At 45.9% G+C, this 72,089-nt stretch overlaps 1 long non-coding RNA gene across 1 annotated transcript; it reads left to right on the forward strand.

Annotated features, from left to right (window-relative positions):
• The first annotated feature begins 31,163 nt into the window (after window positions 1-31,163).
• On the forward strand, window positions 31,164-51,760 carry LOC116534509. Its single transcript, XR_004261759.1, has 3 exons — window positions 31,164-31,180; window positions 31,481-31,486; window positions 51,569-51,760. It is a non-coding gene; the product is annotated as an uncharacterized LOC116534509 (long non-coding RNA).
• The last annotated feature ends 20,329 nt before the right edge of the window (window positions 51,761-72,089 follow it).

A 72,089-nucleotide genomic window follows, 5' to 3' on the forward strand; every position in this document is an offset into this window, starting at 1 on the left:
CTTTGCTGGGTTTTCCTAGAGCTCAGGGAAAGGAAAAATGATTTATTTGATCATGGATGAAGCTAAATATTTGCACACCTTGCAGTTCACCTCTTGCTCACCTGGTGGTTTGGCCATGACTGAGGAAGCCAGCAGTCCTTGGGGAGTAGATTAGCTGAGCCGGCCTAGTGAGCAAGTTCAGTCTCCCCCACTGTTTAAACATCTCTGACCTCTGAGGGCCCTGAAGAGATTAATGAAAGTCAGCGAAGATCATTTCACCATGCACAATGCTCCTGTGGTTGCCGCCGCTCTGAGCCCGGCAGACGGCTGCTTGGCGTTCTTCCCTGACCACTCTGCCAGGGCGCAGGTAATTGCTTGCAGCAGCCTCCCAACATAAAGAAAGTACGGAAGCTTGATCGGCCCTCGGAGGAGGTGGGGCTGGTATTTGCTACTGGGTAACCCCTGAAATAAAGGAAGCCCTGTGTTTCCAGCATGCTCTGCTCTGCTATGTTTCAATAATATCAGTGGTTGGGAAATTGACTGAATGCAAACAATGTTTTTTTTTTTTCTTTTTTTTTTTTTTTTTGAGATGGATTCTTGCTCTTTTGCCCAGGCTGGAGTGCAGTGGCACAATCTCAGCTCACCACAACCTCTGCCTCCTGGGTTCAAGTGATTCTCCTGCCTTAGCCTCCGGAGTAGCTGGGACTACAGGTGCGCACCATTATGCTCGGCTAATTTTTGCATTTTGTAGTTTTTAGAGACAGGGTTTCATTGTGTTGGCCAGGCTGGTCTTGAACTCCTGACCTCGTGATCCACCCACCTCGGGTGCTGGGATTATGGGCGTGAGCCACTACGCCCGGCACGATGTTTTTTTTTTTTTGCAAGTGTCAAATAATAATTTTTAAAAAGGTGGAATCCCTGGTTTAGAAACATAGACTTTTAGAGGAAAAAGGACCATGAAATCCAAGCCCTTGGTCAAGTTTAAAGCCAGTGTTGATGGAGGCGATCGGCCTGGAGACCGTATCTGTTCATTTCCAGTTCATGCAGTGCCCTTTTCCTGACTCCACTCTGTTCTCCAGAATAACTGCGATTGCAAAGCGTGGCTGTGATTAACCATGCCAATCTGAAGCCTTCCAGCGTCCCTGGGCTGTCAGTGTGGCCTCTGATCCCTGCGGTCTGGAGAGGGATGCCTCACACTCCCACTTCCAGCCTGGAGCAAACCTAAGCTTCCCCCCAGTGTCTGTAACTTCTCCAAGACTCAAACTCTCCTGGTTCTCTTAGCCTCTGCATTCTGGGCCTGTGACCATTGTCTTTCTACTTAAAATTTTAGCCTTTTCATTTAATTTCTCTCTCTCTCTCTGACACACACACACACACGCACACGCACACGCAAAATCTATTATGCCAAAGACATTTTGACTTCAGCACAGATGGGGCAATCTGTTTCTGCTAAGAGTTGATCAAAGTGTACTGAAGTCAGAAGGGAAGAGAGAAGAGAGGTTTACAGGGAAGTAATGTAAACAAGTATTTAAAGCAAGAAAGATCAGTACCAATTCTTCTTTTCCCCGTTTAGATAGACTCTCTTTTTTGGAGCACTTTTGGGTGTACAGAAATATGAAGCAGAAAGTGTAGTGTTGTCATTTATTGTCTGTATTCGCCTACCCGACCCCAAAAGCCTCCCACACTGTAAACATCTCGGTCCAGAGTGGTAAATTTATTGCAGTTGACAAACCTACTTTGACACATCATTATCGCCTGGAGTCCATAGGTTGCATTAGGGTTCACTCCTGGTGGTGTACATCCCATGGGTTTTGACAAATGCATAACGACATGTATCCACTATTTTCACTGCCCTAAAATTCCTCTGTGTTGTACATATTCATCCTGCCCTCCCCACTAACCCCAGGCAACCATTGAGTTTTTGTCTGTTGGTTTGTTTGAAGTGCAGTCTCGATCTGTCGCCCAAGCTGGAATGCAATGACGGGATCTCGGCTCACTGCAACCTCCACCTCCTGGGTTCAAGTGATTCTCCTTCCTTAGCCTCCTGAGTAGCTGGGATTACAAGTGCCCACCACCATGCCCAGCTAATTTTGGTATTTTTAGTACAGACAAGGTTTCACCATGTTGGTAAGGCAGATCTCAAACTCCTGACCTCGTGATCCACACACCTCTGCCTCCCGAAGTGCCACCATTGATATTTTTACTGTCTCCATAGGTTTGCCTTTTCCAGAATGTCATAGTTGGAATTATATAGTAGGTATCCTTTCCCGGTTGGCTTCTTCCATTGAGTAATAGGCATTTAAGTTTCTTCTGGGTAACGTCAATTCTTAATTCTTTGCCCCACTGCTCACCTCAGGTTCAGCCGTATTCCAGCTTGCAGATTTCCTTTCCTAGCTTCCATACCCATCTCTGTTCCTCAGTCTCTCAGTTCCAACTTGGCTTCAGAAGTTCCTCTGTCTCCTCGCTCTGTGGTGCAGAGAAGCTTCCATTGCCCTCTTCCGAATCTCCGCACCTGTTCATGCATTTTCTCTGTACACCTCACCTACTCCATCTCGACTCTATGTCTTTTTTCTTTTCTTTTCTTTTTTCTTTCTTTCTTTCTTTTTCTTTATTTCTTTCTCTCTTTCTTCCTTTCTCTTTCTCTCTTTCTTCTTTTTCTTTCTCTTTCTTTCTTCTTTTTTTCTTTCTCTCTTTCTTTCTCTCTTTTTTCCAAGTCTTACTCTGTCATCCAGGCTGGAGTGCAGTGGCATGATCTTGGTTCACTGCAACCTCTGCCTCCTGGATTCAAGTGATTCTTGTGCCTCAGCATCCTGAGTAGCTGGGACTACAGGTGTGAGCCACCACGCTTGGCTAATTTTTGTATTTTTAATAAAGACGGGGTTTCACCATATTGGCCAGGCTGGTCTTGAACTCCTGACCTCAGGTGATCCACCTGCCTTGGCCTCCAAAGTGCTGGGATTATAGGTGTGAGCCACCATGCTCAGCCAAATCTATGTCTGTCTTTAGACAAAACTATGCCCTCCAAAGAGGGATTCTATTGGGGAAAAAAATCCCAGATTTCACTATCTCTTTGCATCCACAAAAACTGTTCTATGAGAGGCCGACAAAGGTGCTGAGAAATCTGAGACTGCCACTTGTGCTAGAGCAGGGATGAGCTTCTCAGAAGGGGAGTGATAGATAGGGCTCTCCATCCTGAAATTACTGCCCCCATCCCCTACCACACTGGGTCAGGAGCTTCAGGATAAGGCACTAGTTCTGCATTAAAAGGAAAGACTAAGCCGGTAGCAGTCCTCTTCTTCCCCCCGCCCCCTGTCATGACCTCTTCTGGAATCTCCACTTCCGCTGCTTCCGTGATGTTGACTGCTCCAGCTATGGGCTCCACCCTCCTCAGATTTCGTTCTCCCACTCCAGCACCATCCGTATCACTCTCCCCAAGGCTCTGTCCTTAGCATCCACCCCTTCTCCCTCTCCACACTCATTTTCTTATGTACTTATTCGGTCCCCTGGCTTCTGATGTTCAACGCACTCTCCAGTCTGGGCCCCCAGCTGCACCTCTGTCCCAAAATCTGACCCAGACGCTTCTCTCGGGGCCACCTCAGAGGCATGAAAACTCAAGGTCTGGCAAACCAAATTGGTGGTCTTCCCACCACAGCCTAGGCTTGTCTTCTTCCTGACTTCCTCTTCCTGTGTTTGGTGCCATTAAGGTTTTGATCTTCTGTGGGTTTTTTTTTTTTTTTGCACTTCTTTCCCTCCTCTGTAGTCATAGTCCAGTTCTGTTGATGGGTCTCCCTCTTGAGTTTCTGTTTCCATTTCTTGGCTGCTACCTGAGTCTCATATCCCGTCCACGTTCACCAGATTGCTTAGAAGGATCTTCCACCAAGCTGCCTACTGTCCTTGTCTCCGTTTCAGCCCTCCAGCTATCTGATTATGCTGCTGCTTCTCCTCCTGCTCCTCCTCCTTCCTCATCCTCTTTTTCTTTTTCTGAGTTGGAGTCTCACTCTGGTGCCCGGGCTGGAGTGCAGTGGCATGATCTCGGCTCACTGCAACCTCCACCTCCAGGGTTCAAGCGATTCTCTTGCTTCAACCTCCTGAGTAGTTGGAATGACAGGCATGTGCCACCATGCCTGGCTTATTTTTGTATTTTTAGTAGACAGGGTTTCGCCATGTTGGCCAGTCTGGTCTCGAACTCCTGATCTCAGGTGATCCACCCACCTCTGCCTCCCAAAGTGCTGGGATTACAGGCATGAGCCACCGTCTGTATTATACTTCTTGTAGAGATTGCCCAATCTGTCACCCTTCTATGCTCCATGAGCTTCGATGGCTCTTTATTGTCTATGGAAAAAAACCCTTAACTAGATTTTCCAGGCATTTCATGATAGAGTTTCCATCAAACTTGATAACTTCATGTCACTGTTCCTTCTCATGCCACCTAGCCAAATCAGATTATTCTCTGTTGCCGAAATTCACTGTGCATGTCATCACTCAATATTTTTGTTGATATTTTCTCTTTGTCCATGATAGTCTTTTTCCCCACCCTTGCCTATCATCAGATCCTACCTATACCTGTTATACAACTCCAATTGCCACCCTTCTGCATAGCCTTCCCTTTTTGCTTCAGGGAGCAACTTTCTCCTTTTTTTCCCCAAAGGGAATGTTAATTGATTTCTAGTCTAGCATTAAACATCTTCCCGTTTACCATTGTGTGTGAGGACCTCTCTACCTTCCAGATTAAAGGCTCCTCAAGGAGAGGCTCTCTGTTTTGTTCACCTTTGCATCTTTTAAAGCAAGTCACGTGTGCTTGAATGAATGATTTCATAAGATGGACAGAAAGCACATTGGGTCTCAAAGGGACGGAATGAAAGGAGGGTGACTTTGGAGGCTGCTGTGGAAGCCGAAAGTAATTCAAGTAGGCAGTGTTGGCCCTGGTAGGTGACGCCAAGGGAAGTGGACAGAGGTCACTGCTAGGAGAAGAGGGCTGTGGACAGCATGTTTCTCTAGCTTCACAGTGTTGCCTCTGGCTGGCCCCAGGTGTGAGATCCCATGAACACGAGCATGGACACGAGACAGAGCCTGTGTTGTATTGGATTATTCATTACACTCGGAACGACGGGGAATTCTGCTGGGGAGAGCGGGAGAGTTTGCTGGAAGCCTGTGTTATAGCTCATAATATTACATCCAAGTCTTTTGTGTAATGTAACCCATTACCATATCCCTTGGGTGGCTCAAAGTCATGGAATGTTAGAGTTGGAAGGAAATTCAAAAAGGATCTTGTCAAATCCCCTAGTTTTACGGGTAGAGAAATTCAGCCCCAGAAAGGTTATATAACTCTCTCAAGGTTACACAGAGATGCATAACAGAGCCAGGCTGGGAACTCAAGCAAAAAAGGAATAAAACATTTGTCAAGTGCCTGCGCTGTGCTGGGGCTGTGTGTCAACTAAGTGAGGTGAACCTTGCATTTCTCATGGCTAGGTAGGGGAATTGCAGCTCAGCAAGGTGAAATGTCTTGCCTGGGTTTCAGAGGCAAGTGATAGATCCATGATTTAGCCTTAGAAGTTGACTGACTTCAAAGAGATGGTCTTTGTACTGCTTGTTATGCCTCAGTAAAAGTGAGCAGGTGGGAAGGGAACTGCCTTTGCAGGCATCTCCTGAGTGCACAGAGAACTCTTGAGAGATGCTTCACAAGGGTGGAGAAGGAGAGATTCTTCTGTGCAGGATGACCCTGCGGGGCAATTGTTGCTTTCCTCATTTTGCTGATAAGTGAAGACAGGGAGGCTACAGCTGCCTTTCCATGACAGCCTAGCTTGTAACCGGTGTGAGTAGAGTGAGCCTGTTTTGTACCTATTTATTTATTCATTTATTTATTTATTTTTGAGATGGAGTTTAACTCTGTCACCCAGGCTGGAGTGCAATGGCCCAATCTTGGCTCACTGCAACCTCCGCCTCCTGGGTTCAAGCAGTTCTCCCATCTTAGCCTCCTGAGTAGCTGGAATTACCGGCACCCGCCATCATGACTGGATAATTTTTGTATTTTTGTAGATATGGGGTTTCACCGTGTTGGCCAGGCTGGTCTTGAGCTCCTGCCCTCAGGTGATCCACCTGCCTCAGCTCCCCAAAGTGCTGGGATTACAGGCGTGAGTCACCGCGCCCAGCCTGTACCTCTGTATACTTTAATCTCCTTACCTGTAAAAACAAGGAACCTGGACATTTCCCACCCTCATGTTCCACCGAGCCGTACTCCTCCTTCCAGGCTTGGCATCGGTCACTTCTCCATCTCTAAACTTTTGCTGGAGGTTGGAGTTAAGCAAGATGGCTTCACCCACTGACATTTCTAGAGCTTGATTATTTTTGCCACTCAGTGACGTCTACTGCCTTGCACCATGAGCATTACTTCTTAAAACCTGTGTCGGAAGAGGGCAGAAGCATTGTTAGAAACTATGATGTCTGGCCAGGTGCAGTGGCTCACGCCTGTAATCCCAGCACTTTGGGAGGCCAAGGCAGGCAGATCACTTCAGCTCAGGAGTTCAAGACTAGCCTGAGCAACATAGCAAAACTCTGTCTCTACTAAAAATACAAAAATTCGCCAGGTGTGGTGGTGCACACCTGTAGTCCCAGCTACTTGGGAGGCAGGAGGATCGCTTGAGTCCGGGAGATGGAGGTTGCAGTGAGCAGAGAGACTGCACCGCTGCACTCAAGGCTGGGCAACAGCAAGACCTTGTCTCAAAACAAACAAACCATGATGTCTTTCTCAGCTAGAAAGCTCAGGACCAGGAGGTGGTGTTTTCAAGGATTCTTTCAGCAGATAATTGAGCCCTGGGGAGAAAAGAGGCTATGGGTACTACCTAGGCATATGACGCCCGTGGCTGTGATTTGGGTTCGTGGCCCATTCTGAGGGCCTCTCGGTTTGGCAGGGGGAGCGTTTCATAAAGATGGGAATGCCCAGGACAGCGATGAAGGTGGCATTAAAATAAACGTGGAGGGGGATGGGAAAGACACCGTGAATCTTATTCCCATGGAAACAGTAATTGTGGGCTTGGATCTTGAGCACAGCATAGGGAATTAAGTGAATCAGAGATGAAAATACAACCTCCAGGGTATCAGGTGAAGAGGTGGGAAGGGGCTCAGAATTAGAATGAGGTCATAGGAGTAGATGCCCAGCACTAAAGTGACAGTGAGGGAAGTGCAGGGGCAGGTTTGAGGGCAGGCCTTAAGTTGTAAGGCCACTTTGAGAGTCAGGGATTGGCTGGGCGCGGTGGCTCACACTTGAAGAGGTGGGAAGGGGCTCAGAATTAGAATGTGGTCATAGGAGTATTTGCCCAGCACTAAAATGACAGTGAGGGAAGTGCAGGGACAGGTTTGAGGGCAGGCCTTAAGTTGTAAGGCCACTTTGAGAGTCAGGGATTGGCTGGGCGCGGTGGCTCACACTTGTAATCCAAGCACTTTGGGAGCTGAGGCGGGCGGATCACCTGAGGCCAGGAGTTCGAGACCAGCCTGGCCAACATGGCAAAAACCTGTTTCTACTAAAAATATAAAAATTAGCTGGGCATGGTGGCAGGTACCTGTAATCCCAGCTACTCAGGAGGCTGACACAGAAGAATCGCTTGAACCCAGGAGGCAGAGGTGGCAGTGAGCTGAGATCACACCACTGCACTCCCGCCTGGGCAACAGAGTGAGACTCTGTCTCAAAAAATAAATAAATAAATAAATGTGCAAATTAAAAAACCACGAAGTAGAGATCTTTACCTATCTGAATAAAATTTATTAGTAATGAACAAATTCTCCTTTCTGAACATTCATTTTGAGAAAAAATATTAATTTTTATGTCTGGTATGAAAACCAGAGTGACCTTGATTGTCATAAGGGTAATAATTCTCATAAAAACACGGGACAATTAGATCATCATTTAAAAAGCCTTGTTACGTTGGCTTGATAAATAGATTTCAGTGGAAATCAAATGCATATTCCCTATTTAATTAATATTATAAATAATTAGAGAACTTCACCCGTGAAGGTTATCCGCGGAAACACGTACAAATGAGAAGCTGCTTCAGGATTTCCAGGGAGTGTTTCTGGGACTTTCGTATTCTCTGGTTTTCAGAAAGTCTTTTTAAGAAAAGAAAAGAAATGAAATGTTATTTTATTCTAATGCAACTTGGCTCCCTAACGTGGGTGTCCCAGATCTTCCCATTTGAGAGCTGTCAGGTGTATTTTGGTTGGAGATGCCAACCCACTTCCCCCAGTCACTTTTTCTCTCTGAATGATCTCTAGCTCCCCACCCACTGTCTTTTTCTTTTATTAAAATGTTACCTACAGCTTTAAGGACCCCCCCCACCCGCATTTACATACTGTTTTTAAGAGAGTAGCTTCTAAATTCAGTCAAAAACACAAGCTGTTCTACTTTTCTAGCATTACAACAGCAGCAAAGCACACGCGTCCTAAAAATGGTCAGTCCCTCCACTTGCCCTCCCCTTCGCCTGGTTCCCATCCTGTCCCTCCCTGGCAGCCAGGGCCATGGTCGTGTCATCATCTTCCCTGGCACCTGGTGCCTTTTAGGAGTCTGCTTAGACCACGTTGCTGTACCTGGAGACACACAGGGGCCACCGGGATTGGTTTGGGCTGCATGGCGTTTTAGACATCAGGGTATTTCACATCACGTTCCAAACGTAAGACCGCTCTTCCTTCGACTGGGTATATACCCAGAGGCATCTAAATCATTCTTCCATAAAGACACATGCCTGTGAATGTTTATTGCAGCCCTACTCACAATAGTAAAGACATGGAATCAACCTAAATGCCCACCAATGACAAATCGGACAAAGAAAATGTGGTACCTATACACCATGGAATATTATGCAGCTGTGAAAAAGAATGAAATAATGTATTTTGTGGAAACATGGATAGAGCTAGAGGTTTTATTTTCCTTAGCAAACTAATTCAGGAACAGAAAACCAAATACCACATGTCCTAACTTGTAAGTGGGAGCTAAATGATGAGAACTCATGAACACAAAGAGGGAAACAAGACACTAGACTCTACTTGAGGGTGGATAGAGGGTAGGGGAGGGAGAGCAGAAGAAAAACAACTATTGGGGGCTGGGCACGGTGGCTCATGCCTGTAATCCCAGGACTTTGGCAGGCCAAGGCAGGTGGATCACCTGAGGTGGGGAGTTTGAGACCAGCCTGACCAACATGGAGAAACCCTGTCTCTACTAAAAATACAAAATTAGCTGGGTGTCGTGGCGCATGCCTGTAATCCCAGCTATTTGGGAGGCTGAGGCAGGAGAATAGCTTGAAACTGGGAGGCGGAGGTTGGGGTGAGCCGAGATTGCTCCACTGCACTCCAGACTGGGCAACAAGAGCAAAACTCCATCTCAAAAAAATAGAAAGTAAAAAATAACTATTGGGTACTGGCCTTAATACCTAGGTGATGATACAGTCTGTACGAGAAACCCCTGTGACATGAGTTTATCTATAAACCTTCACATGTATCCTGGAACCTAAAAAGAAGAAAAAAGCCTTTTTCTTTTAAACATCTGAAGATTTGGTGACCCAGAGGCCATGTTCCCATGTGGTGACATCCAGTTCTCTACCAATTCCACCTCTCCCCGTTATTCTAGGCCAGTGTTTATTGTTTTGTTTCCTTTGTTTTTGAGACAGGGTTTTGCTCTGTTGCCCAGGCTGGAACACAGTGCAACCGTCCTAGCTCACCGCAGCCTTGAACTCCTGGGCTGAAGCAGACCCTCCTCCTTAGCCTCCTCAGTAGCTGGGACTAGCACAGGTGTGCACCACCATGCCTGGCTAATTTAAATTTTTTTTGTAGAGACAGAGTCATGCTATGTCACCCAGGCTGCTCTCAAACTCTTGGGTTCAAGTGACCCTCCTGTCTCAGCTTTTTTAAGCGCTGGGATTATAGACATGAGCCACCACTGCTGGGGTAGGCCAGTGGCTTCCGAAGGGTGGTCAGGAGACCAGCAGCGTGGGGCATCACATGGGTATTGTTAGCTGTGCTTATTTCCAAGGCCTCAGCTACTGAATCAGAATCTCTGGGAGGTGGGAGTGGGGGGCAGCCAAAGGGTTTTAACAAGCTTTCCAGGGCTGCTGCTGCGTATTAAGGTTTGAGAATAGCTGTTCTGTGTAGTTGCCTGGCGGGCCCCTAAAGGCATCTGTGTGTGTCACCAAAGCCTACATCCAATCCTTACAACTCCCCAGGGCACATGTTATTTTTCCATTCCATCACTTTGTTCCTAATGTGTTAGGACTTTAACACATGCAGGGAAAAGCAGATCCATGTTGCTCCTTCTGTGTCTGAGACAGCTCTGGCTGCAGGGCTTGTGTTCTCTCCCGTCCAGAGTGTGTCTTTCTTTTCTTTTTTTGGGACAGAGTCTCACTCTGCCCCCCAGACTGGAGTGCAGTGGTGCGATCTCAGCTCATTGCCGGCTCCCCACCTGGGTTCAAGAGTTGATTCTGTCTCAGCCCTTCAAGTAGCTGGTACTACAGGCATCCACCACCACACACAGCTAATTTTTGTATTTTTGGTAGACATGGGGTTTTGCCATGTTGACCAGGCTGGTCTCGAACTTCTGGCCTCAAATGATCTGCCTGCCTCAGCCTCCCAAAGTGCTGGGATTATAGGCGTGAGCCATAGAGCCCGACTCAGTGTGTGGCTTTCTTCATCTGTTCTTTTTTTTTTTTTTTAAGATGGAGTTCTGCTCTGTTGCCTAAGCTGGAGTGCATTGGCGCGACCTCTGCTCACTGCAACCTCTGCCTTCCGGGTTCAAGCAATTCTCTGCCTTAGCCTCCTGAGTAACTGGGATTACTAGGGAGTAATCCACCATGCCCAGCTAATTTTTGTATTTTCTTTAGTAGAGACAGGGTTTCACCATGTTGGCCACGCTGGTCTTGAACTCCTGACCTTGTGATCCACCTGCCTCGGCCTCCCAAAGTGCTTGGATTACAGGCATGAGCCACCACGCCCAGCCTTCATCTGTTCCTTCTATGCTCATTTATTGCATGCTATGTATGGATCATGAACCTAACTAAGCCTCACCTGTGTTAACACACTCATGCTTCACTACTGCCCTACATTAGCAACGAAGAAAATAAGGCACAGAAAAAATGAAGCAATTTTTTTCCTGAGGCTCTGTAATTAGGGAATGGTGGAGGTAAAAGCAAGCTCTGGGTGGATAACTCTGGAGCATTTGTCCCCAACACCTAGACTGCCACTTCGATAGGCAGGTTCTTCATTCTGGCTTGCTTTCTGCCCTGTAAACGTGAAGACAGCATTTGGCTTTGAGACAGACTAAGGGCCCCCTTTTAGGGAGCCGCTGACCACTTCTACCCCCAAGCATGGAAATAAAAATCCTGAGTTTCTTCAAGGGAAATTCCAGGCTTGCCATGAGAAGTCAACGAGCAATTGACGAGCAAGAAGCTAATAGTGGCTTAAAATAATCTGGCCGGGCACAGTGGCTCCTGCCTATAATCCCAGCACTTTGGGAGGCCAAGGTGGGCAGATCACTTGGGCCCAGGAGTTTGAAACCAGCCCGGCCAACATGGTGAAACTGCTGACTCTACTAAAAAAATAAATGGCCAGGTATGGTGGCTCACGTCTGCAATCCCAGCACTTTGGGAAACCGAGGCAGGCCCATCACAAGGTCAGGAGTTTGAGACTAGCCTGGCCAACATGGTGAAACCCCCATCACTACTAAAAATACACAAATTAGCCGGGCACAGTGACAGGCGCCTATAATCCCAGCTACTTGGTAGGCTAAGGCAGGAGAATCTGCTGAACCTGGAAGGCAGAGGTTGCAGTGAGCAGAGATCATGCTACTGCACTCCAGCCTGGGCAAAATAGACTCCATCTCAAAATAAAACAAAACAAAATTAGCCGCGCATGGCGGTAGGCACTTGTAATGCCAGCTACGTGGGCAGCTGAGGCAGGAGAATCGCTTGAACCTGAGTGGAGGTTGCAGTGAGCTGAGGTTGCATCCCTGCATTCCAGCCTGGGTGATAGAGTGAGACTCTGTCTCAAAAGCAAGCAAACACACAACAACAACAAAAAATAGCCACAAAAGTTAGAGTCACGAGATTTTCATTCCCTACAGAAACTAAACATGACATCTTATCACGTGTTCCTGAGTTGTTTTTCAGAAACCTGAACCTCCACCCAGTGGATTCCCTGGCACATAGACCTCAGATGCAGGGGAGCGGAGGGCTGACCTCTGGGCTCGGGTCTTTGTTCTAAATTTCTCTCTGTGGGACCTGGCGGAGGTCATGCTCATAGGCCAGAGCTAACATTCTTTTCTGCTGACCCCACATTTTTAGACAAATTTCATCCCCTTAACCAATCACAAATCAGGAAACCTTTGAATCGTGGCTCACTGCAGCCTCTGCCTATAACCTAAGGACCCCCTGCTTCCAGATGTCCCACCTTTTTAGGTCAAAACAATGCATCATCCCTAGGTACTGATGTATGACTTTGCTTGTAGCCCTGCCTCCCTCTAAATACCCTTACTGTAAGCCAGTTGGGAGGACTGGGTCATAAGACTGAGCTGCCTGATTCTCCTTGCTTGACATGCTGCAAGTAAATGCCACCTCTCTCCCCCTCCCACTGCAAAATCTCAGTGTCAATGTTTGGCCTTCGTGCACCTGGCCAGTGGACCTCACGAGGTCTGGCCACGGGGCTTCTGCTTTCTGGCGCCGGTTTATCTTTGAGATGTTTCAACTCTAAGATGCTTCAGAAATCCTTTCACTTTTTTTGCTCCCAACAAGGAGAATTGGATGCTCATTCTCTGGGCATCTACCTTGAGATAAAGGCTGGTTCAAGAGGGGAACTTTAGCTAGGCACAGTGGCTCACAACTATAATCCCAGTATTTGGGAGGCTCAGGCGGGTGGACTACTTGAGGTTAGGAGTAAGGAGTTCAAGACCAGCCTGGCCAACATGGTGAAACCCTGTGTCTACTGAAAATACAAAAAAAAATTAGCCGGGTGTGGCAACATGCACCTGTAATCCCAACTACTCAGTAGGAGACTGAGGCAGGAGAATCGCTTGAACCTGGGAGGCGGAGGTTGCAGTGAACCAAGACCGCACCATTGCACTCCAGGCTGGACAACAAGAACGAAACTCTGTCTCAAAAAAAAAAAAAAAAAAAAAGAGGTGAACTTTGAACTTTGAACTTTGGCTATGCACAGGACACAGGATTCATTCTTGCCTTGACTGAGTTCTCTACTTGCTAAGGTCCTAGTCCCTTCCTGATTTCGGCTGTTTGACCCCTGTGTGGCTGGCACTTCCCGGGTGCCTCACCTGCAGTAACCTCTGAGGACCTGTACTGAGGTCACATTCCGTTCGTCCAAGAGCCCTTGCCTTGGCTGACTCCTCTCTAGCCCATTCCTGTAAACTAAATTCTCAACCTGCCGCCTCTTTGGAGTCATGTTTTTAAAAAACAGGCTTGAGACTTAACTGCTTGGTTGTGAATTGTAGCTCTGCTGTACTAGCTGTGTGATCTTGGGAAAGTTCATTGTCCTCTCTATGACGCAATGCCCTCATCTATAAAATGGGTTGATATTAGTTTGTTATTTCTTCTTCTTCTTTATTTAGAAATGGAGGTGGAGCACCTTGGCTCACACCTGTAATCCCAGCACTTCAGGAGGCCGAGGCGGGTGAATCATGAGGTCAGGAGTTTGAGACCAGCCTGGCCAACATGGTGAAACCCTGTGTCTACTAAAAATAAAAATAAAAATAAAAAATTAGCCAAATGTGGAGGCACGCTCCTGTAGTCCCAACTACTCAGGAGGCAGAGGTAGGAGAATCGCTTAAAGCCGGAGGCGGAGTTTGCGGTGAGCTGAGATCGTGCCGCTGCTCTCCAGCCTGGACAACAGAGCGAGGCTTCGTCTCAAGAAAAAAAAAAAAGAAAAAAAGGAGTCTTGCCCTGTCGCCATGGCTGGAGTGCAGTGCTACAGTCTTGGCACACTGTAACTCTGCCTCCTGGGTTCAAGTGATTTTCCTGCCTCAGCCTCACAAGTATCTAGGACTACAGGTGTGCACCACCACACTTGGCTAATTTTTGTATTTTTAGTAGAGACAGGGTTTAGCCATGTTGGCCAAGCTGGTCTCACCTGGCCTCAAGCGATCCACCCGCCCTGGCTTTTCAAAGTGCTGGGATTATAGGCATGAGCCACAGTGCCCATCCTATTACTATCATTTTTAGACTGGGTCTCACTCTGTTGCCCAGACTAGAGTCCAGTGATATGATCATGGCTCACTACAGCTTCTTCCTCCCTGGTTCAGTTGATCCTCTGGCCTTAGCCTCCTGAGTAGCTGAGACCCTGAGTAGCTGAGACCACAGGTGCTCAGTAGCTGAGCACAGTAGCTAAGATCACTGTACCTGACCAATTAAAAAATAATAATAACTTGTAGAGACAGGGTCTTGCTACATTGCCCAGGCTGGTCTGAAACTCCTGGGTTCAAGTGAGCCTCTTGCCTCAGCCTCTCAAAGTACTGGAATGGGAGTAGGGAGCAATCACACCTGGCCATGTTGATACTGGTAACTATTATACATGTTTGTTGTGACACAGGCCTGGCATTGTACATGGTTTTGCAGAATCCCATGCCCATCTCCCTGGCTTGTGTCAAGGGGAGATATTTCCCTTCCATTTAGTCCACTAAGTTGTGATTTAGTTGAATCATGGAATGCATGGAACCTAACGGAAATCCCATTTCCCACCAACTTCATATGACAAAGTTGGAAAGTGACTTCAGTGTGGAAGGAAAACTCTGAAATACCAAAGAGCAAATTTCATGTTGGCAGAATTTGGTTGGAAAGTGGCCAGCGCCTACTTTGAGTTTATGTTTAAAGGCCAAACCCTCACTCAGCTACTTCCTGTGTCTGACTCACACATGTTCACTCCTACTAATGAAATGAAATTGAGAACTTGCTAGGTGCTAGATGTTGTTCTGAAAGCTCTTCAGTCTCAGAAACAAAAGTTAATCTTCTGCCTCAAACGGGCACTGTGATGGAGAAATAAAGCCAGCATCTCAACTGTGAAAAATGAAATGGCTGGCCGGGTGTGGTGACTCATGCCTGTAATCCTAGCCAGGCATTGTGGCTAGATTACAGGTGAGTGCCTGTAATCCCAGCCACTTGGGAGACTGAGGCAGAAGGATCTCTTGAACCTGGGAGGCAGAGGTGGCAGTGAGCCGAGATGACACCACTACACTCCAACCTGGGCGACAGAGCGACATTCTGTCTCAAAAAAAAAAAAAAAAAAGAAACAGCTTCTGAAATGGTGCTTCTTGGACTGCAGAGGCTACTGCCACTACAGCTGTGACTTGTATGGAGCACAGCCAAGCGGAGACCAAATGTGGGAAAACATGAACTACTGACAGCTCGAGGCTGCATGACTTCCAGGCAGATCTGTCTGTGACCTCTCTGGAGCTTAGGCAGTTACGATAATTGTGCAAAGTCAACCAAATATGTCCTGCCACCCTTCCCTTTCTGTTCCAGTCTCAACTCTTTTGTGGTTATTCATCATCCTCATCTCAGGTGTTTTGAAAACTTGGTAATATCTGACCCACACTCAACTATGCTCAGCAAAGGATCATATCCCTACCTCACACCTCTCAGAATTACATCTGAATAATGGGTCCATCCCCTTTTTCAGGACTTTCTCTTGACATCTGATATCTCATGGTGGGACCAGATTGTAAAATTTAATTTCAAGCTGGGTACTGTGGCTCATGTCTGTAATTCCAGCACTTTGGGAGGCTGAGGTTGGGGGATAGCTTGAAACCAGGAATTTCATCCCAGCCTGGGCAACATAACAAGACCCCATCTCTACAAAAAATAAAAAAATGAGCTGGATGTCGTGTGAGTTGTGTGCCTGGAGTCCCAGCTACTTGGGAGGCTGAGGTTGGGAGGATCACTTGACCCCGGGAGCTGGAGACTGCAATGAGCTAAGATCACACCAGTGCACTCCAGCCTGTCTCAAAATAAATAAATGACTAAATAAGTCAATAAAAATAAAGGAAGAAAGAATTCCAGGCCCAGGGACAGGTCGTGGTGCAATCATTGGTCAGGGGTCACACACACCAAGTGGGTTGCTATTTCCTCTACAAAGCAGTCTGACTCCTTATCTTCAAGCTCACTTCTCCCTTTCCAGCCCTAAAGCCCTCTGTACAGGGATCCCCTTAAACCTCCAGGACTGGCTCTGGTCCTGCAGCAGAGCAAGGCAAAGGGCTCTGATGAAAAGCCTCATTGTGGTCACTGGCTATCAGGTGTTCATTATCTCGTGACACAGGAGTACTGAAATGGAACATTCACATATTTTAAACTTGCAGAGAATTGTGCTTTAATATAATTATTTCTGAAAGATTCTTCATCAGAAAGGTTAATAAGAGCAATATAGGTTAATAGCTGTACCAAGGAGACCCACATCCTCTGATAATTGACCTTATTGATATGGAAAAGTGCTCTGTGCCTCACCTTGAGGTGCAGGGCTGCTCTCACTGGTCAATTATCTTTTAATGAAGCCTGCATCTTCGGCCCTTGTTCGACTGTCAGGCCCTAGTCTGCTGTTCCTCTGTCTTCCCTGAAGAGGAGCCCTCCTTAAAATTCTGTGCAGGCCCTAGCAGAAGATTAAAAAAAAAAAAAAATTAGGGGGCCGGGCGTGGTGACTCACATCTGTAATCCCAGCACTTGGGGGGCCGAGGTGGGTGGAACATTTCAGGTCAGGAGTTTGAGACCAGCCTGGCTGACATGGCGAAACCTCATCTCTACTAAAAAATACAAAAGTTAGCCAGGTGGTACATGCCTGTAATCCCAGCTACTTGGGAGGGTGAAGCAGGAGAATCGCTTGAACCCAGGGAGGAGGAGGTTGTAGTGAGCCAAGATCACACCACTGCTCTCCAGCCTGGGCGACAGAGCAAGACTCCATCCCCTCCGCCAAAAAAGAATAAATAAAATTAGGGAAAGGTAAATGACATTTATTAGGTACATCCCATGTGTAGGACATCTTTCTGGGTGGCCTCCTTTTCAGGCTTTGATCTCATCGACTTTACAACCAAGTTTTGGAGCAGGCTTGGCTCATCCCAGTTTACAGATGGTGAAATTGACCTTGATATGGTGAGTGGCATGCTCATCATCACAGTTAAAAGCGGTGTTGCTGTCCTTGGTTTCTCCCATTATTCAGCCCCTGATGTGGCAGCTCTTCCCTGACGAGCGGTCTCAGCGAAACACGAGGGCACAGAAGGAGAGGTGAAGACCTGCTTCTTGGTTTGTGTCACTTTCAGATATGGGGTTCAGAGCATTGCATCTTTAAGAGCAGTGGAGGCAGATGCTGAGACGCGGGGCTTCTGGCTCTCAGGAGGGGTCTGCTCAGAATTGAACATTGTCCATGGAAATCTAACCGGAACCACAGTATCTGCCGTAACTTCTTGTCACTCTTTTCTGGCCCCGGATCAGATCTTCCTTTGAATGCTTAAGCCAACAGCTTGATACGCCACCCTTGACTGGCATGGTGCATTTAGAGTCAACCCTACATAAAGCATGGTGCATAGCAAAATGAGGACACTAAGCAAAATTGCCACCAATGCCCACCCAGTTTGCAGCCCAGCAACTTTTCATCACACTCTACCTTGGGCATCTCCTCTGAGAGGTTCCAGACTCAGTAATCAATAACCGCATCATCTCTGCTAATGGATTGCAGATCAGAGCTTGGCCTGGGAACCTCACCCAAGTCCTGGCCCTGAGACAAGGAGACTGTCTTAGAGCTTCAAGGTCCCTCCGTCCCCTGTCATGGGGTGAGAGATTTCAGAAGCCTGGTTGGGATTGTAGGGGACCATTGCTGGCTGTTCCTTCCCATCCCTGGACCTAGCAGGAGGCTGAAATCATCCTGCATCAGCTCATCTAAAAGGGGAAGAGTTATTTATTTATTTGTTTATTTAGAGACAGGGTCTCATTTTGCCACCCAAACTGGAATGCAATGGCACAATCAGCTCCCTACAGGCTCAACCTCCTGGACTCAAGTGATCCTCCCACCTCAGCCTCCCAAGTAGCTGGGACTATAGGGACCAGCCACCATAACTGGTTAGAAAGTCCCCCTCCCTTCCCTTCCCTCTCACCACTACACGTTAGCCTGGGCGACAGTGTAAGAGACAGGGTCTTACACTGTCGCCCAGGCTAACGTGTAGTGGTGAGATCTTACCTTACTGTGTAACTTCTGCCATCTTGAGATTTTTTTCCAATGCAGGATGTAAGTATTATTTCATTCTCCTCATTTTCCTATCATTTATTAAATGTTTCTCAGGAGCCAAGTCCTGTGACAAACTCTTTACACCTTATCCATTCATCTTCCCCAAAACTTTTGCATTTTTTGATTTTGTTTTGTTTTGTTGGTTTCTTTTGAAACAGAGTCTCGCCCTGTCGCCCAGGCTGGAGTGCACTGGCATCATCTCTGCTCACTGCAGCCTCTGCCTCCCAAGTTCAAGCAATTCTCCTGCCTCAGCCTCCCAAGTATGCTGGAATTACAGGTGCACACCACCATGCCCAGCTAAATTTTTGTATATTTAGTGGAGACAGGGTTTCGTTGGTCAGGCTGCTCTCAAACTCCTGATCCACCCACCTCAGCCTCCCAGAGTGCTGGGATTACAGGCTTGAGCCACCATGCCCAGCCTTACCCTCACCCAAACTTTTGCGGTTGGTATTGCATGAAGAAACTGAGACCAGAGAAGCTGCATGTCTTGTCAAGCATCACACAGCTGGTAGGTTTCTGTGTCATTTAGGGCAACAGTTCCTAACCTTTTTGGCACCAGGGACCAGTTTCATGAAGACAATTCTTTCATGGACCGGGGTGGGGGGGATGGTTTTGGAATTATTCAATCCCATTACATTTCCCATTAGATTCTCATAAGGAGCCCGCACCCTAGATCCTTGCATGTGCAGTTCAGAATAGGGGTTTCACTCCTATGAGAATCTAATGCCACTGCTAATTTGACAGAAGGCGGAGCTCAGCTTTGCCAGGTCATCCACTGCTCACTTCCTGCTGTGCGGCGCACTTCCTAACAGGCCACAGTCCGTGGCCCGGTGTTGCAAGGAACATGGGTGGCGTCTGGAAGCTGGAAATGACAGGGAAATTGATTCTCTCTAGGAAGGAACCCAGCCCTGCAGACTCCTTGATATGACCCTAGTGAGACTTATTTGGACTTCTGAGCCTCAGAACTGTATGATAATAAATTTCTGTTGTGTTAGGTCACTACGTTTGTGGCAATTTGTAACGCTAGGTCAGATGCTGGGTCTCCAAGACACGTGTCCGCTAGAACAGAGTTCTGGATTCAAAACCAGGTCTGTCTGTTCCTAAAACCCATGCTCAAGAGTTCCATGCCATAGTGACTTCCCCTGGGGCTGATTCAAAATGAGGGCACTGAGGGTTGGAACAGAACCGCGTGGTGAAACAGATGGCATGAAAGGTGTGGAGTGTTGCAGTAATCCGAGTGAGACATAGAGGAAATGGAAAGAAAAGAAATCCAGGCTTTAGAAAAGCTGTCTGGTGTCTGTAGGGGAGAATGAGCTGAGATTCAAGTAAGGGGCCTGCCAAGCTGTGTTTTGGTTTCAAGTTACCATGTAAACCTGCGCATGAGGGGTGAGGGTTTGAGAAAGACTTTGAAAGCTTTAGGGGCTAAATAAAGTTATGCAAAAATGTTGACTATCTCATGCGTCCAAGTTACTCAAGGGCTATAGTGTGATCCAAGACAGAATTAACAACCATAGCAAAATCAGAAACACACTGAACATTTGGAGGGAGGATCAGATTTGGAGTAAGTCTCTTTAGCATCTATATTAACTGCAGCAAAGCACAACAAATTCATTTAGGACTGCAAAGAAGGGAAAGTGTAAAAAGTTTCTAGGGCACAGAAGGATGGTACATGCACTATTACTAAATTAAGACATTTAAAATTAGATTGATATCTTCTATATTTGGTGTGCTATTTTTTTCTTTTCTTAAAACAACGTGTATTTCTAGGGACTTTCAGATGTTTGCTACTGATCCTTTGTCTCTGGGTTTTCCCCGTAAGATCTTAGATTCCTCCATTTGTAAATCAACCATGGCAGCAATGTGGGAAACTGAATGGACATACACAGTTCCTGCAATTTGGGAGAGACACCTAGAAGTAACTGTTTACAGAATTCAGCTTCAGTTTTTTTCATGTCTGACACAGGGCCTCACTATGTGGCCCAGTCTAGAGTGCAGTCAAGGCTCGCTGTAGCCTGGAACTCCAGGGATCAAACTCCTGTCTCAGCCTTCTAAGTAGCTGGGACTACAGGTGCATGCCACCACATCTAGCTGAATTTTTTCTTTTTTATAGAGACAGGGGTCTCACTATGTTGCCCAAGCTCATCTCAAATTCCTGCCTTCGAGTGATCCTCCTACTCCTCAGCCTCCCAAAGTGCCAAGATTACAGGCATGAGCCACTGTACCCAGCCTCAGCTTCTAGTTATTTCTCCAGCTATTTGGTATTCATAGCTGCAGACCATGTGTTTGCTTTTTTAAATTTTTATTGTCTATATTGAAGGTACACAACATGTTATTTTGTTATACACATACGTAGTAAAATGATGATAACAGTCAAGCAAATTAACATACCCATCAACTTACATAATTACCTTTGTGTGTGTTTTGCATATGTGTGTGTTTGTGTTTGTGGGAAGAGCACCCCAAATCTACTCTGTTATCAGTTTTCTTCTACACAGTAAAATATTAACTACAGTCTTCATGCTGTGTATTAGAGCTCCAGACTTACTCCAGATACATACCTGTAACCTTGTTCCTTTTGACCCACATCCCATTTCTCCTGCCTACCTGCCTTTGGTGACCACCATTCTGTGCTCCATTTCTATGTATTTGAGTCTTGTTAGATTCCACCTATAAGTGAGATCCTGTAGTATTTTTCTTGCTGTGTCTGGCTTATTTTACCTAGCATAGTTTCATCCATATTGCTGCAAATGGCACGCTCCTCTTCTTTATTAAGGCTGAATGTAATCCCATCACTTTGTGAGGCTAAGTTGGGAAGACTGCTTGAGCCCAGGAGTTCAAAAAGTACTGAACATAGCAAACTTTGGGCAACATAGCAAAACGTTGTCTCTACAAAAAAATACAGAAATGAAAATGTGTCTGGGTGTGGTGGTGCACGCCTGTAGTCTCAGCTACTCAGGAGGCTGAAATGGGAGGATCTCTTGCGCCCGGGAGGTTGATGCTACAGTAAGCTAGGATTGCGCCCCTGCACTCCAACTTGAGTGACAGAGCAAGACCCTGTCTCAAAAAAAAAACCCAAAAAACCAAATAATATTCCACTGTGTGTATACACAATTCCTTTATCCATTCGTCCATTGATAGGCTGTTTCCACTTGGCTATTGTGAAAAACACTGCAATGATTCTGGTATCTCTCTAGGAGGCACTGATTTTATTTCCTTCAGGTATGTACCCAGTGGAGGAATTGTTGGATCACATGGAAGTGCTATTTTTTAATCTTTTTAAGAACCTTCGTACTGTTTTCCATAATGACCACACCAAGTTACAGTCTCACCAACAATGTACAGGGTTCTCTTTCCTCTACATCCTCAACAAACAGTTTTTGTCTGTAGTCTTTTGATAATATCCATCCTGACGGGTATGAGGCGATATCTCATTGTGGTTCTGATTCACATTTCCCTGATGATTAGTGATGCTGACCACTTTTTCATGTATCTGTTGGCCATGTTCATGTCTTCTTGGGGAAAATGTCCATTCGGTGAAGCATGGTTTGTTGTTTTGTTGTTGTTTTCTTTAGTCTCTGAGTTTCCTTAGTTGTCCCTCAGTAAAACAGAAGTTGGTCCTCAATTCTAATCATCTATCACAGGTGTCCCCAACAGAACTGGTCTGTGGCCTGTTAGGAACCAGGCCACACAGCAGGAGGTGAGCAGCAGGTGGGGGTGAAGTTTCATCTGTATTTACAGCTGCTCCCCATTGCGCTCATTACCCCCTGAGCGCTGCCTCCTGTCAGATCAGCAGCCACATTAGATTCCAACAGGAGCGTGGACCCTACGGTGAACTGCACATGTGCGGGATCTGGGTTTCGCGCTCCTGACGAGAATCTAATGCCTGATGATCTGTCACTGTCTCCCATCACCTCCAGGTGTGACCATCGAGTTGCAGGAAAACAAGCTCAGGGCTGCCGCTGATTCTACATGATGGTGAGTTGTAGAATTATTTCACTATATATTTCAGTACAATAATAATAGAAAGTGTACAATACATGTAATGCACTTGAATCATCTCAAAACCATCCCCTCCTCCCAACCTTGGTCCGTGGAAAAATTGTCTGCCATGAAACCGGTCCCTAGTGCCAAAAACGTTGGGGATCACTGATCTGTCAGAATCACTCTAGCTCCTTCACTTAGAAGGCCAACCAGTACAAACAAGGAAGGAAGAAAATCCGCTAATGCCTGTGAACTTCCTCGTGAATCTCAGCTCATCCTTAGACTCCAGAAAGCCAGACATCTTCTGGCATCTTCAGCCCTTGTTTTGTAATCTCTGTTCTGCCCAGCGGAACCTTCCCTGCTGTCTACCTGGCCCAGGTGGACCTAGAGCCTGGATGTGGCTCTCAATCATGCGCCCAGCCCCTGGCCCCTGCCTGCCCCTGACTTCATACACTGAAACTGGAGCTAAGAAATGCCTGCACTCTAATCTAGCCAGCCCGACCTAGGGTAAGAAACGTGTATGAGTCTCCTTCTTCCCAGGCCTGGATGCTCATACAGATTCTATGGGTATCTTAGCTCTGTTTGTCTTTTGAATTTTTAATTTCTTCATCATCTCTTTTTCTGATTCAGTCTTGATTTGTTACTATGCTGCTTTCTCCCTTGGGATGTTGTGCTCAATCCAAGCATCTGCTTACAGCCTCCTTTTGAATACTCGGGCAAATATTCATTGAATTTCTGTTTCATTGTTTTCCCCCTCTCCCAATAAATTATCCTGTCTCCTCTCAGAGGCCACTGTGTCTCCCTTACACACTCTTCATGTGCATGAAAAATCCCTCTGAATTTATCTTCATCTCCGCTGCAACCTCACCTTGATTATTTTCTGTAGCCAGCTCATTATTGCCACTGTCTGATGTGAATGCATTACAGAGCCGACAGAAAAGTTTGCTGAGTTCGTTCTTTCCTTGTTTGCACTGGTTGGCCTCCTGAATGAATGAGCTGTAGGGAATGAGAGGGCTGCCTGAGCCTAGTCCTGCAGCAGCCCCAGCTTTGAGGGCCCTGTGCCACCCCAAATCACCAGCCCAGAGCCTGCTTCCCAAGCTCATCAGGCCATTTCTGCCTATGTCAAGAAGGGTGAATTCTAAGCTGAGCAGGATGATGGAATGGCATCTGCTGGCCCCAGCTGCGATGTCTGGGGGTGGGCCGGGTCTATTCCAGTACTTTTCCATCCCCATATAGAGCTTATAAACCGGAGGGTGATGGTAATGCCATTATTTACACTCTAAGGCTCACTCTGCTTTAAAATTCAAGAGATGATACGAGTTGTTTCACGGTAAGCAGGTCTGTATAGACTGCTCCCAAAGTCCAGGGAAGCTGAGAGGCTGAGGAAAGAGACTGACAGATCCTATTTCTTTTTTTTTTTTTTTTTGAGATGGAGTCTCTGTCTCCAGGCTGGGGTGCACTGCTGCGATTTTACCTTACCGCAACCTCTGCCTCCCGGGTTCAAGCGATTTCCCTGCCTCAGCCTCCCGAGTAGCTGGGACTACTGTATAGGCACGCGCCACCACACCCAGCTAATTTTTGTATTTTTAGTAGTGATGAGGTTTCACCAGGTTGGCCAGGATGGCCTCAATCTCTTACCCTTGTGATCCACCCGCCTCAACCTCCTATAGTGCTGGGATTACAGGCATGAGCCACCATGCCTGGCCATCCTATTTCTTAGAAAGAAATATTTACTAGCCTGGCCAACATGGTGAAACCCTGTCTCTATTAAAAATACAAAATTAGCCAGAAATGATGGCGCACACCTGTAATCCCAGCTACTTGGGAAGCTGAGGCAGGAGAATGGCTTGAACCTGAGACAAGGAGGTTGCCTCCCTTTCCCAGGTGCAGATTGTGAGCTCAGATTGTGCCACTGCACTCCAGCCTGGGAGACAGAGTGAGGGAAAAAAAGAGAGAGAGAGAGAGAAGGAAGAGAGGAAGGAAGGAAGAAAGAAAGAAAGAACAATTTTCACAATTTTTAGTAGAGATGAGTTCTTGTTATCTTGCCAAGGCTGTTCTCCAGCTCCTGGGCTCAAGCGATCTTACCACCTCAGTCTCCCAAAGTACTTGGCTTATAGGCATGAGCCACCATGCCCAGTCAAATATTTCTAACAAATATTTATTAATATCCAAGTTCATGGTTATTTTGGCATCTTATAATTCCCCTGGGAGAATACGGATGGGAAGCGTGAGGTTGAGTCAAGTATATACTTTTCAGCTAAGAGAAAAGACTGTTGATGGTTATAGTACCTTTCTATGTATAGAGCTTTATGTACATTGATCCAGAAAACCCTAAAATGAGCGATGTGATTCATTATTGTTCCCATTTTTACCAAGGAAGTAATTGGGATGTGGAGAAGGTCAATAGCTTTTCCAAGGTCATAGGGCCGGTAAGTGAAAGCACCAATCCTTGTGACACTCAGCTTAGCGAGCCACAGTCCGCTGACTTTCGCAGTGAAAGCTAGGTCGACGGGAGCATGTCCTCTAGGCTGGAGTTAAGACAATTTTCTTTTAGACCTTTAATAAAGCCATTTGTTTGTTTTAGAGCCATGTGTAGCTTTTTCCTCTTCTCTGCCTGCCGCTTGCCTCTTAGCAAGAAAAGGACATCAGCTCAGTTATTCAGCTGGTCTGAGATTCTGGGCATCAAATAGAATCACTCTCTGAGGTCAATCCAAATGATTATTTGAGGGACTCAATTTCCTTTAGAGAAAGCACATTGTCAGTTCAATCTGCTGTGGAATTTGTAGTATTAATGAATTGAAGTATGCTTTAGGGATTTCTCCCAGATGCTTATTTTAATTTAAGCTCTAGGGGTTTAACTTTTTCAAAATACTCAATTTTGTTCATTATGAAAACTAATAACTGGCTTATTTCACTGCTAATTTGGGTACGAAGGTTAATTATCTATAGTGGAGCGGTCTCGAGCTAATCTGAAGTCTACCTGAACAGGGCACTATGGCTAATTGATTCCCCTATGCACTGAGAAATGAGTATTTCTTTGTAGGGGAAAAAAGCTTCACTTGATGTAGATTCTTTTTGTTTCTGCTCTTTGTGAAAGGACCTGTGAGTCTCCAAGATGGCAGGCAATCTTTCCGTTTTTTCGGGTGTTGGGGAATCTATTCAGTTATCTCAAAGAGAGCACTCTACTCAGTTCTGTATCTTCCCGTACTCCCATAATAGGCAGTGTGAATATCTATTGTAAATTCTGGCCAGGCGCATCAGCTCACACCTGTAATCCCAGCACTTTGGGAGGCAGAGGCAGGTGGATTACCTGAGGTCAGGAGTTTGAGACCAGCCTGCCCAACATGGTGAAAACCCCATCTCTGCTAAGAATACAAAAATTGGCTGGGCATATTGGCACATGCCTGTAATCCCAGCTACTCAGGAGGCTGAGGCAGGAGAATCGCTTGAACCCGGGAGGCCGAGGTTGCAGTGAGCAGAGATCGTGCCACTGCCCTCCAGCCTGGGCCACAGAGTGAGACTCTGTCTCAAAAAAGAAAGAAAGAAAGAAAGAAACATAAATAAATAAATAATGATAGCATGAGTGTAATCCAAATAGAATGCCTTGCCTTCTCACATGCACAGACAACAATATCAACAGCAGCAATAGTAATGCATTCTTCTTTACAGCTTCAAAGGGGCAAAAGATTTCACAGCATTTCCAACATCTTCTTAAGAATCATGTTCAGTACTTTATTCCATGACTCCCTAGATGGAGAAATTGAGGTCCAGAGAGATCCAGGTGTCCAGAGCAAGCAGGTGTGAAGAGCGGGGACTGAACATGGGTTTCCTGCTTCCTAATTCTTCGCTCTTTCCATTTTACCTCACCACCTCTGTTATCTGTAATGTATCCCAAAGCCATGTTACTTTTAGAGTTATCTACTATATCAGACACAGGGCTATATAATTCTGTTTTGTGTACTCTAAGAAGTCCACTTTTAGGCTCTGCAAGGTAACTCATGCCTGTAATCCCTGCTCTTTGGGAGATCAAGGAGGAAGGATCACTTGAGGCCCAGAGTTTGAGACCAGCCTGGGCAACATAGCCAGCCTCCGTCTCTACAAAATAAAAAATTTTTAAAATTAGCCAGGCATGGTGGTGCATTTTTATAGTCCCAGCACGTGGGATGCTGAGGCAGGAGGATTGCTTGATCCCAGAGGGTCAAACTATAACTGCCACTGAACTCCAGCCTGGGCACCAGAGTCGGACCCTATCTCTACAAAAGAGGAAGGAAGGAAGGAAAAAAGGGAGAAAGGGAGGATGGAGGAAAGGAAGGATGGAGGGAAGGGAAGGGGAAGGAGAGGGGAAGGGAAGGGGAAGGAGAGGGGAAGGGAAGGGGAAGGAGAGGGGAAGGGAAGGAAGGGGAAAGAATGGAGGGAAGGAAAGAGGGGAGGAGGGAAGGAGGGAGGGAGAGAAGGAAGAAAGGGAGGGAAGGAGGAGAGGAAAGGGGAGGGAGGGAAGGAAGGAAGGAGGGAGCGAGGGAAAGAAGGGGAGGGAAGGAAGGAGGAAAGAGGGAAGGAAGGAAAGAAGAAAGGAAGAAAGGAAGGAAGGAGGGAGGGAGGGAAGGAATAAAGGGAGGGAGGGAGGAGAGGAAGAAAGGGGAAAGAGGGAAGGAAGGAAGGAGGGAGGGAAAGAAGGGGAGGGAAGGAGGGAGGGAGGGAAGAAAGAAAGGGAGGGAGAGAGGAGAGGAAGAAAGGGGAGGGAGGGAAGGAAGGAGGGAGGGAGGGAAAGAAGGAAGGGAGGGAAGGAAAGAAAGAAGGAAGGAAGGGAAGAAGGAAGGAAAGAAGGAAGGGAGGGAGGGAAGAAAGGAAAGAAGGGAGGGAGGGAGAGAGGGAGGGAGGGAGGGAGAACTTCAATTTTGCCTCTAGGAAGTAAGATGAATTGACACTGAGTATAGGATCCTAGAGGCACACGTTATCATTTGATGATACCTTTTTTTTTTTTTTCTTTTTTGCCTATAATGTCAACTCTTTCTCCCCCTGCTGTCCCTGTTCTTCGGATAGCAGGCGCGGCGTCTGGACCTAAGTGATGCTCCCATTTCTCTCAAGGAACTGCTAAAGCCAGATTTGGCCGTGAAGTTCCTTTCTGCACGTCAGTCTTTGGAGCTCTCTTTCCCAGTCCACTTCTGATTTATTTAAAAATTACTTTCTAAACCAACTTGAAGCCACTTAAAATTAATTTAAACTCCCCCAAAACTGAATTTGTCAGTGTCCACCACTGTAATTTGTTACCTTGCATTATAACCTACTACAGAACCGTGGCGATGTCAGAACTCCAATGATGTAGTGTGGTCTCCACGTACAATATATCATAAGAGTGGTTTCAGCTTGGATGATCGATGGAGTAAGCCTGGGAAGAATTTAAAAAGAGACCGAAATTTCTAAGATTTTTTTTTTTATTCCCTTTAAGTGGTTGAAGGCGTCACCCCCAAGAGATTACTGAAAGTCTGAGCTGTTTTTTCTCCTTGCTCTGCCTCGCACAGAGGTCTGCAAAGGCAATTAACCCAGCATGTTGGCAGAAGTGCTGAGGTGTAATTGCTGTTGCTGTGGCCTTGCAGCTTTGACCATGACATTGCCCCGTCCATTGGGAAAGAGGAAATGAATGTGCTTTTGCATAAAGGTGTCACCAATTAGGCACCATCACCTTCCACTCGTTGCTTGGGCGGGCTCCAGAGTGTCGGGTCCTTGGAGAGGTTTGTCCCCAAGAAAGGGGAAAGAACTCACTTCCAGGCTGCACACTGTGACCTGGCCTTCCATCTGAGGTCAGTGGCTTCCAGGCAACCGGCTGGGTTTCACTCAATACCAGGCTGAGGCTCTGCCATCATGGAGAATAACCAGAATACTCTGGAAAAATAATAAAATGTCCTTATGAGTGAGATATAACACTTTTTATTTTATTTCATTTTATTATCATTTTTTAGCAACAGGTTCTCACTCTGTTTCCCATGGCTCACTGCAGCCTCCACCTCCTAGGCTCAAGCAATTCTCCAATGTCAGCCTCCCAGGCAGCTGGGACCGCAGGCATGCACCACCACACTTGGCTAATTTTGGTATTTTTTTGTAGAGACAGTGTCTCGCCATGTTGTCCAGGCTGGTCTTGAATTCCTGAGTGCAAGTGATCCACCCACCTTGGCCGCCCAAAGTGCTGGGATTACACGTGAGCACCACTGCACTCAGCCAACATCTGTACTTTTTGTGTTGTTTGTTTTAGATGGAGTCTCACTCTGTCACCAGGCTGGAGTGCAGTGGCCTGATCTCGGCTCACTGTAACCTCTGCCTCCTGAGTTCAAGCAATTCTTCTGCCTCAGACTCTCTAGTAGCTGGGACTACAGGTGCGCACCATCATGCCCGGCTAATTTTTGTATTTTCAGTAGTGACCGGTTTTCACTATACTGGCCAGGTTGGTCTGGAACTCCTGATCTCATGATCCACCCACCTCAGCCTCTCAAAGTGCTGGGATTACAGGGGTGAGCCACCGTGCCCAGCCACATCTGTACTTTTTATCCATCCTACTTTCTTTCTTGAGAGAAAGGAAAAGGGAGCGTCATAACCATTGCAGTGAGAAAGGTACCAGTGTTAACCATCACATAAGGCAAATGCTGAGCTGTAACCAATCTGGCTATTTCTGTACCTCACTTCCATTTTCCGTACATCACTTTCCTTTCTCTGTCCATAAACCTTCCACCACGTGGCTGCACTGGAGCCTCTCACAGAGCCTCCCTCTGCACTGGAAGCTACTCTGGCTTGAGGGCTGCCGGATTCGCAGATCATTCTTTGCTCTGTTATACTTTGTTAAATGTAATTTGCCTAAGGTTTTTCTTTTAACAAATCGAATGTTGGAGCAGAGGTCTACCCAAGATCTGGGAAGGATTGGAATATAGCCGAGGTCACTGAGGATAACTGTTTCAGTGCCAGAATTTACTACGAAAATTAAACTTTTTCTTTTCTCCTTTCTTTGTCGTGATGTTTCTCCCAAATAACAACATGTACATGCACACACGCACGCATACCTACACGATACAAGCATAGCTCAGAGCAAGCCCAGCAACCTGCACAGGGGTGTGCCAAGGACTGGATTCTGTCCTCATGCCAGGCTTCTGGTCACGGGCAAAAAGGAGGACAGGCCGGGCGTGGTGGTGCACGCCTGTAATCCGAGCACTTTGGGAGGCCGAGGTGGGCGGATCACGTGAGGTCGGGAGTTTGAGACCAGCCTGACCAATGTGGAGAGCTGTCTCTACTAAAAATATAATATAGAAACCTGTCTTTAATAAAAATACAAAATTAGCCAAGCATGATGGCGCACGCCTGTAGTCCCAGCTACTTGGGAGGCTGAGTCAGCAGAATCGCTTGAACTCGGGAGGCGGAGGTTGCGGTGAGCTGAGATTGCGCCACTGCACTCCAGCCTGGGCAACAAGAGTGAAAATTCATCTCACAAGCCAAAAGGGGACAATGGCAGATGCATGTGGATCCTTCTACCATGTAGATTAGCAGCTGTAGTCCTCACTCTCAGACAACAATGGCTTTCAAACAGATAGAAACACTCCCTAGGGCTGGGAATGGGGCAGGGATTAGATGCAGCTGTGGGCTGCCCCAAAAAACGCTCTTCTGGAACAAGCCATGGCCTTGCTGGGATCTAGGATCCGGTGTGTCATTGGTGTGTTTGGCTTATCAGCAATGACCCCAAACCTGCTCACGTCACTAGTTCCCCTTAGATTTAGCAGCTCTTACGGTTGTACTTGAACCTAAGCTCTGTAACAGTCAATGAGACACTGTGAGAAGGCAGATTATCAGCAGATCCAAGGCACAGCCTTGGGAAATGACATGGCCTGTGTGACCTGGTGCTGGTCACTCGTTGTTTCACCTCCAGCTCAGCACAGTATCTGACTTTTACAGGTGTTTAATAAAGACCCAATCTCCTGTTCACTGAATCCAAAAGTCCAGCTGTCTCAAATATATCTTATGGCTTGACTGTATCTAAGCTTCGTTATAAAGGCTTGCTTTATTCTTACTGTTTCTAAACCAATGACAGTATCATGGCCCCACTGAGACTCACCCAGGGAAAGAGGCGATAATTTCATTCTTGCCGAAGACACGCTATATTAATGCAGATGATGAATACACTTTACCTGAGCAAACCCACTTGAATTAATCACAGCTGTTCTGTTTCTCAGCATCTATTATGCAATTTTCTCTTGCCGTGGGCTCCTTTAAAATATGGAAATACCAAGTGAAAGCACTGGGGGGAAAATATCATTTAATGAAGAATCAAAATTTAATCTAAAACATGGAAAAGAATTTAAAAGACCCAGGCTTCTAGAGCTAGACATGGTATTTCCACAGTTTAAGAAGATTTTTAAAAATCAAGAAATTAAGTATCCACCACATGATTAATGCTCCTGCTAATTAAACTAAATCGAATTTTATCATGATCAGACCTCTAGTCTGCATTCTCATATGCATGCCACATTCTAAAACTGAGTTATATTTTTGTCCATTTCTTCCAAATTAAAACATTGTGTGTGTAGAAACAGCATCGTCACAGAAATAAAAAAACAAAAAACAAAAACGAAAAGGAAACAGCATCATCACATACCTTGGTATTCACCAAAATGGGGCCACATTCCACTAGTTTGACTTGTCAATGTCATACACTCTCTAGTGGAAATAAAATGTGGAATCTGAAAAGTAAACCCACCCCCTCACCTGTGAGCGATTGGCTTTGATTTGTCTACATTTCCAAAGTCATACGGAGAAAGTGAAGTACAGGGAGTGGAGGATAAGGAGGCTTCCCCCCAGGGGGAGACCCTGTATATTCTCTGAACAGAGTTTTGTTCTTGAGTGCACAATGCCATTCTTGAATGTATTGCTAGGGATTTTATTTGTTTATTTATTTATTTATTCGAGACAGAGTCTTGCTCTGTCGCCAGGCTGGAGTTCAGTGGTGCGATCTCAGCTCATTGCAACCTCTGCTTCTCTGGTTCAAGTGATTCTCCTGCCTCAGCCTCCCGAGTAGCTGGGATTACAGGCACATGCCATCATGCCCAGCTGATGTTTGTATTTTTAGTAGAGATAGGGTTTCACCATGTTGGCCAGGATGGTCTGGAGCTCCTGACCAGGTGATCCGCACCCCTTGGCCTCCCAAAGTGCTGGGATTACAGGTGTGAGCCACCGCGCCTGGCTGGGTTTTTATTTTTAATTTATGTATTTATTTTTTGAGACAGGGTTGCATTCTGTCACCGAGGCTGGAGTGCAGTGGTACGATCATAGCTCACTGCAGCCTTGACCTCCTGCACTCAAGTGATCCTCCCTCCTTGGCCTCCCACATAGCTGAGATGATAGGCACATACCTGGTGTGGGTTTTAAAGAGAAACTGCTTTCCCGCTCCGTCTCTGAACACAAATGCGTGAGTAACTATTCTGAAGAGCTCCAGGGATGGGAGGGAGGCTCAAGGGAAGGGAAGAGGGGGGAAAAACTCTGCTTGTGGAAAATGCAGCCAGTTGTATCCTCAATCTGATCTTCTTCTGCAAGCAGATACTTGTACCATAGTATCCACCTGCCACTGCCTGAGCTGCCTGGTGATAAGGAGGAGGTGATAGTGTGGAGCTGGGGATAAAGAGGATATCATCCATGGTTCTCCTGCCCTTACTTCTTTTACCATTTGTTGCTTCTGAATTTATTTAAATGGCTGGGCATCCCAGTATTTGGGGAGACTGGGGTGGGAGGATCTCTTGAGGCCAGGGGTTCAAGAACAGCCTGGGCAACATAGTGAGACTCCCATCTATACAAAAAATTAAAAACTTAGTGGCGTATGGTGGTGCACACCTGTAGTTCAGGCTACTCAGGAGGCTGAGATGAGAGGATGGCTTGATCTCAGGAGTTTGAGGCTGGAGTAAGCTATGATTGCACCACTGCACCCCAGCCTTCGTGACAGCCAGACCCTGTCTGTAAAATGCAAAAAAAAAGTCCTCTAAACAGGGAAAAGAGAGCAAGGCTAAGGGATAGCAAACATCCTCCGATGTTGGTGAGTTCCACGAGAAGGCTTTGCAACCTGCTTCCCTTGGCTAAGTCCTAGAAATAGAGGAAGAGGAGCAACAAGAAATTCAACAGGTAGATTTGGGGAGTCAGAGATCAGAGAACCCTGGGTTTCCTCATACTGGGCAGAGCCCAGAAAGGCAGCAAAACCCTAGCAAACAAAAGATCTCAGGATATAGCAAGACCATGGGTTTTCCCACCTCTCAGGGCATCTGAGCTAAAGAATACTTTTCCTGGATGTCCAACAGCAGCACAGACTCGGCAGAAGATTCTGTGAGAGATGAAAGGGCTGGGCAGAAAAGAGTTAACAGAACAGGCCTGAGACTTGTCCTTAGAGAGATTTCTTTGCAAGATTGGCCTTTGGCTGGCATCTGGAGACTTGGATTTTGGAAGAATTTCTCCAACTGATAAGATTGACTCACTGTGCCCAATTGGTTTGAACAAACAATGTGATGTATGCTGAGTGCCTGCTTTGCTGATGGGAGCCTTTGCTGAACAGAGGGTGCCTGCGTGATGAGCCCCCAGTAAAAACCTTGGACACTGAGATAGACAATGTTTTTCACATATTATCACACTCTTTGCTGGAGGAACTAAGCACATCCTAAGTGACTCCACTGAGAGAGGACTCTTGGAAGTTCGAACCTGCTTTCCTTGGACTTTGCCCCATATGTTTTTTCCCTTTGATGATTCTGTTGTGTATTCTTTCACTGCAGTAAATCACAGGCATAGGCTGGACGCGGTGGCTCACGCCTGGAATCTCAGCAATTTGGGAGGCTGAGGTGGGCAGATCACCTGAGGTCAGGAGTTTGAGACCAGCCTGGCCAACATGGTAAAACCCAGTCTCTACTAAAAATACGGAAATGGGCTGGGCATTGTAATGGTGGGCACCTGTAATCCCAGCTACTCAGAAGGCTGAGGTAGGAAAATTGCTTGAACCTGGGAGATGGAGGTTGCAGTGAGCTGAGATCATGCCACTGCACTCCAGCCTGGGCGACTCTGTCTCAGAATGAATGAATGAATGAATGAATAAATAAGTAAGACATAAGGACAAGTGTAGGATGAAATCTGCAAGTTCTCCTGGTGACTACTCCAGTCTGGGGCTGATTTTGGGATCCTCAACACAGAGGCTATCCATTGGATCAGAAAGATATAACAAAGAGAAACTTACAGAGACCAAATGTCAGAGTACAGATAGTTAGAGAGGTGCTTTGGGGGATACCACCTCTTAGAGATAACAGACAAGAACCCCTGTCACCAGGACTGGCATCAGAACAGACTGAGAGGACCAGTAATCGGCTGAGATAACGTCCATGCCACTTGGCAGAATGCAGGTTTGTGAGAGAAATTAAGTTTATTTTGTTTTTCTTTATTTTTCTTTTTGAGATGGAGGTTTGCTCTTGTTGCCCAGGCTGGAGTGCAAATGGCACCATCTCGGCTCACTGCAGCCTCCGCCTCCCTGGTTCAAGTGATTCTCCTGCCTCAGCCTCCCAAGTAGCTGGGACTACAGGCACCCACTGCCACGCCTGCGTAATTGTTTGTATTTTTAGTATAGATGGGGTTTCACCAAGTTGGCCAGGCTGGTCTCGAACTCCTGGCCTCAGGTGATTCGCCCACCTTGGCCTCCCAAAGTGCTGGAATTACAGGTGTGAGTCATCGACCCAGCCAAAATTAGGTTTAGTTTTGGAAAAGTAAGTTACATTTCTATAACTCTCGTGCTTGTTCTTGCTACCTTCAACTTCTCCAAGGAGAAAATGTAGACCCCAGGGGATTAAGGGGAGGCAGTAACACAGAAGTGTAGCTTGCCCCATCGAGCTACCGTGTCTCCTTGTACTATTCAAGAGTGTGGAGTCTTAGCTCCCATAGCTTTAGACTGTGCCCTTGACAGCTGTTGAGTCTGCCTGTGTCTCCATGAGCCTCTATCCATTCCTCGTAATGTTCCCTCCACTTCCATTACCCCCGGCCCTTGTGTCTTTAACTCATCCCTGCCTGCACATTCTCCAGTTAAACCGTTCTAAAAAGTGAGTCAGTCCCACCTGTCTGTTACAGCCAGAATCTCTTTACAGACACGGTCAATACCTTGTCCTCCAATTGGCCCTGTGCTTGGCAGAGAGGAAGAGCGGGGTGGGGGGGGGGGGCTGGGAGAGGAGGAAAAACGGGGGGATAACTTGGTTTTATTTTTATGTTCCTTTTTTTTTTTTTTTTGAGACAAATTCTCACTCTGTCTCACAGGCTGGAGTGGTGCAATGGCCCGATCTCGGCTCACTGCAACCTCCACGTCCTGGGTTCAAGAGATTCTCCTGAGCAGCTGGGACTATGGTGTATGCCACCACACCCGGCTAATTTTTTTGTATTTTTAGTAGAGACGGGGTTTCACCGTGTTAGCCAGTATGGCCTTGATCTCCCGACCTCGTGATCCGCCTGCCTCTGCCTCCCAGCCGTGTGTCTTTATTATCTGCATGCACATCATGTGGGCAGAGGGAGTCGTCTTGCTCTCCAAGGATTAAGAACCTGCCAATGCCCATTATCAGGTCTGCATGTGAGATCCAAAACCTCCCAGCTCACTCAGCTTTGGTCTAATGCTTAAAGAGCTTTTCCTGAATGTAAATCCTTGGGTACTTTACAAAGCAGTCTTCCAGTAAAACCAGGAAGAGTCAGGCCTAAAAGCCCTGGTCTTCCCCCACCCCCTTATCTCCCATGTACCCTGGAAAAGAGATTCATGGAAGGAAGGTTGTTCCACCACATAATTTGTAAAAAGTGGGGTCCTGGCCCGGATCGGTGGCTCACGCCTGTAATCACAACACTTTGGGAGGCTGAGGTGGGCAGATCATGAGGTCAGAAGTTCGAGACCAGCCTGGCCAGCATGGTGAAACCCTGTCTCTATTACAAATACAAAATTAACCAGTCATGGTGGTGCATGCCTGTAATCTCAGCTACTTGGGAGGCTGAGGTAGGAGAATTGTTTGACCCAGGGAGGCGGAGATTGCGCCATTGCACTCCAGCCTGGGCAACAGAGAGAGACTCCATCTCAAATAATAATAATAATAATAATAGGCCGGGCGTGGTGGCTCAAGCCTGTAATCCCAGCACTTTGGGAGGCCGAGGCGGGTGGATCACGAGGTCAAGAGATCGAGACCATCCTGGTCAACATGGTGAAACCCCGTCTCTACTAAAAATACAAAAAATCTGCTGGGCATGGTGGTGCATGCCTGTAGTCCCAGCTACTCAGGAGGCTGAGGCAGGAGAATTGCCTGAACCCAGGAGGCGGAGGTTGCAGTGAGCCGAGATCGCGCCATTGCACTCCAGCCTGGGTAACATGAGTGAAACTCCGTCTCAAAAAAAAAAAAAAAAAATAATAATAATAATAATAAGTGGGTTCCTTTAAATATTTTGTTTGAGAAAAAAGTCTTGAGGTTTTAAATGTACAAATCAACAGATCGTTTTATAGTTCTCAACTCTGATGAAATTTTAAATGCTGAAACTTAATGCCAAACAGTCTCTCCTATTTTTCACAATTAACACATCAAATTTTCAACCTAGTGCCTGTCATTTGACAGGGTCCCCTAGAGATACACTCTGGGAGGATATAGGAAACAGGAGTTCCGTTTTCCTTCCCTCCCTCCCCCCTTCCTTCTCTCCTTCCTTCCTTCCTTCCTTCCTTCCTTCCTTCTCTTTTTCTTTCTTTCCTTCTTTCTTTCTCTCTTTCTCTATTTCTTTCTTCCTTTCCTTTCCTTTCTTGTTTTTTTGTTTTTTGATACAGGGTCTCCTTCCTTCCTTCCTCTTTCTTTTTTTCCTTCTCTTTTTCTCTCTTTCTTTCTTTTTTTGTTATTGCTTTTTGCTTGTGGATACAGGGTCTCTGCTCTGTCACCCAGGCTGGAGTGCAGTGGTATAAGCATAGTTCATTTCCGGGTCGAATTCCTAGACTTAAGAGATGCTGTCACTTCAGCCTCCCGGGTAGCTGGGACCACAGGTGCATGCCACCATGCCCAGCTAACTTTTTATTTTTTGTAGGAACAGGGTCTCACTATGTTTCCTAGGCTGTTCTTGAACGCCTGGCCTCAAGCAATCCTCCTGCCTTGGACTCCCAACGTGCTGGAATTACGGTTGTGAGCCACCACACCTGGCCAGGCATGGGAGTTCTTGATGTCAGCCTCAAAGGTGGTACTTTGAACATTCCTAACTTCTCCTTAATAACATACAATAGGTCTGTTATTCATGAGCTTATCTAAACCTTTTCTTGAAGTTCTTCATATTGTCAACCTCTAAGGTAGTCCTATTTTCCAAAAGAAGATTAAGTTTGCAGGTAGTTTTGACCTTTGTATAAAGTCTTTGAACAAGTAATTCCATTGTGAGTCTCTCTCAGAGTCCAATAATGTTTCAAAGTGGCCAGGCATGGTGGCTCACTCCTGTAATCCCAGCACTTTGGGAGGCCAAAGCAGGCAGATCACCTGAGTTCAGGAGTTCCAGACCAGCCTGACCAACATGGAGAAACCCCATCTCTACTACAAAAAAAAGCCAGCCAGATGTGGTGGCACCTGCCTGTAATCCCATTTTTTTGGGAGGCTGAGGCAGGAGAATCACTTAAACCCAGGAGGCAGAGGTTGCAGTGAGTCATGATCATGCCATTGCACTCCATCCAGCCTGGATGACAAGAGCGAAACTCCATCTCAAAAAAAAAAAACAACAAAAAATGAGAGGCCTGTTGTTAAACCATAACTGGAGCCTACTGTTTCCATTGTAACAAGCTTCCATGCCTACTTTTCTCCATCCTTTAAGAGCAGCTTCCTCGTCAGTTGCCATCTCTAATCTTCATCCACCTACTCCAATAGAATGTCTAATACCAAAGACACTAAAATGCAGTACTGGAAAGCATGATTCCTTTCTATTTTGTCTCACTTGAGTAGCCATGGAACCTGATTTGATATTTCAATTTAATTGCAATGAGAGTGCTGTTCCCCACAAAGGCTTCATTCATCTCCACAAGGGCCTGCACACTATTTTGTCTGAACTTTCTTCATTTTACTCTTTAGTGTTAACAGGGCACTTTTAGTTTCTGTTCCTTTGAATGTTTTATTTTAATTACCAGATGAATGTTTTTGTACATGAAAGGAAACAGGAAACCAGGCTGAAAACTTCATTTCTTTCAGTAGCATCAAATGGGATGAGCTTTTCCGTGAAATACAGCATAATGGGTTACGTTTGATGTGAATAGAGTGTGTGGCTTTTAAGAGAGTGATATTCTAATAATAAGGACAAATTGCAGACAGAGGTCCACGTTTTCCAAAGTGCTCTTCTGGTCGTGATCTCACCCTGTGAAAAATGAGAGTCAATAGAATTATAGTGGCTTTATATATTCGAGAACAAGCTGAGTGCCTAGGGACATTCACAGACAGCCCCATTCTCTGGCTGTGATGCCATGATGCCATCCAATCAGGCCAGTCTGACATCTAAAAGGTGTTCATACCAAACTTGATCTCAAGGGTCAAAACCAGTTGAATTCACACTCATGCACACATGCGCATGTACATGCGTGCACGCATGCACACACACACAAGTGCATGTAAAAAGGGTGAAATCCAAGTAAGTCCTAGGGATTATTCTAAATCCACAATAATAGAATAAAACTCAACCAAAGCAAGAGAACGCCAGGGCCTGGATTATTCTCATGTCAATTTCCTGGTTGTGCTATTGTACTATAGCCACTCAAGCTATTACTATTGGGGAAAAATATGAATCTATAATTTTTTCTTTCTTTTTTTTTTTTTTTTTTTTGAGATGAGGTCTTGCTCTGTCACCCAGGTTAGAGTGCAGTGACGCCATCTCAGCTCACTACAACCTCCGCCTCATGGAATCAAGCAATTCTCCTGCCTCTCCCTCCCAAATAACTGGGATTACAGGTGCCCACCACCATGCCTGGCTAATTTAGTAGAGATGGGTTTTCACTATGTTGGCCAGGCTGATCTTGAACTCCTGACCTCAGCCTTCTACCTATAGTTATTTCAAAATAACAAGTTCAAAAAAACCCCGATTTTAGTTAAATTTAATTGTTTATGTCCTTTATTTTTCAGAAGGATGTCTAAATTTGCTTTTACCAAATAAAACAATCATCAATTACACACACACGCACACACACACACACACACACACACACACACACACACTCACACAATGCATTGCTTCTCTCCATGAGGAAAGTTATGGCGTACTTTTGTCTTATTTTATGTTATTTTTTAGTGATGACTTCTAAAGTTATTACCGCAATGAATTCCCAGAATAAAATAAAATGAAAAATTATTTCAAAGGATTGGGGCAATGAGTGACATTTCACATAAAATTTAACGGGGCTAAGCATAAAGCAGACACATAGATTTTAGCAATTGAAACTACACATGATTCATTGCATGAGGTGGTCACATAAAGCTTATACAGAACAAAACTCAACCAAAGCAAAAGATGTCATGGCCTGTTTATATCCACATCAGCAAGACAATATCCATAATATTCTCTTCAATTTGGGGCATGATAGTTTAAGAGGGGCATCAATTAACAGAAGTTGAAGCCAAGGAGAATGACAAGATTTCTCATCATGAAGAAATAGCGAGGAAATATTTAATCAGGACCTGGGCACAGTGGCTTCTGCCTGTAATCTCAGCACTGTGGGAGGCCAAGGCAGGAAGACTGCTTGAGGCCCGAAGTTTCAGACTAGCCTGGCCAACATCGCAAGATCCCTATCTGTACCAAAAATTTAAAAAATTGCCAGGTATGGTGGTGCATACCTGTAGTCCCTGCTACTTGGGAGGCTGAGGCAGAAAGATCCCTTGAGCCTAGGAGTTCGAGGCTACGGTGGGTTATGACAGCATCACTGAACAGCAGCCTGGGCAATGGAGAGAGAACCTGTCATTATAGAAAAAAATTAATCCGGAGAAATAGAAATAGAGATGTAAATGGGGCTTGGGAGCTGTCTTCTCATTTTCAAGGGTTATCATGAGGAAGCAAGATTAAATCAATCTGCAGAAATTAAAGCCAAGCTCGGTGATGAGAATTAGGGAATGGACCATTTGAGTCCATACAAGGAAGACTGAGAGTCTCATTAAGACTTGTCAGATTCAACTATGTCCCCAGGTGGCCTTCTATGTGGTTGGAAGTCCCTACCATTTATGTCACTCCTTCAGGATAGGGTAGCTTTGCCAAGAGGTTCTTATTAGGGGGTTACCTGGAAAGGATAACCCCTCCAATCATTCATTCCAACTCAAACATTTGCAGATTAATTTCAGAAGCCAGCTGTCACCTAGGAGAGCAGAGAGAATGTTTCTAAAAGAATGTGACAACACACAACCATACAGCTCAGATGAGCCTGCAAGACAGCTGTGTTAGGGGAGACGGGTTGGGAGGAAAACACGTTGAACAAGAAGGACCCGCTGAAGGCTCCTCCTCCAAAATCCCATTTGCAAACAAGAGCAGTTTCTACCACATACCCTTCTTTTCCACGATGAGTGGTTCTAGAGAAACTCTTACCTTTATTTTTATTTAATTTAATAAATACATTAGTTTATTTATTTGAGATGGAGTCTCGCTCTGTCACCCAGGCTGGAGTGCAATGGTGTAATCTCGGCTCACTGAAACCTCAGCCTCCCTGGTTCAAGCAATTCTCCTGCCTCAGCCTCCTGAGTAGCTGTGACTATAGGCTCGCGCCACCACGCCTGGCTAATTTTTTGTTCTTTTAGTAGAGACGAGGTTTCACCGTGTTAGCCAGGATGATCTCAATCTCCTGACCCTGTGATCCATCTGCCTTGGCCTCCCAAAGTGCTGGGATTATAGGCGTAAGCCACCGCACCCAGCCTGAGAACCTCTTAACTTTAAACACACACACACACACACACACACACACACACACACACACACACACACTCTCTCTCTCTCTCTCTCTCTCTCTCTCTCTCTTTCTCTCTCTCTCTCTCTCTCTGAATGCACGTAATGTGGGAAATCTCAGTCAGGTCTTCAGATGATCCTGGTGTCAATTTCCTGATTGCGATATTGTACTATCATCATGCAAGAGGTTATCATTGGGAGGAAGCTGGGTGAAGCCTACACAGGACCTCTCTCTGTTAGTTCTTGTAACTTCCAGTGAATCTATAATTATTTTAAATTAATAAGTTCCGTGCTCACCTCAATAGCACATATACTAAAATAACAAGTTTAAGGAGGCAGGTGAGTCACTTGAGGTCAGGAGTTCCAAAGGAGCCTGGCCAAAATGGTGAAACCCCCTCTCTACTAAAAATACAAAAAAAAAAAAAAAATTAGCCAGGCATGGTGGCAGGTGCCTGTAATCCCAGTTTCTCAGGAGACTGAGGCAGGAGAATTGCTTGTACCCGGGAGGCAGAGGTTGCAGTGAGCTGAGATGGCACCACTGCACACTCCAGCCTGTGCAACAGGGCAAGAGTCCATCTCAAAAAAAAAAAAAAAAAAAAAAACCAGAAACCCTAATTTTAGTTGACTGTTTTTTTTTTATCATTTTTATTGTTTCAGCAGCATATTTAATTTTGTTGATAATATGTATATTTGATTACGAATTACACATGCACATGCCCAAAATATCCAGCACCACGACAAGTCATGAGAGAGTCCAACTCACTCCATTCATCACTCCTCCACCCTTTCCTCCTGAGAGAACAGGCTGGAACTCATGGTCACTCCTCAGAGAGCAGGGACAGTGTGCAGAGAGAAGAAGGAAATAGGTTCAGCACAGAAGGAAGAAAAGAAAGAAAGGAAAAGGAGGGAAGAAAGCAAGAAAGAAGAAAAGCCAGCCGTTGTTCAGAAAGATAAACATTTTACAACCCAGCTTGACTGTGTCAAGAACACTTGTGTTTTAATAGTATGCCTGCAATCTTTCAAAACAAGTGTTTACCTGTCACAATAAACAGTTATGAGTGAGGAACGCAAAACAGACAGAACCCGGAGCTGGCAGCTTGCCAGCCTTGCCACGTGCTGCTCTGAGCTGAAGAGGCTGTCATCCCGGCTGCAGCAGTCCAGTGTCTCTGTTGGCTCTGTCCCTGGAGTACCCTGTCACACGTCACTGAGCCAGCAGGGTCAGGGGAGGCCATCAGAGGGCCAAGGGGCCCGGGAGAACTGGGTCCCCAGAGGACGCAGAGCAGGGGCTGACCAGAGGCCAGCCCACAAGAGCCAATGAGTCACCAGAGAGGGGAACCCCCAACACTTCCGGAAAGACCCTTTATGGAGCAAAAACAAAGTGCCACACACATCTCATCCTTTCTCTCCTTAATGGGAGGCTGAGGCGGGAGGATTGTTTGAACCCAGGAGTTGGAGGTGGCAGTGAGTTATAATTGTGCCACTGCACTCCAGCCTGGGCATCAAAGTGACACCCTGTCTCAAAAGAAAAAAAATGGGTCAGGTGCGGTAGCTCATGCCTGTAATCCCAGCACTTTGCGAGGCTGAGGCGGGTGGATCACCTGAGGTTGGGAGGTCAAGACCAGCCTGACTAGCATGGTGAAACCCTGTCTCTACTAAATATACAGAATTATCCGGGTATGGTGGTACATGCCTGTAATCCCAGCTACTTGGGAGGCTGAGGCAGGAAAATCGCTTGAACCCAGGAGGCGGAAGTTGCAGTGAACCAAAATCGCACCATTGCACTCCAGCCTGGGCAACAAGAGCGAAACTCTGTCTCAAAAAAGAAAAAAAAAAAAAGGAAAGAAAGAAAGAAAAAAACCACTGTAGGCTCATGTACAAAGTAAGTAAAATAGCAAATGCCATACCTGTGTTTATTATGTATTTATAATCTACTACCAGAAACTGATAGTCTCGTAAAAAGTTTTATGGAGTACTTTATGCAGAGAGCTTTCATATCCATCTGTCCCATTTAATCTGCACAGTAATCTCTTGAGATAAACTGGACAAATAGTATCATCCTCATTCTAAGGAAAGGGTAAGTTACTTCTGAGCCTCAAAACCAAACATCTAATAAACAGACAAGCAAGGATTTCAACACACAAACATACAGTTCAAAAAATTGAGTTCCCAAACCAGGGTGGGCAGAGCAAACCCTCGTCACTTGTTTAAAATATAGATTCCCAGACTGGGTGTGGTGGTTGACACCTGTAATCTCAGAACTTTGGGAGGCTGAGGCAGGAAGATCACCAGAGGTCAGGAGTTCGAGATCAGCCTGACCAACATGGTGAAACCCCGTTTCTATTGAAAATACAAAAATTAGCCGGATGTGGTGGCGGGCACCTGTATTCCCAGCTACTCAGGAGGCTGACGCATGAGAATCACTTGAACCTGGGAGGTGGAGGTTGCAGTGAACCGAGATTGTGCCACTGCATTCTAGCCTGGGCGACAGAGTGAGGTTCCATCTTTTTAAAAAAAAAAAAAAAAAAAAAAACTACACACACACACGCACGCACACACACACAGATTCCCTAGGGGAATCTTAACCCTAGGGCCTTAGAGTCAGTAGGTATGGCTAAGGACCCCCCTGGGGGTCATTTAGAAAGCTGATGAGAGTCAGGTGATTCTTAAGCAGGTACTCAGGGAAATGGAATTTGAGAAACGTTGTCTTACAATCTAAGAATGTAGATGAACAGCATACATTCCAGCCCTTGTAAATTTACTATCCGAGCTGAACTGAGCTGTCACAGTGGCAACTATCCCCATGTTTGGCTGTTGAGTGCTTGAAATATGGTGAGTGGTACATGTTGAAATGACATTTGGGTATATTAGGTTAAATAAAATATGTTGCTGAAATTAATTCTACTGTGATCCCAGAACTTTGGGAGGCCAAAGTGAGTGGATCACCTGAGGTCAGGAACTCAAGACCAGCCTGGTCAACATGGTGAGACCTTGTCTTTACTAAAAATGGAAAAATCAGCCAGCCATGATGGCATGCACGTGTCATCCCAGCTACTCTGGAGGCTGAGGCACGGGAATCGCTTAAACCCGGGAGGCAAAGATTGCAATGAGCCCAGATCGTGCCCCTGTACTCCAGCCTGGATGACAGAGTATGACTCAGTATCAAAAAAAAAAAAAAAAGTTCCATTCCTTTCTTTATACTTTTTTATTGTAGTTATTAGACAATTAAAAATTACCATGAGGCATACACTCTGCCTTGACAAGGCAGTGCAGGTCTGCAGGAGTTCAAGGGTTGTATGAACGGTAGATTTCAGTACATTATGAGAAAGAGAATTCAGTGGCTCTAGGAAGACACCCAGGAGGTGCTTTCCCCTGCCCAATCTAGTGTCAGAGATAAGGAAGGACACAGAGGAAAGGTGGGACTGGCTGCAGAAGTAATGGCCGCAGTGGCAGTCGGCCAGGCGTGGTGGCTCACACCTGTAATCCCAGCACTTTGGGAGGCCAAGGTCAGTGGATCACCTGAAGTCAGGAGTTTGAGACCAGCCTGCCCAACATGGTGAAACCCCGTCTCTACTAAAAATACAAAAATTAACCAGGAGTGGTGGCAGGTGCCTAAAATCCCAGCTACTTGGGAGGTTGAGGCAGGAGAATCTTGAACCCAGGAGGCGGAGGCTACTGTGAGCTGAGATTGTGCCATTGCACTCCAGCCTAGGCAACAAGAGTGAGACTCTGTCCCCCTAAAAAAATAATGGCCAGCACAGTGGCTCATGCCTGTAATCCCAGCACTTTGGGAGCCTGAGGCATGCAGATCACCTGAGGTCAGGAGTTCAAGACCAGCCCAACCAACATGGAGAAGCCCCATCTCTACTAAAAAATACAAAATTAGCTGGGTGTGATGGTGCATGCCTGTAATCCCAGCTACTTGGGAGGCTGAGGCATGAGAATAGCTTGAACCCAGGAGGCGGAGGTTGCAGTGAGCCAAGATGGTGCCATTGTACTTCAGCCTGGGCAACAAGGATGAAACTCTATCTCAAAAAAAAAAAAAAAAGGAACAGTGGCAATCAGTGACGGCTTCAAAGCAGAAGCAGTTACCAAACCATTCAGTATAACTCTGAAGGGAGGAGAGATGATGGGGGAGCAGCAAGCTGGAGCCTGTCAGTGAAGCCTTGAAGCCATGCCAAGGAGCCTGAAGATGATCTAGAGAAAACTGGCCAGTCACCAAGGGAAAAAGGGAAAAAGTAAACAGCAAGATCAAAATTGGCATGGAGACCATTCATTCTGTCTGCAGCAGGAAGGATGTATTTAAAGGCAACGACATTTGTATCAAAACCATTTAGGGCTGGGTGCAGTGGCTCACGCCTGTAATCCCAGCACTTTGGGAGGCTGAGGCGGGCAGATCACCTGAGGCCAGGAGCTCAAGACCCAGCCTGATCAACAGGATGAAACACCATCTCTACTAAAAATACAAAAATTAGCCAGGCGTGGTGGTGGGTACCTGTAATCCCAGCTACTCAGGAGGCTGAAACAGGAGAATCACTTGAACCCAGGAGGCAGAGGTTGCAGTGAGCCAAGATCACACCACTGCACTCCAGCCTGAGCAACAGACTGAGACTCTGTATCAAAAAGAAAGAAGAAGGAAAGAAGGAAGGAAGGAAGGAGGGAAGGATGGAAGGAGGAAAGGAGGGAGGGAGGGAGGGAAGGAAGGAAGGAAGCAAGGAAGGAAGGAAGCAAGGAAGCAAGGAAGGAAGGAGGGAAGGAGGGAAAGAGGGAGGGAGGGAAGGAAGGAAGAAAGGAAGCAAGGAAGGAAGAAGGAAGGAAGGAGGAAGGAAGGAGGAAGGAGGGAGGGAAGGAGGAAGGAAGCAAGGAAGGAAGGAGGGAAGGAGGGAGGGAGGGTAGGAAGGAAGCAAGGAAGGAGGAAGGAAGGCATCTCCAACATAGAAGGAGAGGATGACATTGAACCTGAAGAGAGGCCCAGGTGTTTTTCTGTCTTCCCAACATTCCCAGCAAAGCATTTTGCATTGAGAAGCTTAATAAATGCTGGTTCTGGAATTCTGGAGGTAGGTGGGAGGTTTCTAGATCAGTAGCTGCACCAGCACTAATGAGTATTTACTGAATATTTCCGGGAGCCTGGCGCTTTGCCCAGTACCAGTGGCCTGGATCCTTCACCCTCCCTCATTCCTCAGCTGAGCAGAAAGCAGGGACCATCTTTAAACCAAAGACAGAAAATAATCAAAATTCCATGTAACATGTTCCCCTTCATGCTGTTTATGAGAAAAGATAGGGGGCCAGGCGTGTTGATTCATGCCTGTAATCCCAGCACTTCGGGAGGCCAAAGCGGGCAGATCACTTGAGGTCAGGAGTTCGAGACCTGACCTCAGGCCAATATGGTGAAAACACAGTCTCTACTGAAAATACAAAAATTAGCCAGGCAAGGTGGTGGGTGCCTGTAATCCCAGCTACTCAAGAGCCTGAGACATGAGAATTGCTTGAACCCAGGAGGCAGAGGTTGCTGTGAGTTATCTCACCATTGCACTCCGGCTTGGGAGACAGAGGAAGACACCGTCTCAAAAAAATAAAATAAAAAAGGTGGCTGATTCAGAGCCCAGTGCAGTGGTACAGTGGCTCACACCTGTAATCCCAGCTACTTGGGAGGCTGAGGCAGCAGAATCCTTTGAACCTGGGAAGTGGACTTTGCAGTGAGCTGAGATCACACTCCAGCCCGGGCAACAGAGCAAGACTTCATGTCAAAAAAAAGAGAGAGATAAAGAAAATAGAAAAAAAAAAGGGGGTGGGGGCAGGCACAGTTGCTCATGCCTGTAATCCCAGCACTTTGGGAGGCCATGGCAGGCAGATCACCTGAGGTCAGGAGTTTGAGACCAGCCTGGCCTACAGAGCAAAACCCTGTCTTTACTAAAAATACAATTTGCCAGGTGTGGTGGTGCACACCTGTAGTCCTCGCTGCTTGGGAGGCCAAGGCCGAAGAATCACTTGAACCCAGGAGGCGAAGGTTGCAGTGAGCTGAGATCATGCCACTGTGCTCCATCCAGCCTGGGTGACAAAGTAGACTCTGTCTCTAAAAAAAAAAAAAAAAAAAAAAAGGAGGGTAAGGAAAGAGAGGGGAAATGCAGGAAGAATTTCAAGTATGTAAATGTACTAATCCTGTGATAGACTGTTTGGAGATATCACAGCTTCCTAAACCCTCACCCCCATCTCTTGGCACTTTTTTGTTGTCCTCACCTTCGGGGTCTGTTATATTCCTAAATAAGGAGGTTTTCACTTTCCAAAAACTGCAAGGAACAAAAATAGGTTAATTAGGCTGTACTTATGCACATGGAAAAGAGATCCCTGGCTTTGTAAACGATTTGACTATGGGGTGAATTTAAGTAGAATAATTTCCTTCTATTTTTCAAACGTGATCAGATATATGTGCAACTTCTCTCTGGCAAAATGAAGTACAGCTATAATGGGATTTTGTAAATATCTCTGTTCAATTACAAGTTGCAGAAATGTATACACTTCAGTGCGTTGGGGTTCAAGGCACAGTGGCCCAGGATTCACAGATTAAATTAAAAGATGGAGGGAGAACTGGACCGACTCAGGTGGCCTTGGGCAAATCACAATTCCACCATATGCATGCGTTTCCTTATCTGTAACATGATGAGATAGAGCTGAATTTCTCCAGTTTATGAATTGGTGAATTATTCAGTTCCTATTTGTGATTTTTCTTTTTGGCCTTGGATTAATTCAGAAGAACTGAATGCATTTGTAGGCATATCTATTTCCAGTCAATAACATTTACCTGCTAGGCTCTGGATGCTTGTGAGGCAGAGATGAGTAAGATGTAGGGACCCCTCCCTGGAAGCTGATAGTACTACCAGAGGCAGGCTAAGGAAAAAAAGTAGAAAGAGGATCTCTATCTGGGTGACAGCAGAACACATTAGAAAACATCTGAGACAATTCTTGAATCATGGCAGAAAAGAAGGAAGGAGAAGGAGGTTTGACACAGTCTATTGGAAACCTTAAACATGGTGTTAGCTCTGCCCAAGCGTTAACTAATGCACTGTCCTGGGTTAACTCTTCAGCTTCACCAAATGTAACATTGAACCTCTAAGGAATCTTAAGCAAAAAAAAAACTTCCCCGTAGTTTACCACCAGCCTGGGAAGAGAGGTTGGGGAAATTCTCCCATTCCAATAGCCAATCTGATCAACTTCCTTTTCTGCAATGTTAACTTCCAATCAAGGTGTAGAAACCTGGGTTAATTAATTTTAATGAATCGTTAGAACAGACTGGGGCATGGTGGTTCACACCTGTAATCCCAGCACTTTGGGAGGCCGAGGTGGGTGGATCACCTGAGATCGGGAGTTTGAGACCAGCCTGACCAACATGGTGAAACCCTGTCTCTACTAAAAACACAAAATTAGCCGGCTGTGGCACATGCCTGTAAACCCAGCTGCTCATTAGGGTGAGGCAGGAGTATCACTTGAACCTGGGAGGTAGAGATTTCGATAAGCCGAGATCGCGCCACTGCACTTCAGCCTGGGCAACAAGAACAGACTGAACAGAAACTCATTGCTAACAAGGGCTTGCCCAGGCAAGATGCCATGCATCCTTCTGAGCAGGAAAGAAATCCTTGGAAACATTTTTTAAATGCATGCCATGTCAAGGCCAAATTGGAATAAAAAATCACTTTGGAATCTCAGGTTTTCTCAAGTCAGAATTTACAATCTACATTTCAAGGTCAATGGAACCACTTGATGGCCAATTTGGGGACAGGGAAAGAGCTACATGAGAAATTATGAATGGGCATGAGGGTTTCCGACACCAAGCAGAATCTCACAGCCACACTTGTCTGTAATGATCTCAGGTCATTTCCAAAAGCTCGGGTCAAAGGGCTCTGTGAGCACAGGGACTGTTGATTTAACACCAGCCTGGTGACATCCATTCTGCTCACTCTGTGGGCGGAATTTAAATGTGGAGGCATGGCACTAATGATCTGGAAGGGGGAAAGAAAAAAAGGGATTTAAAGTGTTTGTGGAAACCTGACCCTTCTCTGAGAGTCAGGGGTTCTCTTTTCAATTCTAAAGCATCCATCCTGTTTACAGACAACACGCTCAGTCCCATAATGGGGACCACGGAGAGTTAGGACTTGAAGTGAACATCTCCAGGGTGGGAAAGATGGTTTAAAGGTAACGTCGTGAGAGGGATAGCCATCCATGGAGATGTGAGTGGTCATTTTGGGAGGAATGTTAGGGAAAGACGCTTGAGGAGTCCAGAAGCCAGAATTGGTCAGTGTTTATATTCAGCCATAATGATTCTCATAGATAATGGTTAAGGGAAGCCACATCATTTTTTCAGTATAGAAAACAAAATCAGGCCAGGCATGGTGGCTTACGCCTGTAATTCCAGCACTTTGGGAGGCTGAGAGGGTGGATCGCTTGAACCCAGGAGTTCAAGACCAATCAGGGCAACATAAGAAGACCCTATCTCTATAAAAAATAATAATAATTATAATAATTAGCTGGGCACGATGGCATGCACCTGTAGTCTCTGCTACTCAGAAGGCTGGAGGTGGGAGGATCACTTAAACCCAGAGAATTCAGGCTGCAGTGAGCTGTGATTGTGCCACTGTACTCCAGCCTGGGCACCAGAGTGAAACCCTGTCTCAAAAAACAAAATAAAACAAAATCTACCTTCAAGGCTGACACAGATGTGCAAATTCCAATTCATTAGGCTAAACCGAGGGGTGCTGAATCAGAAGTCACCGAGTGTTGTCTTTGTAGAATTGGTCTTATGATCATGACCTGTCATGTCAGTTATTCCTGAACTGGAGCATGACTGGAGTAAATAAAGCTGCCTCAGAATCATCAGGGAGGCTGGGCCTGGTGGCTCACGCCTTTAATCCCAGCACTTTGAGAGGCCACGGCGGGTGGATCACCTGAGGTCAGGAGTTTGAGACCAGCCTGACCAACATGGCGAAACCCCTTCTCTAGTAAAAACACAAAAATTAGCCTGTTGTGGTGGCGGGTGTCTGTAATCCCAGCTACTCAGGAGGTTGAGGCAGGAGAATTGCTTGAACCTGGGAGGCAGAGGTTGCAGTGAGCCAAGATCGGACCATTGCACTCCAGCCTGGGCGACAGAGCAAGACTCCATCTAAAAAAAAAAAAAATCATCAGGGACATTTATGAGAAGTGCAAATCCCTAAACCCTATTTCCAAAGATTTAAGTCTAGTGGTTCTTTGGAAGTTTGATCTTCTCACTGATCATCTGAAAAAACTGACTTGTAAAATATATATTGATCTTTCCTGATAAATCTTATTAAATTATCCTTGACAAAAGCAGGGTATAAATACATGAAAAGTTATCACCTGGATGAGCTTGATTAGAGCATCTTCGGCCACCCATGCAACGTTCATCCCTGTGCTAACTCACTTTCTGAGGGGTCCGTTTAGAGGACTTCCTTCCTCTTCAATCTTCTGGTTTTCTGGCTGAAACACCCAGTTCCCTGAATGTCATAGATCTGCCCCTAAACCCACAGCTGAACACGTGCTTTTGCGGTAAAACCCTGAAGCTCAGCCCTGCACTTCATCAAGGTGCGCACTCAGCCACAATGCGTGCACGTGCCCCTAATACATTGTGACACCCAATTACTACAGGGCCTTTATGAGCTTCAAGGGAAATTACATTTTAAATTATAGCATACAAGTATAATGGAGAATCTAATTGTGGCAATGACAGTTTATTTATCAATCATTTATCATTTTGATTTATAAGGTGCCCAACTTGATTTAAAAGGAGCTAATGTTTAAAAATCTCTAGGCACCCATTCAACCAAATACACATTGAAAGCAACAAAGTGAATAACTCCTCCTTTTCTGCAGCCTTTCGTTCTTTTCCATACCCAAGGCCGAAGCTAGAAGCACAACCAGGTTGATCCCAGGCACCTCCAGGCAGCATCTCAGAACCTCTTGATATCAAATCTCATTTATCATAGAGTTTGGCAGCTATAAAGTATTAATGTTAAGAGAGAGCCCAGGCTCAGCTGTATACCCAAGTTCACAGAGCTTCAGATTTTTTTTTCTCTTTGAGACAGAGCCTCACTCTGTGACCCAGGCTGGAGTGCAGAGGTATGATCTCAGCTCACTGCACCCTCCACCTCCCAGATTCCAGCAGTCCTAGTGCCTCAGCCTCCTGAGTAGCTGGGATTACAGGTGTGCACCACCACACCCAGCTAAGTTTTGTATTTTTAATAAAGACAGGGTCTTGCATGTTGCCCAGGCTGGCCTGGAACTCCTGGCCTCAAATGATCCATCTGCCTCGGTCACCCAAAGTACTGGAATTATAGGCATGAGCCACCACCGTGCCTGGCTGAGCTTCAGAATGTAGAGTGGGAGGGAACCTCCAGAAGGGACCTGATTTCCACACCTCCATCCTCCTCCTTAGTTATTTAAGATTCACCCAACGGAGTCTATAGGTGCAAGTCATTAACCCTTCAAATGCAACTTGCTCCATGGTGTAAATTCGCTAGACATTAAACATATCCTTGCTCCCAAACCATTCTTCCTTGACAATCCTCTATGGGCTTTGTTCTAGGATTTCAGCACCTCTGACGCTTGACTTGCTCTAACACAGATCTGACATCTGCTGCCGTGCCTGGCTCTGACATGGGTCCACTCTTGTCTGGGCTTAGCCTTCATATCCCACTGACACCATCTACCCAGCTCCTGACTTCACCTTGCCTTGGTTTTCCAGCTTGATGTTCTCACTCCAGCTCTGGTAGCTCTGATGAGCTCACCATGACGCATGGCGCTGTTGAGCTACCAGATGTCTTGATAGGTATGAAGTCCCAGACCTGCTATAGCAGCTCATCAAAGTCGCAGTCTTCAAGGTGGGCCATCCCTACGGGCCAACGGCAGCAGTTATATAGGGTTTTCCAGAGCGTCGTTTCTAGTTCAAGTGAGCACACCTCTTACACCATGAGTACTTCTTACAAGCCAGGCACTAAATTTCCTAGGGCTCAGCTTTGAAGAGATCCTCCCACCTCGTAAGTTGGTTGTTTGTTTTGTTTGATTGGTTGGTGGATTGGTTTTGTTTTCTGAGACGGAGTTTCACCCTTGTTGCCCAGGCTGGAGTGCAATGGCCCAATCTCGGCTCACTTCAACCTTCACCTCTCGGGTTCAAGCGATTCTCCTGCATCAGCCTCCCAAGTAGCTGGGATTACAGGTGCCCCCCACAACATCCGGCTAATTTTTTGTATTTTTAGTAGAGATGGGGTTTCATCATGTTGGCCAGGCTGGTCTCAAACTCCTGACCTCAGGTGATCCACCTGCCTCGGCTTCTCAAAGTGCTGGGATTACAGGCGTGAGCCACTGTGCCTGGCTCATTTTGTTTTTTAGACTGTAGTCTCACTCTGTCACTCAGGCTGGAGTGTAGTAGTATAATCTAGGCTCTCTGCAACCTCCGCCTCCCAAGCTCAAGCAACTCTCATGCCTCGGCCTTTGGAGTAGCTGAAATGACGGGCACCTGCCACATGCCTGGATAATTTTTGTATTTTTAGTAGAGATGGGGTTTTGCCATGTTGGCCAGGCTGGTCTCAAACTGCTGACCTCAAGCGATCTGCCCACCTCAGCCTCCCAAAGTGCTAGGATTACAGGCATGAGCCACCACCCACAGCCCCTTAAGTTGTTTGAATTCCCATGTTCCACCTCCAAAGGTGGCATGTTCTTTCCACGATACCCTGCAGTTCTCCAACTCAACACATTTCCCTTTATGTTCTATGTTCTACTACCTTGTTGGAAAAGGCCTTAGGTCCACCAAGCTCCCACAGTGAGGGAAAACAGAACTCTCATTTTCCTCCTTCAGGGCTCTAGTGTCTCTACTAAAGAATGTGATGTGCTTCCAAATATTAGAACAACTAGTTGTCAATAGAAAATCGAATTTCCAAATGCTTTAATAACTTAATAATCATCCCTTCTCCAGTTAGGCTAAAATGGTCTTAAAGGACTCATTGTCTTTCCCCAGTGAGGAAGACTAATCTCTGAAAATAACTGATGGCAAAATCATCTGCCTTCTTAAGCAGGCTGTGGGCCACTTGGGATTCACACCAACATCTCCCCATTGTATTGCTTAAAATTTGAAAAGGGCTGGGCTCGATGGCTCACGCCTGTAATCCCAGCACTTTGGGAGCCCAAGGAGGGCAGATCATTTGAGGTAATGGGTTTGAGACCAGCCTGGCCAATATGGTGAAACCCCATTTCTACTAAAAAATACAAAAATTAGCCGGGCGTGGTGGCAGGTGCCTGTCATCCCAGCTATTCAGAAGGCTGAGACAAGAGAATTGCTTGAACCTGGGAGGTGGAGGCTGCAGTGAGCCGAGATCACACCATTACACCAAAATGGTGCAAGGGAGGCCTTTATGCAAACATTACAATTTGGTCCCTGTCCTTAAGATGCTTAGAGTGTAGTGAAAGCTTCAAGCTCTTTGCTGAGGTCAAAGTACAGAGAAGGGTGGGGGGTGTTCTGTGCTTCGGGCTTCCTAGGGCTTGCACTGAGGCTTAAGTAGCCTCCTCTGTTGACGGGTAGAACCCCTCTTGTAACCCCTCGAGTCATAGCTCATGGAGAGCCCTGAAAGTTCAAGACAAAAATTGGGATCAAGTCCAGACGCAGTGGCTCATGTCTGTAATCCCAGCACTTTGGGAGGCTGAGGTGGGAGGATTGCTTGAGCCTAGGAGTTCAAGTCCAACCTGGGCAAAACCTTGTTTCTACAAAAAATACAAAACTTAGCTAAGCACCTAGGTCTGTGACAGCAGCGTCTAACTCTATTTTCCCAAATTTCCATGTCATATTTTATTTTAAGCAAATCAGGCTACCTCCTTGGAAATAGCCTCAACTGAGCATCTGATCTGGCTAGGATGTTTCCACTGTCAGCAGGAAGGTGGGGGGACATCTCTCTGGGCTGGTGATGAGGACTGAGGCCCCGTGAGTCTAGACCTCACTCCTTATCACCAGCCCAGAGATGTCAGGCCAGGAGTTTGAGACCCACCTGGGCAACATAGCAAGACCCCATCTCTCCAAAAAGTTTTAAAAATTAACTGGGTGTGCTAGCGTGCACCTGTAGTTCCAGCTATTTGGGAAGCTGAGGTGGGAGGATCAGCTTGAGACCAGAAGACCGAGGCTGCAGTGAACTATTGTGGCACCACTGCACTCCAGCCTGGGTAACAGAACAAGACCCTGTCTCTATTTAGGGAGGACAGGACCTGGCATTTTGGAGGCTGCCTGTGCAGGCTTGCAGCTGCCCTGCTGGACATCAGCTCAGGCATATCCAGGGGCACAGGTGCCACTGTCTTTAGAAACGTCTTCTCCATAGGAACAGCAAGGGGGAATTTAGCCACCAAACTGCCTTCCCAGGCATTGTGTCCTCTTCATCAATCCATCCTTCTATCCTTTTTTGGAACTCACCTCTTTTAGAAATTCTACCTGGAGCACCCTCCATAAACCAACCCATTCCATGATACCAGCATCCTCAAGTTCAACACTATTTTGAACCCATGTATGCCCTTTTTCACAAAGCCATTTTAATATATGTGTCTTGGGGGCCGAGAAGTTCTTTTTTTGTTCTTTTTTTTTCTCTTTTTCAGGGACAGTGTCTCACTATGTTGCCCAGGCTGGTCTTCAACTCCTAGACTCAAACGATCCTCCCGCCTCAGCCTCCCAAAGTGCTGGGATTATAGCAAGAGCCACTGCACCCACCAAGAAGGAGGTTTTTGATGAGATTATTTCTAAAAATTAAAAACTGGAAATTCCTCAAAAGGCAAGGCACTTATTTAACCAGTTTAATCTTAACTTCATTTAAGATTAAACATATTTATTTTAATTGCTTTATTTAATCTCCACAGCTAGCCTGTGAAGCAGATGTTTTCATCAACTTTTGACATGAGATGAAATAACATATCCAAAGTCACATAGCCAGAGAGGCTGAGGCGGGTGGATAACTTGAGGCCAGGAGTTCGAGACCAGCCTGGCCAACACGGTGAAACTCCGTCTCTAATAAAAATACAAAAATTATCCAGGTGTGGTGGCGCACGCCTGTAATCCAAGCTGTTTGGGAGGCTCAGGCAGGAGAATTGCTTGAACGTGGGAGACAGAGGTTGCAGTGAGCCGAGATTGCGCCACTGTACTCCAGCCTGGGTGACAAATCCAGACTCTGTCTCAGAAAAAAAAAAAAGTCCTACAGCCAGAAATGTGCCATCCGGGATAAAAACCCTGATGTTAATGCCTGGTCTGGCATGGTGCTTGTAACACCTGGCTATCTCTTTTCTGATGCGTCCCTAAACCCTACCCTTGTAGATGCTAAGTAAACGTTGATTAACTGGCTAACTAATGCAGCCGAAGGCTATGGAAAAGGCTTTCCAGTACTCATTTTAGAGTCCAGGAAGGAGAACGTAACCATTCAGTTCCTAAAAGCAAAGCTTCATACCGACCCATCCGACCCTCCAAGGTTAGGAGAGATTTCTGCCATCTGGATTGTTACTCAATTGAGTCTGAAATGGTTGTGTTTGTTTGTTTGTTTTTTTGAGGCAGAGTCTCACAGTGTTGCCCAGTCTGATGTGCAATGGCGGGATCTCAGCTCACTGTAACCCCCTCCTCCTGGGTTCAAGTGTTTCTCATGTCTCAGCCTCTTGAGTAGCTGGGATTATAGGCGTGAGCCACCATGCCTGGCTAGTGTGTGTATGTGTGTGTGTTTAGTAGAGACAAGGTTTCACCATGTTGGCCAGGCTGGTCTTGAACTTCTGGGCTCGAGTGATCCACTCGCCCCAGCATCCTGAAGTGCTAGGATTATAGCCGTGAGCCACTGAGCCTGGCCAAGTCTGAAATGTTTAACTGGTTAAAAAAAAAAAAAAGAAAGAAAGAAAGAAGAGGGGGAAAGGAAGGGAAGGGAGTGGAGGGAGGGGAGGGGACTCAATCTGCCCAGGTAGGTATCATGATTAGGCCAGCCCCTGGTGCCTCTCGAAGCAGATGCTGAGAGAAAGTTAGGAATGCAAACTGTTTCAGGGAAGTAACACGTGTGGATGACAAGGGAGGAAAAGCAGCATTCAGCAGAAAGCGCTGTCCGAGCAATGCAGGACTGACAAAGCCTCTGCTAGCACAATGGAGAGTTCCAGAAAACAAATTGCCCACTCAAGGGGTCCCATGTTGGGTGGAACTGACCTGTCCCAAGTACCCCTGACTTGCTCAGTCATTCCATTCTTCTCCTTGCTCTATCATTGATTAAATGTTTCTCAGGAGCCAAGCCCTGTGACAAACTCACGAACTCTTTACACCTTATCCCATTCACCTCCCAAAACTTCTTTTTTTTTTCTTGAGACTGAGTCTCGCCCTATCACCCAGGCTGGAGTACAGTGGCGCAATCTTGGCTCACTGCAACCTTTGCCTCCTGGGTTCAAGTCACTCTCCTGCCTCAGCCTCCTGAGTAGCTGCAATTACAGGCACCCGCTATCACACCCAGCTAACTTTTGTATTTTCACTAGAGACAGAGTTTCTCCATGTTGGCCAGGCTGATCTCAAACTCCTGACCTCAGGTGATCCTCCCGCCTCAGCCTCCCAAAATGTTGGGATTACAGGTGTGAGTCACCATGCCCGGTCTCCTCCCCAAAACTTTTGAGGTTGGTATTGCATGAAGAAACTGAGACCAGAGAAGTACAGTGTCTTCCCCAAGGTCACACAGCTGGTAGATGTCTGTGTCATTGAGGGCTCATAGCTGCAAGCAACACGGGATGATGACAGGCTGTCAGGTTTGGAAGACAATAGGGTAGAACCATGAAAGAGAGAAAAATGACAGTGCTGTGTGAGCGTAACCTCAGCCCCTAAACTGAGGTGGACATGAAGGTGTTTTAACTGCATTTAGTAACTGCACTCAACAATTGCACTCTGCTGTCAATCATCATACAGGTGGGGCCAGGGGAGCTTGGACCAGTTAAGAACTTGCCAGCAGGTGCAGAGCTAGGAGTGTCAGAGCCTGAGGTCTAAGAAGCTCTGAACCACTAACTGCACCTTGATTTACTCGCAAGAATCTCACAGAGGTGTTACGAAGATGAAAAGAGATAAGGGCTTCAAAGTTCTTTGAAAAGAATAAAGGCCCACAGATTTTCAAAGGATTAGACAAGTGGATATTAAGGAACAATAAGCATTATCCTATTTATTAATTTTCCTCAATTTGCCCTGCCTGCTCCGTGAGACACTTTGCTCCAGTTCCCAGAGAGGCATGAGGGAAGCTTTTTACAGCATATGAAAAGTATTAATAATTTCGTATGGTCTTAATTCATTTCATGATTCAGTTCTGCTGAATCTACAGAGACTGCTTCCAGCCTAGTAATTATAAAAGCCGCTTCCAAATCAGCCCCGACTTGATCTTACACTATTTGATCATTTTATTATTCCGTTTTACTTTATTATTCGGTTTGATTTGGCTCTAAGAAACCTGAGGCTACATAAGCTGTATGTTTTATATCTTTAAAAGTTCTGTTGAGATAAATTCTTATATAAAAAGGCACTAATGCTAAATCAATGCCATTTATTTTTAAATATGAGAATTTTGCTCTAAGACTGAGAAATCTTTGATACCAGATAGAGCATCACTTATACATCCAGTTCTACTGTCCATTCTAAGGATACGATAGATATGACTAAGTTTTTATTATTTTTTATTTTGAACTATATGATATTTAATCAGCAATTTTTATTTTATTTGTTATTTTTATTTTTATTTTTGAGTCGGAGTCTGGCTCTATCACCCAGGCTGGAGTACAGTGTCTCAATCTCGGCTCACTGCAACCTCTGCCTCCCTGGTTCAAGCGATTCTCCTGCCTCAGACACCCAAGTAGCTGGGACTACAGGCATGTGCCATCATGCCTAGCTATTTTTGTATTTTTAGTACAGACAGGGTTTCACCATGTTGACTAGGCTGGTCTGCCAGGCTGGTCTCGAACTTCTAACCTCAGGTGATCTACCCACTTTATGATTAAAGGTGTGAGCCACTAAGCCCGGTCTACTTATTTTCCTTTTTTTTTTTTTTTTGAGATGGAGTTTCGCTCTTGTTGCCCAGGCTGGAGTGCAATGGCGCGATCTCGGCTCACCGCAAAACCTCCGCCTCCTGGGTTCAGGCAATTCTCCTGCCTCAGCCTCCTGAGTAGCTGGGATTACAGGCATGCGCCACCATGCCCAGCTGATTTTTTGTATTTTTAGTAGAGACGGGGTTTCACTATGTTGACCAGGATGGTCTCGATCTCTTGACCTCATGATCCACCCGCCTCGGCCTCCCAAAGTGCTGGGATTACAGGCATGAGCCACCGCGCCCGGCCTACTTATTTTCTTTATTTTACGTTAATTTTTTTTTTTTTAAGAGACAGGGTCTCATTCTGTTGCCCAGGCTGGAGTGCAGTAGCTCACTGCAGCCTTGAACTCCTGACCTCAAGTGAAACTCCTGCCTCAGCCTCCCGAATAGCTGGGATTATAGATATGAGCCACTGCACTAGGCTCTTAATCAGTCACTTTTAAAACATAGGTTTATTTGTGCTAATGTCAAATACTTGGCTAAGAAACAATTTTATTTTATAGCTGGTAATTATGGTGTAATTCGGGAAGTCAGGATGGAATTTAAGGTTCATGAGGGCAGGCAGGGCGGTTCTCCGTTTCCCCTCTCTCAAATGACGACTTTCAAATGATGCAAATGTGTTAAGTAACTATTAAGTGAGTGAATAGAAGGCTTTGGAATCATCCAGGCCCAGGTTCAAATCCTAAGCATGCTGCTTTCTATCTAGGAGCCTACCAACCTCATGCTGGTTACTTGTAATACTTGTAATAAGTTGAGTTACATAATCTCCCTCACATGGCTGCTATGAAGATTAAAGATGACAGCACCTGCAGTTGGAATCTTCTGTCTCCTAATGGTGCCAAGCAGAATGCCCAGCACATGGGAACTCTCAGAAAGGCACGCAGATGGGATTCATGCCAGGTTGTCTGTTTCTGGAGCTGTCCTTACCAGCCATAGTCCTATCCTGCCTCTGATGCATAGAGGCCACCAGGGGTGTCCTGCAGATATTAAGATCAAACAACTAACTTGAAGAAACAAATGTTTTTCTTTTCTTTCTTTTTATTTTTTTGAGACAGAGTTTTATTCTTGTCACCCAGACTGGAGCATAGTGGTGTGATCTTGGTTGACTGCAAACTCTACCTTCTAGGTTCAAGTGATTCTCCTGCCTCAGCCTCCCAAGTAGCTGGGATTACAGGCATCCACCACATCTGGCTAATTTTTGGGTTTTTAGTAGAGACGGGGTTTCACCATGTTGGCCAGGCTGGTCTTGAACTTTTGACCTCAGGTGATCCGCCCGCCTCTGCCTCCCAAAGTTTTGGGATTACAGGCATGAGCCACCAAGCCTACAAATGTTTTTCTTAAACAAATTGTCTTAGGCAGCTGATTCTATTAAAGATAGGTTGACATAATTCTTTTTTCTTTTTCTTTTTTTGAGACATGATCTCCCTCTGTTGCCCAGGTCAGGGTGCAGTGGTGCAGTCATGGCTCACTGCAGCCTTGACCTCCAAGGCTCAAGCAATGCTCTCACCTCAGCCCTCTGTGTAGCTGGGACCACAGATGTGTGCCACCATGACCAGATACATTTTGTATTTTTAGTAGAAATGAAGTTTCACTATGCTGCCCAGCCTGGTCTCAAACTTCTGACCTCAAGCGTTCTTCCTGCCTCCGCCTCCTAAAGTGCTGGCATTACAGGCCTGAGCCACTGGGCAAGGCCCATAATTCCTTTTTGTTGTAAAGCAGGTAATACCTTTGAGAAGCACTGCATTCACACACACACACACACACACACACACACACACACACACAATTCCTTTTTGTTGTAAAGCAGGTAATACCTTTGAGAAGCACTGCATTCACACACACACACACACACACACACACACACACACACACACACAATCTTATTTTATTTGCTATAGCAGAACAAGTAGCCCTGGTTCATCAGAGAGCCGACAAGTAGCCCTGGTTCATCAGAGAGCCACATATGAACTACTCATTCATTCCATCTGTCATTCACTCAATCAACAAACAGGTGTGGATTTCATTGAGTGTATAAAATAGAATACTACATAGTGTAAGTGACAGAGGTAAGTAAGAAGTTGGGAACGTCCCAAAACATAGGCAAGTGTGGAAGTCAGAATAATGCCTCTCTAAAGGCGTTCACAACTTATGAATATATTCAGTTACATGGCAAAATGGAATTAGGGAAGAAGCAGGTGAAATTAAGGTTGCTAATCAGCTGACCTTGAAAGAGGAAGATTATCCTGCATTATCTGCCTGGGTTCAATGTAATCGACAAGGCTGCTTCTAAATAAAAGATGAGTACAGAAGAGTTAGTGCTACACAGATGCAACTACCATCGTATCCCGCCCCTGCAATTCTTATTTACCTCTGTGTCTTACAGTACATAGCATTCTATTTTATACAGTAGGTGAAATCAAGACTCAAGATGAAATTGAACATTGCCAGCTTTAAAAATGGAAAAAGAGGCCACGAGGCAAGGGATGTGGTGTCTGGAAGCTGGAAAAGACTAGGAAAGGCCAGGCTTGATGGCTCACACCTGTAGTCCCAGCACTTTGGGAGGCCGAGGTGGATGGATCACCTGAGGTCAGGAGTTCAAGACCAGCCTGGTCAACATGGTGAAACCCCGTCTCTACTAAAAATACAAAAATCATCTGGGTATGGTGGTGTGCACCTGTAATCCCAGCTACTTGGGAGGCTGAGGCAGGAGAATCATTTGAACTTGGGAGGCGGAGGTTGCCGTGAGCCGAGATCACACTACTGCATTCCAGCCTGCGTGGCAGAGCAAGACCCATCTCAAATTAAAAAAAGAAAGAAAAGACTAGGAAATTGTAAGACCTATTCTTTGTCCTTAGGGAGATTATTAACAAACTATACCCAATCATTTCATCAGTTTGATGATCTGATACTTTTAAGCTAGGCAGTGTCTATGCCATATACTTAATTTAACAAATTGTGTGTGTTCAGTTCAAAGTTCAAAATACCAGGGATCTGTGATGCCCCTTAGGTCAAGTTACCATTTGAGTGACACAATTGTATAGAATGTACTCAAGCAAAGGGCCGGTCCATTGAATTCCAATCAGCAATCAGGCTTGGTAGTTGGAGGCAGAGAGAAAAGCACAGAGGTAGATGTTTATAAAATATTTACAAAAGCTCTTTGAAAACCAGGCAAACCCACTTTCTGATTGCTCTGGGTTTGAACAAGCCTTTGTTCTGATAACAAAAGAAGTCTTGATATCATTATGTGAAGAAGGGCTCAGTGTTTTGAATTCTCTATTACGACGTGTATACATTTGGCTACCTCCTGAAGCTCCCGTAGTCCTGGGAAAATGCTGCTAAGGTTTGACGGCATACTGACACCAAGAGTACTTTATCTTTTTAAATAAAGTGTTAGTATTTTCACAGCCTCTTCACATTCGCAAGCTTATTTGATTCTCCTTAAAATAATCTGATGTACTAAGCCAGGCAGATATCATGTCCTTATTTGATAAACGGGCACTTGACACTTGGAGGGTTAGGCACATTTCTCAAGCATTGAGAAATTACTTTCAACTGCAAAACCCACAATTATTTTTGCATCAACCTAATAATACTGCTGGGAAGTGCTGGAGCTACGGTTAAAACCAAGTCTTCAGACTCTGATCTCCTATTGTTTCCCTTGCAATATACTGTGTTTTTTTTTTTTTTTCTTTTTTAGATGGAGTCTTGCTCTGTTGCCCAGGCTGGAGTGCAGTGGTATAATCTTTGCTCACTGCAGCCTCCACCTCCTGGGTTCAAGCAGTTCTCCTGCCTCAGCCTCCCAACTAGCTGGGATTACTGGTGAGCACCGCCATGCCCAGCTCATTTTTGTATTTTTAATAGAGACAGACTTTCACCATGTTGGCCAGGCTGGTCCCAAACTCCTGACCTCAGATGATCTGCCTGCCTCAGCCTCTCAAAGTGTTGGGATTACAGGAGTCAGCCACCACATCCTGCCTTTATTGATTGATTGATTGATTGATTTTAGGATGGAGTCTCACTCTGTAGCCCAGGCTGGAGTTCAGTGGCATCATCTTGGCTCACTGCTGCAACCTCCACCTCCCGGGTTCAAGCGATTCTCATGGCTCAGCCTCCCGAGGAGCTGGGATTACAGCATGCACCACCAGGCCCAGATGGTCTCGAACTCCTGACCTCAGGTGATCCACCTGCATTGGCCCCTCAAAGTGCTGGAATTGCAGGTGAGAGCCACCGTGCCCAGCCCTTCAACTGTTGTTTTAAGGTCAGGGGTCCACATGCAGGATGTGCAGGTTTGTTACGTAGGTAAACGTGTCATGGTGGTTTGCTGCACACATCATCCCATCACCTAGGTATTAAGCCCAGAATCCATTAGCTATCCTTCCTGATGCCCTCCTTCCCCACCCTCCCCAAATAGGCCCCAGTGTACGTTGTTCCCTGGCATGTGTCCATGTGTTCTCATCATTCAGCTCCCACTTATAAGTGAGAACGTGTGTAAACCACTGTTTTTAATCTTTACAAACCGAAAGCTGTTGAATGGGATTTGAAGTACATCTCTCTTATCAGAGATGAAAAATACATGCAGGCATGCTGCCCTCACCTGCACCCAGAGGGTGCTAATCAGCTTGGCAGTCTCTTCCACTAAATCTGGGTGCAGCCTTAAAAGATCTCTTAGCGTGGGATACAAGCAATTGCCTTTGACTGGAACTGAGAAATTAATCTTTTTTTTTTTTGAGATGGAGTCTCACTCTGTTGCCTAGGTGGGAGTGCAGTAGTGTCATCTTGGCTCACTGTAACATGTGCCTCCCAGATCCAAACAATTATCATGCCTCAGCCCCCCAAGTAGCTGGGATTACAGGCGTGCACCACCATGCCTGGCCATTTTTTTTTTTTTATTTTTAGTAGGACAGAGTTTCACCATGTTGGCCAGGCTGGTCTGGAACTTCTGACCTCAGGTGATCCACCCTCCTCAGCCTCCTAAAGTGCTGGGATTACAGGTGTGAGCTACCATGCCTGGCCTGAGAAATTAATCTTATTCCTGGGAGTATACAAGCAGAGACCAGATACTTACTAGTCACTCAATTTCAGGAATTCACGCATTGAGAAGGTTCAGGATATCAGTGTTTCCCAATCCTGGTGGTACCACAAAATCTTCTGGTTGCATTCAAAAAGACATTTATTGTTTATTTATTTATTATTTTATTTATTTAGTTTTTTGAGACAGAGTCTGACTCTGTCGCCAAGGCAGGAGTGCAGTGGCACAATCTTGGCTCACTGCAACCTCCGCCTCCTGGCTTCCAGCGATTCTCCTGCCTCAGCCTCTCCAGTAGCTGGGACTACAGGCATGTGCCACCAGGCCCGGCTAATTTTTGTATTTTTAGTAGAGATGGGGTTTCATCCTGTTGGCCAGGCTGGTCTGGAACTCCTGACCTCAAGTGAAGCACCCACCTCGGCCTCCCAAAGTGCTGGGAGGACAGGCGTGAGCCACGTGCCTGGCCTCGTGTTTATTTTTAATTGAGATGTATGAGATCCAAGCAGGACCTTCCTGAATCACAATCTCTGATGGTGCAACATAGAAAACTGTCATTTGCAAATTGTTCTGAGCACATTATGATGCTACAGGTTTATTGCTTGAGAACCGGAGCAGATTTCCTTAAAGGTCTCTTCTCAATTTGCAGTTAAATGTTGTGACCTCCCACAGTCCAGCACTGGTGAGTTGTTGCATCATGTACAACTGTATCGTACGGTGTGGAGTGTCTGAATCACACTGAAAACAATCAGCCAAAACAGGTGAAAGCAAGCACCAACTAGCTTGCCATCTGCGTATCCGTGGCGAATTAGACTTCCCACATTAGCTGTGTTCTCAGCGATATTAGTGTTACAAGCCCTAATGTATTGTATTTTATACTTCGGAGAGCTGGAAGAGAGTACTAATTACATGCAAGTTTTCCAAGATTTCAGCTGGGAGTATTTCACATGCAAGTTAATTGTTCTTCTGGGGCTTTTCCACTGGTTTATCCAATTAACGTGGAGTTTGCCTATGTATCATGGCTTTGCTTACAGAAGGGAAACCATATTATTCACTTGAATAAAGTGGAGCTTTTTCTAAGAGTGTGTTGAAGTCCACCTGATAGCTTCTGGAACGTGTAAACAACTGTTCACCTGCTGCCTTTGAGGTGGAATGAGGTTTGCTCTGCAGGGGAACAGCAAAAGTTGCTGATGAAATGCAGCGATAAAAAAAAAAAAAAAGAGGCCAAGCAGATTTGCTTTTGAGGCTTTCCCTCTTACCCTTCTATCAACTTGGAAACTGTCTTCAATCAAGTGCATACGTGGTCTAACAATTCTTCTGATACTGCATATTCTCCAGTTGGCAGACAGCCGTGCTTTCGTCTCTCCTGACCTTAGGAGTCTGTGAAGTAGGCACAGTGGTCTCCATTTTACAGGCCTCTGGATGCTCAGGATTTCCCCGTTTGTCTTTGTAGAATTGGCCTATTCTCTTTTAGAGAACTCCAGACATTGGCATAGTGTATATATGTATATTAACTGGGCTCTATTAGTCTCTTGGAGAGGGAGTAAATAGGGGATATGGTTGGCATGGTTTTGAGATTATGTTCACACTAATCCCATCTGTGGTTGGCTCTGGTCAGGGTTGTACATCTGCCCTGACTCTTTTTCCCTTTGGAAGCCCTTGAGGTTCAGCACAGTGTTGGCATAGGAAGGAGTTCAAGGTCAGAATTTCTCCCCCTTAGGAAGTCCTTAGGGTTTAGCCTGGTGTTTGCATGGGCAAGAGTTCAAGGTCAGCACTCTTTTCTCCTTTGGAATCCCTTGAGGTTCAGCATGGTGTTGGCATAAGGAAAAGGCAAAGGTCAGGATTCTTTTCCCTTTTGGAAACCCTTGTAATTCAGCATATTGTTGGCATGAGGAAGAGTTCAAGGTCAGAATTCTTTTCTTTGGAAGCCCTTGTGGTTGAGCATGATGGTGACATAAGGAAAAGGTCAGGGTCAGGATTCTTTTTCCCTTTGGAATCTCTTATTAAGGTTCAGCCTGGTGTTGGGATGGGGAAGAGTTCAAGGTCAGGATTCTTTTCTCCTTTGGAAGCTCTTGTGGTTCAGTAGGAATTAGCATGGGGAAGAGGTCAATGTCATAAGTTCACAGGGTCAGGAATAGTATCTATCCACTGAAGCAGGATCATGGCTAATATTAAAGATGGATCCCAGAAAAGAAAAGTAGGGAGACACTGAGAGATCACTAAGAACTGTAATCCGGGAAGGGGGCCAAGCATTGAGAAATAGGGTCTACTGTGGGTATCCCGTGATGGGAATATGTGATTGTTCTTGCGAGGGTCCATTGATTCTTCCTGTGGGGTTCCTTCTTGCCTGAGGATGTTTTTATTGGGTAAGCATCATTCAGCATCTGATACCTCAAGGGAGGTCCATGTGATGATTATGCAGTGAGAAGGTTCTGAAAGGAGCAGTTGGATTGCCGATGGTAACAACCCCAGGAACTTGAAGTCGTGTTTCAGTGACTCCCCAGGAAGGGTCATTTTCATTGCCCACTGGGCACCATTCTTGATTCATATTCATCGCGTGCACACCTCGTAATGGAAAATATGAGTGACTCTGCAGGTTAGGTATCAAGGGGTTGGTGGGTGTGGGTGGAGGTCCTGAACGGTGTGCAGGTAATTAAACTCCTGTTCTTCAGCCATCTATCAGTCCATTTTGCATTGCTATAAAGGAATACCTAGTCTGGGCGATCCATAAAGAAAAGAAGTTTGTATGGCTCACAGTTCTGCAGGCTGTGCAAGAAGCATGGTGCTAGTCTCTGCTTCTGGTGAGGACCTCAGGAAACTTTCAATCGTGGTAGAAGGAGGAGAGCCAATGTGTCGTCACATGGCAAGAGAGGGAGCAGGAGGGAAAAGAAGAGAGAGAAGAAGAGAGGTGCCAGGTCCTTTTACTTAAACAACCAGGTCTTGTGTGAACTAACAGAACAAGAACTCACTCGTTACTTCAGGGAGGGCCCCAAGCCATTCATGAGGGATCCACCCCCATGACCCAAACACCTGCCACTTGGCCCCACTTCCAACATTGGAATCAAATTTCAATATGAGATTTGGAGGGGACAAATATTGAAACCATATCAAGCTCCAAAACTGTCCTGCACTCTATGATGCTGTGTTGGGGCTGGGACACAGCCACATCACATTTCTTTGTCAGCTGGCTCCAAGTTAGGCTCCGCCAGCACAGGCCAGTACAGGGAGGTTGGAGATCTGCAGGAGGAAGAATGAGGCATCGTTTACTCTTCCTTGTTTCCTCTTATGCTTGTCAATGTCATGGCTTTCTTCCTTTGTTGGTTCTCCAGTTAGAAACTAGAGGAGCCCTCCTGAAAGTTGACATCAATATATAAACCCTAAGAGACAGCATCTGTGCTCATCAGGAGTGTAGAGCTGGATAATTGAATGTCTCAGTACTTCTTCCCGTGCAGTACTGTCTATACCATTCCTGGATCTCAAACTCTTTCAAACGGACTACGAAAACACGCAGGATGCTGAGGTCTACTGGCACTTTTCAGGGGTCCTTGGCAGTGCCAGTAACATAAATCTGATAAAGTCCTCTAGCCCTGGTCCTTTTCTTGTTGGTAAGTGGCACTACCATCATCTAGTTATGAAAGGCAGTAACTTGGAGGTTAATCTTAACTCTTCTATTGTTGCATCTGAAATCCATCATCAAGCAGTTCTGTTTTTCAGAGAGAGAGACGGGGTCTCACTATGTTGCCCAGGCTGGTCTCGAACTTCTGAGCACAAGTGATCCTCTTGACTCAGCCTCCCAAAGTACTGGGAGTGCAGATGTGAGTCACCATGCCCGACTCATTAAGCAACTTTAACATAACCAAATAAATATGTTCATACCTGTTCTCTAATAGCCATTCCTATCACTGTCATTTTGCTCTTAATTACTGGGAAGCATTCCCTGACCTTCCCACATTGAGCAGTTCACTTTTTCTCTTGGGTCTCCAGAGTTTCTTATACTCAGCCTCCATCTAAGCGTTTGTTTGCTTCCAGTTTTGACTTTGCAGTTGTGCTTCTGGGTCTCATCCCTGACTCTGTCCATATGATGAAAGGGAAAACATTGCTATCTATGTCTCTTTGTGACTTGCATTCTGCTCACGGCATAGATAATCTTATTTTGCTAATTCCTCCCGGTCCTGACTGATGATTGGCACAGGGCAAGTGCTGGGTCAATGTCTGAGAGGTTCAATGCAATGAAGGGAAAGTCAGCTTGTTCTGATGTTGAGTGATTCGGAAGGTCAGGGGATGGAGGGTCCTCTGTGAGCTGCTGTGGGCTGCTCTGGGTCTTAGGGGAAGAGAGGCAGGGCTCACTGCTTCTTAGATGAGGATGTATGAATGCCTCCTCTTAGATGGTTAATCTCACCCAAGTTTTGTTATGAGCCTTGATTAATGACCCATTGGTCTTGAGTAGCTTTAGAGGAATTGGTGAAGAAGCCCCCTAGAACTCCTGTAGTGCCAGGTCTTCCTAGACACAGTAGCTCCCTAATTATTTTGAGCCCTTGAAAGACTTCAGATTAAACAAATAACCCTATCAAAAAGTGGGCGAAGGATATGAACAGACGCTTTTGAAAAGAAGACATTTAGGCAGCCAGCAAACATGAAAAAATGCTCATCATCACTGGTCATTAGAGAAATGCAAATCAAACTGCATTGAGATACTATCTCACGCCAATTAGAATGGCGATCACTGAAAAATCAGGAGACAACAGATGCTGGAGAGGATGTGGAGAAATAGGAACACTTTTACACGGTTGGTGGGAGTGTAAATTAGTTCAACCATTGTGGGAGACAGTGTGGCGATTCCTCAAGGACCTAGAAATAGAAATTCCATTTGACCCAGCAATCCCATTCCTGGGTATATATCCAAAGGATTATAAAACACTAAATTATAAAGACACATGCACATGCATGTTCATTGTGGCACTGTTTACAATAGCAAAGACTTGGAACCAACCCAAATGCCCATCAATGATAGACTGGATAAAGAAAATGTGGCACATATACACCATGGAGTACTACGCAGACATAAAAGGATGAGTTCGTGTCCTTTTTAGGGACATGGATGAACCCGGAAACCATCATTCTCAGCAAACTGACACAAGAACAGAAAACCAAACACCACATGGTCTCACTCATATGTGGGTGTTGAACTATGAGAACACACGAACACAGGGAAGGGAACATCACACACCGGGGCCTGTTGGGGGGTGGGAGGGGTAGGGGAGGGATAGCAGGAGTTGGGGGGATTGGGGAGGGATAACAGTAGGAGAAATACCTAATGTAGATGACAGGGGGTTGGATGCAGCAAACCACCATGGCACGTGCATACCTGTGAAAGAAACCTGCACGATCTGCACGTGTACCCAGAACTTAAAGTAAGTATAATAATATAAAAAAAGAAAGACCTCAGATTACAGAGACATTCTCATTCTTCTTATGTCTCAGCTATATTCTTGAATTCTTTAATTCTGAGCTGCAGTTAGCATTGATGGAAAATAAACCATCATCTTTCTTATCAAGAAGTAGGACAAGAAAAAGAAAGCCCAGCTATCATCCAATGTTCATTTTCCCTTTGAAGAATGCCTGTCTTTATTCAGCTAAGAAAGAATCCCAATGGCTAGTATTATTTCCCCTTTTAGGTATTGGAAACTGGAGACCTTTCATTGGCAGAGGACAACAATTTGCAGTTGCTCACTATTTTAGAAGTCACCTCTAAGAACTCGGTGACTGCCAACAAGTACCTACCGTTCCTTAGCAGACTGAAAGTCGACTTTCACTTTGTGGCTGCCAGTGGGTGGGACAGACAAAAGGAGGGACGGAGAAAGAAAGCATGCTTTCTCCCCTCCACATGAAGCTTTTCTTTCCTGTTTGGCAAGGAACTGGGGGTAAAGTGGCTGAAACTATGTTGATGGAGATAACCCTGGATACCTATTTGTCATTGATTTCATTCACTTGTAACTTTGGAGTCAGTCCAACCACTTACTCCAGAAAGTTGGCTGGAAAGTTTCCACTACAGATTTTTGTTTGTTTGTTTTGAGATGGAATCTCCTTCTGTCACCCAGGCTGGAGTACAGTGGCGTGATCTCAGCTCACTGCAACCTCTGTCTCTTAGGTTCAAGTGATTCTCCTGCCTCGCCTCCCGAGTAGCTGGGATTACAGGTGCTCACCAGCATGCCCCACTGTAAGTGCACTACAGGTTTAATTGGGAGATTCTGTTTTCTTCACAGCCAGTCTGATGAGGACCCAAATGCCTGACATGGATCCCCAGTTGCCCTAATAAAAACAATTCACTTTCCAGGAGACACGATGCTTTGTAAGACATGGTGGTTTCTCCAAAGGAAATGACAAACGAACTCCAAAGCCTTGTGGCCCTTGTTCCAGTAATATACATCTCGTTTTTCCAGAGGATCACTCAAAGTATGTCGGGCTGATTGTATACGGAAGAGTAAACTGCAGAGCTAGGGGAATGTTAATTTAGTCGCTTTGCTTTATAAAAAGAGGACACAGAGTATGTGAAAGGCTAAATGCCTTGGCTAATACCACACTGTTTTTTTGTTTTTTAGATGGAGTCTCACTCAGTCTCCCAGGCTGAAGTGCAATGGTGCGCTCTCGGCTCACAGAAACCTCTGCCTCCTGGGTTCGAGTGATTCTCCTACCTCAGCCTCTGAGATTACAGTAGCTGGGATTACAGGTGTGCAACACCACACCCGGCTAATTTTTGTATTTTTAGTAGAGATGGGGTTTCACCATGTTGGTCAAGCTGGTGTCTAACTCCTGACCTTGTGATCCGCCCACCTCGGCCTCCCAAAGTATTGGGATTATGGGTGTGAGCCACTGCACCCAGCCAATACCACACTGTTTTGTGGTGACATTTCCAGCACTCCACAGTTTAACCTTTACCCTCAACAGAAGATCTCTCTGTCCCAGGTGAGAATGTGTGGTTAAGTTTAGAAATAAAGGGAGAAAGTACTCAAAAATGATAGCTCTTTTTTTTTCTTTTTTTTATGAGACAGGGTCTCACTGTTGCCCAGGCTGGATTGCAGCTTCACAATCTCAGTTTATTGCAGCCTCCACCACCCAAAATCAAGTGATCCTCTTGCCTCAGTCTTCCACGTAGTTGAGACTACAGGCCTGTGCAACCATACTTGGCTAATATTTGCATTTTTGGTAGAGACCAGGTTTCACCATGTTACTCAGACTGGTCTCGAACTCCTGGACTCAAGCAATCCACCTACCTTGGCCTCTCAGTGCTGGGACTAAAGCATGAGCCACTGTGCCTGGCCAAAAAGACAGTTTTTAAATTATTAAAAATAAGCAAAACATAGGGCCTAGAATTATCTCACATTTTAATAACACACACTATTTCTTCTTATAAAAATATGTTTCCGTTGTTAGAGATTTTGGAAATACGGAAAAATGTAAGGAAGAAATTAAATGTCCTGTGGAATTTTAGCACTGAGATAACAAACACTGCTAATGCCTTAATGTGTTTCCTTCCGGGCCCAATCGCTAACATTTTTTAAGGGGAAATATCATATCACGGAAGAGCTGGATGAGCCCTACAAGGCTAAGGATACATAGAGAGTCAGTTGTGAGATGGAGGCTGTGTGTGGTGGCTCAGGTTTATAATCCCAGCATTTTGGGAGGCAGAGGCAGGTGGATCACTTGAGGGTAAGGATCTTGAGACCAGGTGGCCAACATGGTGAAACCCTGTCTCTACCAAAAATACAAAACTTAGCTGGGTGTGGTGGGATGCACCTGTAATCCCTTGGGAGGCTGAGGCAGGAGAATTGCTTGAACCCGGGAGGCAGAGGTTGCAGCGAGCCAAGATCATGCCACTGCACTCCAGCCTGGGCAACAGAGTAAGACCGCCTCAAGAAAAAAAAAATTGTGAGAATGAGATGGTTACTGGTGGTGAATCTATAGGGGTCTGCAGCAACCTCATTTGTTGCCTCCACGGAAGAATTTGACCGAGGAGGCAGAAGGAGAGACCAAAGCAAGTCTTAGAACGGGAGTGAGAGTTTATTCAAAAGCTATAGAGCAGGAAGGAAAGGAAGGCAAATAGTACGCTTGGAAGAGGGCCAGGTGCACAGCTTCAAAGGTCAAGTGCCCTGTTTGACCTTTGACTTAGGGTTTTCTGCATTGGCACACTGCCAGAGCCGTGCCCCTCCCCCCATTCCTCCCTTGGGGTGGGCTGTGGGCATGCACCGTGGCCTGTTGGCGATGGGGCAGTGAGCATGCGCAGTGTGTTCACGGGAGTTGTACGCATGCTCACTGAAGGCGTTCTGCCCTTTCCGCTCGAAGGTTCCTGGAAGGTCAGAAACCAGGTAAACTATGCCGTTTTGCCTCTTTTTGTTTTTTTGAGACCGAGTATTTGCTCTTGTTGCCCAGGCTGGAGTGCAATGGTGCGCTCTCGGCTCACGGAAACCTCTGCCCCCCGGGTTCAAGGGAGTCTGCTGTGTCAGCTTCCCGAGTACCTGGGATTACAGGCACGCACCACCACACCTGGCTAATTTTTGTATTTTTAGTAGAGACGGGGTTTCTCCATGTCAGTCAGGCTGGTCTGGAACTCCTGATCTCGTGATCCGTCTGCGTCGGCCTCCCAAAGTGCTGGGATTACAGGTGTGAGCCACAGTGCCCCGCCCATTTTGCCTCTTAATATGCGCTCATTAGTCCACTTGCCCAACTCCTGAGATGTTATCAGGAAGCTGTTCGTCAGTTTCAGGTGTTTCTGTCTACTGGGAGGCTGCCGTTTCCTGGTGCCAGCTGCTACCAATTATTATTTTAGAGGGCCTGTTAACAACTGCCTGACCATCACCTGATGGCTGCCTGACATGCCTGGTGGGTTTGGGAGAGCCCTCTCCTTCCCTGACTACCCTCTGTAATAGAGACTAGAAATCAGGAAACCTGAACCTCCATCCATTGCTGCTTCTACTCTCCCATGCTGCCTAAATGTTCACGAAGACTGTCCCCAAAGAAGAGAGGCTATATAGAATCTACAGGGTGGATCTGGAAAGGTAGCAACAACAAACAGGACCACATAACCTCTTGGAGCTGTTAGACCTGCAGAGTGATGGAGCTTTGTAAACTGTACCTCCTCTGCCTCATTTACTCAGTAAATATTTACTGAGCATCTATGCAATTCCAGGCCTTGTGCCAGGCTCTGGGGCTAGCAAGACAAACAAACCAGACATGACTTCTACCCTGATAATGCTTAACATTGAAGGAAAGGAGTTATGCAGGGCTCACACGGAAGTGTGCGTGTGTGTTGCCAGATTCTTCTAGCAAGTTCCTTTCCCTTTTTTTGTGACCTATCATTTTCCTGTGCACCTGGGAGAACACAGCAGGTGCAGAATCTGTTGTGAAGGAACCAGGTGGAGCATTTGTGTGCACACTCTGGCCTTTTCTCTCCCATCCCTGGTTATGATAAAATGGAGCAACTATGACAAGTTTTAAGTTCAAAAGTTTCCGTGTGATCATGATCTAGGTCAACCTTTTTGTTTTGCAGGTAAGAAAACCAAGGCTCATAGACTAACCCCTAAGCAACTTATCCAGGGAGTTTGCAGCAATGACAGGATGAGAATTTGATGCCTTTTGATTTTCTTACAATTCTTTTAATCAGGAGAAGCAAATAAGTTTCGATGTGCCAATTAGTTAAAGAAGTCAGTAAGACATGTCTCTGAATAACGATTAGCATTTATTGGGGACTTCCTGTGTGCCAGACACTGCTCTTAATGTCTTCTATTAAATAACTTTTCCTCTCACAATATGAGATGAATACACTATCA

This window comes from Sapajus apella, unplaced genomic scaffold (genome assembly GCF_009761245.1).
Source record: "Sapajus apella isolate SASKATOON/1434 unplaced genomic scaffold, GSC_monkey_1.0 scaffold88, whole genome shotgun sequence".
In the NCBI taxonomy this organism is placed as follows: Eukaryota; Metazoa; Chordata; class Mammalia; order Primates; family Cebidae; genus Sapajus; species Sapajus apella.